Source organism: Sander lucioperca, chromosome 2 (assembly GCF_008315115.2).
Source record: "Sander lucioperca isolate FBNREF2018 chromosome 2, SLUC_FBN_1.2, whole genome shotgun sequence".
Lineage (NCBI taxonomy): Eukaryota > Metazoa > Chordata > Actinopteri > Perciformes > Percidae > Sander > Sander lucioperca.
The window spans coordinates 24,231,007-24,302,265 of NC_050174.1; the positions used below are offsets into that span (position 1 = coordinate 24,231,007).

Genomic DNA, 71,259 nt, shown 5'->3' on the forward strand with positions numbered 1-71,259 from the left:
CCCAGAGTTAGATAAGTCCATACATACCCTTCTCATCTCTGTGTGTGTTGTAACTCTGTCTGACGGCTCCATCTAGCCTAGCTTAGCACAGATCCTGGAGGTAACCGGCTCCATCTAACCTACTGCTCCCAATAAGTGACAAAATAACGCCAACATGTTCCTATTTACATTTTGTGATTTGCATAGTCACAGCGTGTACAAATAACAAGGTCACATGAGACACAGCCATCTTCTAACCGTATACATACTGGGAACTATATTCTCAGAAAGGCGAGGCACTGCTACTCTCTGCTACTTGGGCGGAGTGATTAGTGCAAAGCCTGAAAAGCAACGTTGTTACTCTCTGCTCCTCACCACGGGGCTTCTCAGGTGCTGCGAGCAAATCACTCCGCCCAAGTAGCAGAAGTAGCAGTGCTTCGCCTTTCTGAGAATATAGTTCCCAGTATGTATACGGTTAGAAGATGGCTGTGTCTCATGTGACCTTGTTATTTGTACACACTGTGACTATACAAATCACAACATGTAAATAGGAAAATGTTGGTGTTATTTTGTCACTTATTGGGAGCAGTAGGCTAGATGGAGCCAGTTACCTCCAGGATCTGTGCTAAGCTAGGCTAGCGGTGGGGGCGTCAGACAGAGTTACAACACGCACGGAGATGAGAATGGTATGTATGGACTTATCTAACTCTGGGGGATACGGTGAATAAGACAAAGTCCCAATAAGTCGGCGTGTTCCTTTAACTTTAGGGGTACTGGAATGTAGGGCTGGGTTTAAAAAAAAAAAATTGATTTCCCGACTCTAAACTATCTTTATTTGAATGATCCGATATTGATATAAAACCTCGAGATCGACGTTTTCAGAGGCTCTGTTTTAAAGCTAGTGATCGATATTGGCATCAAGTGAAACTATACAACCTAAGGAATCCATGTCATACTAAATAATGCTCTAAAGTTACACTCCAAAGTGTGGCAATTTTCAGACGTACGGCTTTAGGTAAACAGTCTCTGAATCACGCCCTCTGCACTAAAGTAAGCACGTTTGTCGGTAACACTTTACTTGAAGGTATCTACAAAAGAGTGACATGACACTGTCATGAACACATGACACTGTCATGACTCCTGTACCCTAACCCTAACTTGTCATGGCAAAAACCGAATGACACTTACTAAAAGAAGCGTTATGTCATAAACGTTTATGACATGTTTATAATGTTTATGACACGTTCATGACAGTGTCATGTCACTCTTATGTAGATACCTTCAAGTAAAGTGTAACCCATTTGTTTCTGTCTCTATGGAACTGCTTTGGGGTTAATTCTTAACGACAACATTCATATTTTTAATAATGTACCAGGTTAGAGGATTCCTTGCACACTGTACAGCATCAGTTCTCAGAAAATCTCTTTCATATCCAAGCAAAATTGGTTTTCTAATCTGTATATCCCTAATCAAATCAAATAGAGAAATCAAATCGGGACCTTTTGAATCGGACTGGAATCGATTTAGGAAGTCAGTGGCCATACCCAGCCCTACTGGAATGTATCAAACAGCAGAAACAAAGAGGGTCAAACCTTTCTGCTCAGACGCAGCAATCAGTGTTACACTTGGATCAACCGACCACAGGAGCTCCGGCTCTCTCTAGTGGCCGACTGTAACACCCAGACAGAGGAACGGCAGTACAGAGCTGCAGGGCTAAAAGCTCCAAAAAACATCAAAACCACCACATACTGTACAGCAGGCAGTGAAGCCAGAGAAATATAAGAGATCTAGCTTAACTTTTTTTGGAGGGAGATGACGCAACACAGTGCTACAACAGGTATAGAGGCTATCTGTGCTGCTTCCACTTGCACTGCGACACAGGAGATGACACACGACAGCTACCAGGGAAAAGCCTAGAAAACACCCAACTGCACTGAAGTCACAGCAAGAAAAGACAGAAAGAAAAGTCACGTGTCTGCCATCGCCATCCTCTCTCCAATATGGCAATAATAATACTTTAAATATTCCTCCAACCAAAAAATACTGAAACACACTCAACTCTAAACATCTTCTTAAATGTACAATATAGTGACTTTGAAAAGGTTTTCTTACAGTAAATAAAATAAATACTTTAAGAAGTTAAGCGTAACACTTCTCAAACCAGAGACATTTAAATGGCATCAAACCAAATATGGAGTGGCATTCAAATAGGGGTAGAAAAAAACAGAAAAAAATACGTTCATTCCATCTGAAAACTCTTATAAATTGGTTGCTATAAAAGGAAGCATATGCTAATTTTGGGTTACAAAAAAGTTGAGTCCTTTTGCTTAAAAATATAGAGATTTTTCAGAACAGAATCTGATAAGGGGATATTTAAGGTGACAAACTGTTTCCAAAACGACCCTGATTAAGTAAAGTTAATTAGGGCCACGTGTGGAAACATGTATTTGAGTTCCGAGTTTAAAGTCAGAAGAAAAAATGTCAGGATTCTGACTTTTGAACTCAAATACATTTTTCACACGTGGCCCTAATCCTCTTCCGTATGAAGCAGTCATTTACTGTACACAGATGATTTACAAGCCGACACCTGGATACTGAGCTTCACATCGCTGCTACACCGACTACTGTATGATTGTTCATATTGCTGTTTTGTCCTTTAACAATGAGCACAGAAAAAGCTCTGCCTGGGTCACGTTAACACCTAGAGCGCTTTCATTAAACCTCCAGAGTTGGTTTGGCTTGCACGGATGAGGGATCAATCAATTCTTGTCTCTGAGAAACAAAATGAGGAGTGTGCATAAACAAATGGATGATGGACAGCCTGAGGCGATTGGTTAATGAGCATGGCAGGCCAATTAGAGCCTAATCTTTGTCCTAACCAGAGTTGGACCCACATACACTGAACACACCGTTATGTTTGCTAAGCCTCTCTAGCACCACCGTGATTCATAATCACTTTTAAAGGTCCCATGGCATGAAAATTTCACTTTACGAGGTTTTTTAACATTAATATGCGTTCCCCCAACCTGCCTATGGTCCCCCAGTGGCTAGAAATGGTGATAGGTGTAAACCGAGCCCTGGGTATCCTGCTCTGCCTTTGAGAAAATGAAAGCTCAGATGGACCGATCTGGAATCTTCCCTTTATGATGTCATAAGGGGAAAGGTTACCTCCCCTTTCTCTGCTTTGCCCGCCCAGAGAATTTGGCCCACCCATGAGAAAGAGAGAGACATCATGGCTTTCAAATGAGCAAAGTGGCAGTTGGTCAAGGCCACACCCCCCCCTCCTCCTCAATAGCTACAGACACAGAAATGGCACATACTAAGGAAAGCTCATTGTGGGACTGGCTCTAGTGGCTGTAATTCTGCACCAAGGCTGAATTTTGGGAAAGAGACTTAAGATACAGTATTAGGGGACCACTAAGGTCTATATAAAAGAGACTTCAGATACAGTATTAGGGGACCACTAAGGTCTATATAAAAGAGACTTCAGATACAGTATTAGGGGACCACTAAGGTCTATATAAAAGAGACTTCAGATACAGTATTAGGGGACCACTAAGGTCTATATAAAAGAGACTTCAGATACAGTATTAGGGGACCACTAAGGTCTATATAACAGCATCCAAAGAGCATCATGTCATGGGACCTTTAACAATCTAAGAATTTTGTCATTAGTAGGAAATTTAAAAGTACAAGCCAAATTGACTTTACCTTTCCTAGACAATATCCACCTTTTGTCTTACAACTCTTCCTACAGTCTTTAAATGAGAGTACATTTATTGTCCAACAGTTCCGTATAAGTTATTGATATATTAGATACAGTCTCGGTTTTAAATGGAGTCAATGTCTTGGTCAGACTTCTATTAAAATAAAATAAAAAGTCAATATAAAAACATACATAACTATACAAATTAACAGAGCAGATTGTGTTGGCAGTTTTAGAGGAGCAAGTTAGTGTTTTAGTGAAGTCCCCCAACGTTGCTAGGGGCAGATTAAAAAGACAAAATCGTCACAATTGATGAATCAGAGGCCGAGGTATCATGACTACTAGTCCCTAGTATGGGTATAATCACTTGATCCCACATTTCCCCATCATGCAACACGACCACATCTTTTATTAGATCCTCCCCGACTGTTAAAAGTCAATGTTTTTCGTAACACAGGCTTTCAGGTAAAATGTGAAGTCTCCAAGCGCAACCCGAGGCAGTGTTTCCTCTATGAAAATTTCTGCCACCACGGTACGAGAAATAGGGCAGACGCACAACAGGGTTTCTGCCATGTACATGTAGCAGCGACGCACCGTGGCTCCTTCAGCTGTTTATGAAAAGTCATAAAGTCGTAATTACACGACTCTGCAGAGCCGTCTGCTCTACTGAACTCAAGCAAACTGTCATCCGCTCTCTCTCCCCTTTAGGGTGAGCAACTGGAACAGTGACAGGACGTCAGCACTGTCATGTCTCCCAAGTCATGGCAACCAAATAAACAACGGGCGAGTACTACTTGTCACTCAATCTTAGGCAAAGTGACAAACAGCGACAAAAGCCGCGACATGAAATCCGCACTCACGTGGGTCCCGTGAAATATGACAGCTACAGTTTATTGGAAAATAGCATTGTGACTTTTGGATGCTCAACAACCTGAGCATCAGATGCAAGAGATCCCAACTGGCACATCTGCTGGCTGTCACACAACCAGTGATAGACGCACGCACGCACGCACGCACGCACGCACGCACGCATACATATAGTCTGTCTTTCTGCTCTGAAGAAGTGGACATGGCGAGGTTACAACACACAGAAGCAGATATTGGCAGCACACACATCGTTGCCTTTTGTGTACGGTCCCCATCCCAACAATGTCACAAACAGAAGCCATAAAGCAACAATCCCCACCACTTTAGTGAACATGTGTAAAAAAAAAAAAACCTAGAACAGCTCGCTTTTGTTGGAGATTAAAAATGTATTAAAACAGAATGAGTCCATTAAACCAAAAAATTAAAATAAAACGTGTTCCATCTCTGTGGGCCATTCGGCTTCTGCCATGAAATAGCAACCAGGTGAGGGGACAGTTGGGGCCCAATATGATGAGAGGAGTGCTGGTATCCATCGCACTGGCCTTCCTAATAAAACACTTTAGCATTGCTAACTGCAGTTTGGGAATTACCAACTTACAGACTGGACTGTGTATTTGTAAGATACTGATCATGTCAAACACTTTAGGGTTAAAGATGCAGTATGTAAGCCTTATAAAACAAATTTTTGCTGCAAAGATTTGCTGAAACTGACCCTATGTTCCAGTAGAATTACATGAAGCAGGTCATTTAAAAAAAATCTGGCTCCTCTGGCACCACCTACAGCCTGTAGTGTGATTTGCAAAAATCCACAGCTCCCTGTTCAGATGCACCAATCAGGGATGCACACGCATTCATTCCCAAATGGGGGGAGGGGCTTAGGAGACCGTTTTGGGCTTTAGCAGAAAGGGGGGAGGGACTGAGAAGTTGTCGATGTTCAATTTTTTTTTGGCTAAGTCCTGGATCTTCCCAATCCTACCTACAGAACCTTTAACTTATAGGGGTGTTGAAATTAATCATTGCATCGATGCGTCGCGACAGACCATAATCAATTATTGCTTACTGTTTTTTTTGTTGTTGCCTTTTGTCTGTTGTCTCCCGTGTTCAGACTCCGCTACATACAGGAAGTGTCTATTTTAAGAGCAGATACAATAAAAAAGGGGAGTTCATATGTATCTGACTGCTTGAATTTGTTGATGAAAACCACGTGTAGCGATATATATTGATATTGAGAAGGCGGCGCATCGTGATGCACCGGGATATCGAATCGATTTGAATCGTTGACGGAATAATCGTAATCGAATCGTGAGACCAGTGAAGATTCGCACCTCTTGGAACTTAGCCAATCATCTTAGGGCTTTACCGCTTGATAATAGATACCAGGATGTATCAATGGTTTGGCAGAGCGAGAGAGGCTAGGCTATTTTCTTTTAAATGGTGAATGGCAGCAAAAACACGGGGGAAAACACACATTAAATGCACGGGGGCAGATGGTAAAGTTGAATTCAGTCTGAATAAAACAGACACAACATTGAGATAGAATAGAACATACCAAATATAAAATCAATCTATGTATAAATAGAAACAATCACAACAACGAAAATTAAAAGTTAAATTTGGGGAGGGGGTGGGGGGGTGCAGCTGGGGTAACAATACAGTGAGTAACAGGGTTCAGAGCAGTACATTAAAACAAAAAAGTACAATAAAATATTAACACACATTAATAGGTATATAGAGGATATCCTGTGTACAGGTAGAAATGAACAGCTGACCAACGTGTTGTTCAACAGTGTGGATACATACAGTGTGCTGTAATGGAAATGTGTAACAAAAGGTAGAGTAATTCACTAACTCAACCTGAAAAGCAATGGTGCTCAGAAACATGATTCACAGACTGAATGAATACAAACACACTCTCATACCCAAATGAAATGGAATGACCCAAGGCTGTACTTTTGTTTTCTTGGATGTGTTTTGACACACACACACACACACACACACACACACACACACACACACACACACACACACACACACACACACACACACACACACACACACACACACACACACACACACACACACACACACACACACACACAGCGAGTTTCCCCGAGCTCCTGGGCTTCACTGGGCCCTTGGGTTGCTGCCCTCCTCTCTGGTCCCCCTCTCAGGGCCAGCTGGTGTGGGTGTTGGGGGGGCTCTAGGCGGTGGCCTCCTGGAGCGCCGGCAGCAGGCCCTTCTCTGTCAGGTGAGCCTTCAGCGAGTTGAAGATGTGGAGCTGCTGATCGACGCGGAGGGCCAGGAGCTGCTGGATCACCTTGCTGGGGTTGGGGCCCCTGAGAGGAGGGAGAAGATAATCGTATATGGTCAAGAGTCTAAAGTCCTAAAGTCAACTCAACAGAACTGACCTTTGATTAATTCCCTAAGGCTAGCTAGCTACCCTGAAATACCTGGGACCAGGCCCCCAGGAAGTACGCCGGGCTTTGAAGCCAATTTGACATAATGGCCAAACTTCTGTGTCCGTCACGTGATGCCATGGGGCCCAAAAAGACTTGTTCCCATCAACTTAAATGGCGAAAGGAGACGCCTGTAAATCAGTGGATACATTTTAGCGTCAAAACCGTTGTTGTTAAGCCCGACCACCGACTCTATACACGATGTGACTGGCCTGACTAGAGTTTGGTTTTTCCAGCTCGCAAGCCAACGTAGAGTTGCTAGACTGACCCTGGCAGCAAAGTGCATTTTGCACCCTAGATTTCTAGGCTAACTGTATACTGCTAATTGACATATTCAACGTATTAACATATTTAAGTGTCATCATTTTATAAGGAGGCGTTTACCTGATGAAGCTAGCAATGTAGACATTCACAAATGTGGCCATGAGGTACTGGCAGTCGAATCTGTCCATGATGCCACCATGGCCCGGGATGGTGTTGGCAAAATCCTGAAAGGACAAAGGACAGTACGTGTGCTCGGACTGCTCCTCTGAACATCATCAATAATTAGAGCAAAGTCGACAGACATTCACAGTTGGTTTTATATGTAATTAAGCACAACACACAGCTTACTGAAATCTAAGACTTTCTACAGTTGACTTGACAGACATGAGCAGTAGAGCTGGGATATATATGCTTTTGTCCCGATTCGATTCTTTCGCGATACATGGGTGCCGATTGGACTTGTACTGTGGTTTTCATTTGTTGCAATTCTAGAAGTGTTGCAATTCGATAGTATTGAGTATTGCGATTTTCTCTTCCTTCTTTAACAAAAAAAAAAGTTGAATAATACACATTCTAGAGACAATATGTCATGAGACATTTCTAAAAGTGAATTGTTTTCTTAAAAAAAAAAAAAATGTCATCACATGTGAGTCATAGTCAGTCTGACATTTATTTTATAAATAACATTGATTTTCTGCTTTCGGTCAGAAAACGGATACGATGTAGTTGCCGTCAGCCATACCGTATGAACAGAAAATATTTAGGTGAATCATTGGTATAAAAAAATTGAGCAGACAGATTTTGCAAACATGAACAAGAAAATAAGCCCTGTGAGCAGACTGACAGGTGTCCGTCATCCCTACCTTGATCTTGAAGGCTCTTTTGAAGCCGCTGGCAAAGAAGCCGCCGAAAGGTCCCATGATGGAGGCGAAGGAGGAGAGAGCGATGCTGTGGATCTGGAAAGGATAGAGACGCACTGTGGTCTGTGGAGACCAGAAGAGAGTGTTAGAGCAAAAACAGACACCAGCAATTATCCACGATCAACCAGCGTTTAAACATGGGACTGCCTAGAAAAATGGGTTACTCCACATTTTTACCCATTTCCCACCCCTTCCCTTCTTTAGTTGTGCATTTCTTAACTGGATTTTGGAAATGTGTTGTCCATATGTGAGCTGAAACTACCAGCTAGGTCCTGACATGAATAAAATAAAACATAGAATTTTGCAAAAAAATATGACATATTACAGTATATCTAGCTACATATTTACAGAGATGCTGTATTATATCAGTTAGGCATTGTCCACCTACGAATTGATGGAAAGGATGCTGCAAAAATGCATTATGCTATCAATAACTTATACAACATACTAGCTTTTGCAATATAGTTGATAATTTCATTCTTTAATATTCACATTAGTTTGTGTGTGACTTGTGAAGCCGTGAAGCAAAGAGACCACTAAAGCAGGGATCTTCAACAAGGGGTCTGGGACCCCTAGGGGGTCCTCAGAGTTACTGCAAATTATTGTTCATTTTTTGAAAGTTTTTCATTACAGAAAAATACTTTGCACATCTATAACGTGAGACAGGTGCGTCGGGGGGAGGGTGAGTAAAGTTGCAAAGAAAGTCCTGCACACTGTCTCACTTGTTTCTTTGCAACTTTTGAAAGTTTTTAAAAAAATGAAAATGTCTTAAAAGGAATCCAACAAATTGTTAGCAAAATCAGCCTATTTGTGAAAAAAAACACACTGATGATAGGCTTACTGGCCTCTACAGTAGGTAAGGTAGTCGATAGGGTAGCCATCCACAGATACAGTTCATCCTAAGGATTCACTTGGCCGCATAAAAACATGATTTATAAAATCATACCAACAGTTATTTTAATAGCTTAGCATTCTATGCACTTAAAAAGGTATGTATAAAGGCTTTAGGCTGCCCACACGTTATTGTAGGCACAGTTTAATACGCAACTTAATTTTATACAATAGTTTTAGTTGGGGGTCCCTGCTCTGTCTCTCTCGCAGTTAAGGGGTCCTTGGCTTGAAAAATATTGAACACCCCTGCCCTAAAGCCAAAAAGATGGCAGAGAGAGAGAGAGAGGGAGGGAAGGAGAGGAGGAAAGAGAGAGAGAGAGAGAGAGAGAGAGAGAGAGAGAGAGAGAGAGAGAGAGAGAGAGAGAGAGAGAGAGAGAGAGAGAGAGAGAGAGAGCGAGAGAGAGAGAGAGAGAGAGAGAGAGAGAGAGCAGAAGGAGTGCAGGCGAGTCTTACCCATCCAGTGACAGACTCCAGGACGCTGGGCAGCGCGTAGTCCTGGAGCTGGAAAAGCTCAGACGGCTCACATTCCACCTGGAAACTATTGGAGTTGGTGTTGAATTCCACCGGGCACACAAAGTAGCGGCAGCCGGCCATCACATAGGAGAGCTGGGAGGAGAAGAGGCTTCAGTTACTCTGCAGTCACACCACTGGCCTGCTGGCTCTTATTTCAAGGTGCTCTAAGCGATGTCACGCATTTCTTAGGCTACAACATTTTTTGTCACATACAGCAAACATCTCCTCACTATCCGTTAGCTGCCTGTCCCCTGAACACACTGTAAAAAAAAAAAAAAAAAAAAACGCGGTCTCTGTAGACAACCCAGGCTCCACAAACGGCAACAAAAACAAACCGTGCCAACCTGCACCACCAAACATAAACAGTGTTCCAGCCAATAACCGAGAAGAAGGAGTTGGGGCTGGGTGTTAGGGAGTTAGTACGCGTGCACATGAAGGGGGGTGTGGGGAGTGGAGGAGAGAGAAGCGTGAAGAGGGACGTTAGCTAGAGTAGGCCGTTTGGTTTGACAATACATCGAACGTCAAAAAGAAGCGACGTCACCCAGCATCGCTTAGAGCACCTTTCAGTCAAATGATGACAGACTAAAGAGGAAGAAAAACTGCAACACTGCTGCCAAGAACAGAGTATTTGTATTTGGAAGCCTTTATCATAATTCAGAGATTGTATGAATGCTTTATTAATTTGCTGCACGCCTCAATTTATTTTACCATTTCGCTATTTTACTATTTACTCTAGTTTTAAATCATTTTACCATCTTCACATTCTCTGCTCTATGTTCTTAGTTTAATGTGTGTGCTTTTATGTTTGCACCATAGAGTAGCACTTTTAATTTGGTTGTATGTACTTACAATGACAATAAAGTCAATTCTGATTCAATGAAACAGCCACAACAATCGTCTATACCTAAATTATTACCTCTGCCAGAGAGGTTTTGTTTTTCGGCTCAGTTTGTTTGTTTGTTTGTTTGTTTGTTTGTTTGTTTGTCTGTCAGCAGGATTACAGAAAAAACTACTGGTCAGGTTTTCATAAAAGTCGGTGGAAGGGTGTTGGGCCAAGGAAGAACCCATTTCATTTTGGAGCAGATCCGAATCACAGGGGCGGATACACAAATTATTATTCAATTCCGTTAACCCTCCGAGGTCCAAGGGTAATTCTTAGACATCTTCTTGAATTCTCCTTTTAAGGGTGTTTACATATAACCTGATCCCCGTGCGTTTCATATCAACATGTTCAGAAGAAACTCAGCTTTCTGTATAGTGAGGCCCAAAATTGTTCCAGAGCAATGTATAAAGAGATAATTTGGCCCTAAAGCTAGAGCTGGGCAATATATCGATATCGTGATATGAGACTAGATATCGTCTTAGATTTTGGATATCATAATATTGTAATATGGCATTAGTGGTGTCTTTTCCTGGTTTTAAAGGCTGCAATACAGTAAAGTGATGTCATTTCCTGAACGTATCAGACTGTCCTATTAATTGCCTTTACCCACTTAGTCATTATATCCACATTACTGATGATTATTTATCTAAAATCTCATTGTGTAAATATTTTGTGAAAACACCAACAATCAACACTACAATATCGTTGCAGTATCGATATCGAGGTATTTGGTCAAAAATATCGTGATATTTGATTTTCTCCATATCGCCCAGCCCTACCTAAAGCTGAAATATTTCTCATTTCTCTTGTGAAAACATACCAACACTTAATTGTTTTGGTGCTTGAAATGAGTTTACAAAAGTCTTGGGTAGCTTAATATATTAATAAAATAGTAAATAAATGTCGAAAATGAAACTTTGTAATATCGTTTTTTGAGTAGGAGTGTTGTCAAACATCGTTTGGACTCGCCGCTGCGTCTTTTGTCTTCAGAGGGTTAACACTGCGTGATAGGGCATTTGTGCTGCATTCATGTGAATAAAGGTGATAGATGACAATGTGAGATAGGGCATGCCTTGGCGGAGGTCTGCGCTCTCCGAGTGCCCTTCTACATGTTTCTGAGATCTTGAGGGAAATGAACACATCTTAATAACGAACTAAGATTAGCTCTTAACGGTAACACAGGCTTATATATCTCAGCCTGTTGCTTTTTCTTTACTCTCATTTTGATGTGTGTGCAACTGTGGCCAGTGTGCATGTCTGCACCAAATGGGAAGTGACAACAAGCAAGACAAATGTATTGGCTACAGGTGTATAGGGCTGAACGATTAATTGCATTTTCGATAATATCGCGATATGTTAAAACGCGATTTCCTAATCGCAAAGGCTGCGATTTGGTCACATGACTCGCGAGAGCAAATCAGTCTGCACTCCGTAGAGAAAGCATCAACTAGCATGCAAACGCTACACTGTACCTTGAGCTGATTTCTGTCATTCAAACAACTCTGAGTTGTAGTTTAAAACTTTTACAGCCATTTTAATAAAATGAAGGGTTTTATTCGGGCTTGAGTCTATACATGCAGTTAATGGATACAGGCACACAGAACTCAAGGCTCGATTGGCAACAATTAGCTCTGATTAGCGGTTAGCTCTGATTAGCGGTTAGCTCCGGTTAGCGGTTAGCTCCGTTATAAAGATATGAGTGGAGGAGCTGCCACTGAGAGGGGTAACAACCAGACTGATAAAAGACGTTCGGGGAGCTTTCACAGCAGCGTGGCCGCGGTGTTTCAACGGTTTTATTAGTACAGTTAATCCCACGGCAAGAACACCAGCAACATGCTAACGTAACGATAGCCTCTCTGAACAAGTGCACACGGCAGCACGTAACTTCACGAGGGGGAGGGGCTGGAGGCAGCTCCTCTCTGTGCACTGTAAAAAATTACACTGGTGTGTGTGTGTGTGTGTGTGTGTGTAGATATATACTATATTTTTACTTATTTAACTGTCTAGTGTGTAATTGTGTGTTCATACTATACATTATTATATTATTCTTTGTTGAATAATACAGAAGACAAAGAGCTTAAAAAAATAATCGAATATCGAATCGTAATCGCAATATTTGGGAAAAAAATCGCAATTAGATTATTTTCAAAAATCGTTCAGCCCTACAGGTGTAGCTAACTTTTATATTAGAAAGTCAAGAATCAAAGCCTAATGTTTATTAAGTGTAGCTTTGAACAATCTCTTTGTAAACAGCCTAGTGTAGTAAATTTAACTTTTCAACCAAATGTGTCTGTCTCAATAAAAAGAAAATATACCTCAAACTTGTTAAAAAGGTCAAGGCTATAGTGGGGATCAAAACAGACAAAATGTAGAATTTGCTATAAAGGCATGAGCCAAAAATCCCATCTTACCATGATGCCAAACACAATGGTGGAGAACAGTCCACCGATGAATCCCTCCCATGTCTTCTTAGGTGACAGCTGCAGAGGACACAGTCAAGGTGTGGATACCAGGTTAATATATCACCATGTCGCACACAATTTCTTATGTGTCCATCACATAAGTCAATACCCACAGCTCTTAAACATGGATTATGTTTGACCTGCCCTGGCAGTACAACCAAAACTGGAAAGGAGAATCCTCTTCAAATATCAGGTAGTAATTTACTAGAGACTGATTAGTGAAAAACAGTGTGCACATCAGGTGCTTGCATTACAGGGTTTCTACAGGTTTCACCAAGTTAAATTTAAGAGTTTTTAAGACCATTTTGAATTAAATTTAAGACCTATCACGACATCAAAAACAAAGTCAGATGTCAGAGTCCGGAAACATTGTCTGAAACAATTCCCTGATTTCCTCATTGGCATTATAGGACTAATGTCTAGATTGGCTGCAATATAAGTTGCATGTTGGTCTCATTTGTAGTTGTAATACAGTGAATTATATTTGGACTAGCGACAGAAAGAACTACAACACCACAGAATTCTAAAGCGCTGCGGGAACATTTCAATGAGCGTTAGAGGTAACGTTATATGGGCGTAGGAAAATTAAGACCTGTTTAAAATTATTTAAGACCTAGAACACAATACTTCAGCAAATTTAAGACTTTTTAAGGCCTCAAATTTTGATGTAGAAATTTTTGACTTTTTTAGACTTTTTAAGACCCCGTGGAAACCCTGCATTAATGGTTTCTAAAAGCGAAGAACAACAGTGATATAAACCAACCTTGATGAGAGGGGTGCGGCCGAAGAAGAAACCAAACATGTAGGCCATAATGTCGTTACAGATCACGCAGGAAATTGGCACAATGAACCTGTTCAGACAAGAAGAGTTTACACGAGCCTCATGTACGAGACTAGGTGAAATTATGTTTTATAAAACAAGACGTGTAGGGCTGGGTACTGAATTTAATACTTTTTAGGCACCGACCGAATTGCCTCTAAAAGTATCGAGTATCGAAAAATGCCTTGTCATTCAATACCCGAGGAGGAAATCTCATCAGCGTCAGCGAGCCAATAAGCACGCAGCATGCTTCTACCAAGATCGCACAGGAACGCAGGACAAACTCTACGTTACGCCCAGAGACGGGGCTCACGCAGTAAGATTTGAAAAATAAATAAAAAGATTTGTGCAGTAATGTCATTTCTTTTTGTTTTATAAAATTGGTATCGAAAAAGAATTTATGGTTTAGCAACCGGTATCGAAGTCATGGTACTGGTATCGGTACCGGCATTGAATATTTGTTGAACGATACCCAGCCCTACATGTGTGGTAAGGTCATTAGAAACAGTAATTCATTTTAACTAGCTAATTCTCCTACAAACCAACATACAAAATTAACATAATTGGATTTCAAAGTCATTTTCTCTTCTGGAGTAGATACCAGAGAGAAGAAGCCATTTTACTGCTAGAATATATATTATACAGTATATGTAAAGGAAATAAAGTCGACTTACCAGATCATCCCCTCAAACAGGTTGTGAATAATAAGGTGAGACTGAGTGACCACAATCAGCAGAGTCACATGGGTCCAACCAAACTGTGGACACAATACAACATTAGCCAACAGTGTTGGGCAAGTTACATCCAAAATGTAATACATTGTTGATTACTAGTTACTGTCATTTGAGAGTAATTAGTTACATTACAATATTACTGTCTCTGAATTGTGATGCTTTACCCTACTTTTGCGTTACTTTTGAGTTACTTTCACCAAAATAAAAGCGGAAGTATGACTTGGCAGGTAGCTTGTGCATTTCACCACGGGATCAACAAAGTCTCATCTTTATCCACTATATACATCATAATTTATTCATATTATTTGTAATCTGAATCTGCAAAGTAACTAAAGCTATAAAAGAAATAGTTAAGTAAATCGTACAATAGCGTACTTGACTCTGAATTGTGGTGGAGTAAAAGTAGCCTAATAAGTAGGAAAATATGAAATTACTCAATTAAAAGCACCTTACAATTGAATCTAAGTAGCCTACGTTATAGTAACTTTCCACAGCTGATAAAATGTAATGATATTACATGTAGCAAGCCTAAACATTAACTCCTGACATGTTATCTGTCAGTTACTCGGGAATACATTACTGTAATTGCGTTACTCCCATCACTGTTAGCCAAGTATGTTTACACTAGGACAAGTTGAAATTTGCCTGAAATCAAACCCTTCCTATTCATGATTGTGAGTAGAGATGTTCCTACTGCCTAAAACGCTGGTATCGGTATCGGGAAGAACTCGAGTTAATGCACCGATCCAATACCACGTAATAAAGCCCTAAAGAAAACCTACGTTAAAGTAGTTTATTTATGTTCTTTTTCCATTATGACTGGCTGTCAAACTGCATAATAAAACAAAGTTCTGTGGCATTCATTGTTTGTGTTTGTTCATGTTTCACAAAGAGTTTAACCCGAGCCAGACCGACAACAAAGATAGAAATCATATCACATCCATACAGGGATAGTAGTATACAGCTGTTAAAACATAATAAAATATATGACACACTGGTATCGGCTCAGTACTCGGTATTGGCCGATACGCAAGTTCAGGTATCAGAATCGGTATCGGGAAGCAAAAAATGGTATCGGACCATCTCTAATTGTCAGTCTTAATTCTAAATATTTCTTGACACACCGGACATATATTGAGAACAAATTATTTGCTGATGACACACCACGCAGAGATTACTGTGATTGGTGATGGGTTTTAACTAAAACGTGACCAGATATTAGTTCTATGAAATCCACAATGTGACTGGAAGAAGTGGGTGGAGGAAGTGTCTCCTCTTTGACATTAAGAACTAGCTGTACTCAATTACAGACAGCCAAATATTGTGGGCGTACTGGATGTGTAGCTGTAAAACTGCCTGTTCTGTGCAAACACTCCCAGGATTAATAGTTTAATACATTCTACTGACACAAGAACAAAGGTTGTCTTTCAGTATGAGAACAAAAACACTTTTTTTTCTCTCTCTATCTCTGGTTCATGACAAAGACGTGAAGAATGTGAACCTAAAGCCCTGTTAGCAGATCAGAAGCCTGGGGGGAAAAAAAGCAGAAAAGCCACCTGGCTGCAACGGCTCACTGATCGTTCCACAGCACATTCAGACATCTCTCTGTTCCTCAATATAGTGGAAACGTTAACTGTAGCCTACATTTATGTGAAAACATGGGTTACACTTTACTTGAAGGTATCGACATAAGAGTGACATGACACTGTCATGAACATGTCATAAACATTATAAACAAGTCATAAATGTTTATGACATAAGGCTTCTTTTAGTAAGTGTCATGGTTTTTGTCATGACAAGTTATGGTTAGGGTTAGAGTTAGAGTTCATGTGTCAGGACAGTGTCATGTGTACATGACAGTGTCATGTCACTCTTATGTAGATACCTTCAAGTAAAGTGTTACCAAAACATGCTATAAAAATAAAGTCTGTTTAGCAAGGTTAGAGAACAACGTCAGAAAAAGCGGCGACAAAAACCGCTAGCCAAACTAGGCGGGCCAAAATGTATGGTGAACGTAAATTGATATGCGGGCCGGATCATAATCTGCAAGGGGCCGGATTTGGCCCGCGGGCCTTGAGTTTGACACATGTGCTTTAGATGATTGGATGCCCGTTGAGTTACCAAGCAACTATTTTACCGCACCATTGTTTTTTCTTTTCAACACAACCAACGCAACACAGTTGGAATGACTGTGTGCCAGATATTTTCGAATCCCCAGCCCACTTCTCCATATTCTGGAGGGCCCGTATTTTAGCTGGCCTCATCAATAAGCCAGTAGCCTTGAGGATGGAGGCCGGGAGGAAGGGGGGGTGGCAGGATGCCACTTACCATGTAGAACTGAAGACGATAGTGTTTCTTCACCAGACTCAGCACAAACATGCAGAAACCTGCAACAACATGACAATATGTCGTGTGAAATACTTAACAGGGACATATTTAGGGCTGTGAAGAAGAGGGTGATTAATGAGGTCAGAATCCTGCTCATCTTTGGTCAAACTCAACTACATTTAGCTTGACCTATTTCAGACAAAGCCCAGAGTTAATGTGCAGTGAGTAGGTGAGGATGAAGGACTGAATGAAGACTTTATTTTAAACATGTAAAAAAAATAATACAATAAAAGCTACAAAGGACAAAAGACAAACAAGATTAAACACAGAATATTCTTTTAACATGTCCGAAAAAGAATAAGAAAGAAGCAGAAGCTTATTAAATACTACCCCTTTTCCACTACTATATAATAATAATAATAATAATAATAATAATAATAATAATAATCATGAATGGCTTCATATCTATATCATATATCTTTAACACATACAATTCCCCTACATAAGAATATTGCTATTTTTGCACTGGGTCACGCTTGGGACTAGAGCCCGACCGATACAGGATTTTTGAGGCCGATACCGATATAAATATTTGGTGATTTAAAAATCCGATATTCCGATATAGGAAGGGAAGTTTGGGGTCCCCTGCTGGAGCTGCTACCCCCGCGACCCGATACCGGATAAGCGGACGAAGATGGATGGATATTCCGATATATCAGGCGATATATATTTAAAAAAAAATCCAGAAACGCGTAACAAAACATAAACAGATTACCGTAACATTAGTTATTTGTAGTTATTTATGAGTCCTCACTAAAATAATATGATAATGCAGTTTAAAATGTTTTGTTTTACTGTCACAACAGAACTAAAGAATTAAAGTTCTGATAAATAAAATGTATAAAAATACAAACTTAAGATATGAAACTTAAAGTCCTTTGAACAAAAACACAATAAAAAATAAATAAGTGTGTGTTGCCAACAGGGACGTTGTAGAGCGTCCTCTGGTGGACTAACTATGCAACGCCAACACTCAGAACATGGCTGAAGGGGGTTTCGTCTGTTTTTATTTTATTTTTTAAATATTCATTTATCAGAATCATTTATTTGTCATTATAAATTATTGTGATGAATGAATATTTAAAAAAATAACTAAATTATCAGCCATTATAAATGCCAATACGGATAGTTCGGAAAATGCCTAATATCGGCCGATAATATCGGCCCGCCGATATATCGGTCGGGCTCTACTTGGGACACTGCTTTAACGATGTCCTCAATCCATTCCACACTTTCACTCCACGTATAGAAATACAAAAAGGCTTTAACGTTGTACAGACGCAAAGATGATTTAAAATGGGTCGCTGGAGTTTTTCATACTGTGTACAAGGCTAAAGGTGAGGAGAGGATGATGCACAGCAGCAGTGGTGGAAGAAGTATTCACATCCTTTACTTCAGTAAAAGTACTAATACCACACAGTAAAAAATACTCTGTTGCAAGTTGAAGTCCTGCATTGAAAATGTCACTTAAGTAAAAGTATGCAAGTATCAGTACAATATTTCTCTCTGAAATGTAGTGGCGTAGAAGTAGAAAAATTTGTGCTTAAGTAAAGTGCTGGAGTAAACGTACTTGGTTCCATTCCACCACTTCACAGCAGAGAATGTGTGAGAGCCATTTCAAGTGATATTACTGGGAAGTCAGCCCAGACATACTGTAGACCTGGGGAAGCTGGTCGCTTTAAAAGTTTTACATTGACATTTTCATTCTTTTCCAGGTTAGATGCAAAGTCTACAGCATCTAAGAATATATGTCATGACAAAAACACTGCAGATTTGAGGATTTTCTGGCACTTCAAGGTATGATAATATATCTTCAAAGCCTTTCCGCTTGAAGACAAGAGAAGATGTGAGAAAGCCCAGCCATTCAGTTTCACCTTGAATCTAGTAGGCATGAGGCAGAAAGAGTCAGGGTGCTTCCTTCCCTCCCCCCCCGCCCACATCCTGTTTGGCATCAGCCAGCGGCTACATTAGAACTGAAATACTAACCGACAAGCTGCAGCACAGGAAGTGAGACTTCTCTAGTTAGCATGGGGCCTGAAATAACCTTCTATGGAAGTATCTAACGTAATAACGTACACGTTGGGGGTGTGTGTGTGTGTGTGGGGCGGGGGGCATCACTTACTGCACCTTTAAGTTTAATGTTGTCATTTGACAAAATGTAAATTAGTGTTGCACGATATTGACAAAATGTGATATTGCGATATTGATTATGTATACTGCGATATCAATATTAATTTCAATATTTTTGAACATATGTAAAATTACAAAAGTTATGGGAAAACGCATCAAAATAGATTCACACCAATATAGTGCACACTGAGACTTATGTACGGCTTCGTAGTGCAGCGGGACCACAGGTCGGTCGTGGATGAAAAATGTTCAATATTTCCGACTCCAAACTCTGCCTCATATAAACACTGTTTTAAAAAGTTGACGGGATAGCTACCGGTGAGAAATAGATGTGGGATGGGATTACTTTTGGCCACTAAAGTTTCCTCTTCAAACTCTGTTATTTCGTCTTCAACCTGGGCAACACTCATTTTCTTACTTTTGTGTTCTCTTTTCTTTCCCTTCTCTGATTCGTTCCGCATTTTTTGGTCTCTATCCATTTCTTCACTTACACTGTCACTCATGTAGTGGCCCCGTGCGCTGACGTGCACTAACATGTGCAAGTGGCACGGTAACTGGCCACTGGAACATGATCATTACAGTGTTTCGAGCTCTAAATCAAACACAACTAAGCCACACAGCCAACGGACGGGACAGAGCGCTCCACAAAATAAACTAAATATTGCATACTTATCGCGACACTTTCGATATAATATTGCGCAACGTGATATCGCGATAACGATATCGAGTCGATATATCATGCACCCCTAATGCATAATTCCTTTGGCCCCGAGGACATTCACTCACTACTAGGTCACCCTGTTGCATCTTTGGATTAGGCCACAATGGAACTTTCTAGTAAAGTTACCTTTAGAAAACCTATGTGTGGCTGGAGTTTGGTAATGGTGTTAAGTAGGGCTGTACCGAATGTGTTTTTGGTTGTTTTTACATTAAAAGCTTCTATCGAGGTTTTTGAATGAAGCTTTAAATGCATGCCGTCACATATGACGTCATCAACCTAATAAATAAATAAAAAATCCTAGAACCATATTACAAAAGTGATTCATCGGATTAAAGTCTTTTTTTTTGTTAAATCAACTTTCTATAATGAATAGAACTCGTCAGTTGCGTTAACATAAATGCTATAGCGACATTATGAAACAACGCTCTGGAGTTACTGGAAATGTTTGGATCACATGAGTTGGAAAGCCACCACCGGAATCCAATTCCAGTACATAGGTATGATACTAATAATTAGTGATATTTGCCTTTTTACGTGTATCAGCATCGGCCGATACGCGGCTGCTGCGTAGTTTTTTCCCGGCATTATTTAAAGACAGGCGTCCACAGGCAGCTCTGTGTTGCTGGAGACGCTGCAGTTCACGTGCAGACCATGCTCTGCCCCTCCACCACTAGCAGAGTGCTGGTCCTGGAAGCCTGGCAGACTTCCAGCACCATGGCAGTCTTAAATTACAAATCAAGCACTTTATTTCAATGGCTACTTTTCAGGTTTATGGTTTTCTTAAATTATTGAAATGTGTTGACAAAGGACATTTTGTGATGACCTGATTATATCTGTCTTATAATATGTCAGCAAGCAATGCATCATCAAGGCTGTGTTGTAGATGTTGATGAAAGCCTTTTACCCTTGCACAGTTAACCATTTGCAGGGCACCCATCCATATGATGCACATTGCACACATAATTTGGGTGATATGAATGTAAGATGATTGCAGAAGTGACACTGATCTGTGTTTTTTTTAAATTATTTTTAAAGAAATGGCAGAGCAGATTCCGAAAACAAATCAAGTGTGGCAGGGTTTACAATTTTATGATGTAAATTGAGGGAGCAAAAGCAGCATCGGCTCCAAATATCGGCTCAAGAAAATCGGCAGCCCGTATTGGTCATTGGCTAAGGCTGATGAAATAAAATCGTATCGGCACTAAAAAAATCCCTATCGGTCGATCCCTACTAATAATATTAGTGTAGCCTAATCTTTACTGTGCAAAAAAGCTGGGCTTAACAGAATGAATAGACCATAGATATAAATACGTAGATACCGCCTTCGGTTTGTGAGACGCGTCTGTGTCGCCGCCATTTTGGAGACGGACATCTGACACGCTTGTGCACAATGACTCATAGAAAGAGACCGACTTTTGCGCTGCTTTTGAATGTTCATGCGAAAGAAATGCCAAGCTAAGTAACTTATTGAACATTTAATATCATAAAAGGTAATGCTAATCATTTTGTTTTTGTAAAAGAAGGAAAAGAAGATCATAATACTTCTAGAATCGCAATGCATGAAAATCGCAATACAAAAATCGAATCGGCACCCATATATCGCGAAAGAATCGAATCGGCACTGAATCATATTGTCCCAGCGCTACTTTATTCCCAGTTGGGGTCACAGGGCCAGATGTACTAATGCTTTTCCGCCCACGTCAGGCGTATTTGTTTCGCAACGTGAGCATAAAAGCATGGCGAGGTATGTACAAACAGGCCGAGGTAAAAGCGCAGACTGCCTGTCGCGGGAACTGAAAATGGCAAATTGTGCTTTTCCGTGTCATGCATATGAATTCACGGGAGGGTCAAGGGGAAAGTGGGAGTTTCCCATAAAGAGATGGGAGGGGAAGCGTAAAGGGCGCCTAATTATGTATTCCGCGGTATGTACAAAAACCGCCCGTGAAACACCTGCTGTTAAGAAGCGGTGAAAATTCTCCGCCTCTTAACAGCAGGTGTAAACCAGGAAGCGGGTTTCCTCGCATATGCCTCTTGGTGAAATGGCAGCAGTAATCCGAGCAAGACGAAGACATAGGCCAAGAAGACGAGCTGAAAGGATTTTTGCTGGAAGAAATAAAAGATGACATCGAATCTCCGACTCAGAGTTCACATTCCATTCCAGCAGCTGTTAACTCCTCGCTACATTACAAATATTGGCATCAGGATCATGATGAACTGCATGTTTGGTAAATACGTAAGCTGAAGTATCACAGCGTGCGCTTTCTGCGGGTTGGCCATGGCGCTGATAACGCTACGTTTGCAAATGTATGTACATGAGGGCCTCAGTGTTTGTACCTGTGAGATAGAGGGCGAAGGAGATAATTCGGTGGTATTTGCTGAGGATGCGGAGCGGCTCCTCCCTTTGCACCAGTGCGAAGAAGGAATCTGTCACAGTCTCACCATAGAAGAAGTAGTTCACACACAGCAGGAAGTACCTGTGGGGTGGAGCAAATGTACAAGTCTCACATCTTTAGAACAGCAGCTCATCAGACTCTGCATTCAGTATGCCTGCAGAAAAAAAAACAGCGAGGCCATGTGAAGAAACTTCACTGACTCACTTCCCCGCATGGCAAACGTTAGAAGGCCAAATGTTTTTAGTCCAAATTGCTACATGTACATTGTACATGGAATACAGTTTAAAGTTTAGATTTTTCAGGCTTATGGCATAGTGAATGTCAGGACTCTATCTGCTATCTATCACACTAAAACTGTACACCACTATTGCTAAAATCAAAACAGCACCGATGATTCACAATATTTTTGCCATTTTTGCTGATTGGCTTAATAATCTACAACCTACTCAAAATGTAATCAGGTCAGATAACAAACCTTGGGAAGTCTGCAACGAAATAAAACATGAGACAAAACAATAAGAAAAGAGCATGCGAGGATATTTGCACGACACCTAAATTATTGTAATTATTATAAAATGTGTGATATTGTGTGTGTGTGTGTGTGTGTGTGTGTGTGTGTGTGTGTGTGTGTGTGTGTGTGTGTCCTCACCAGCTCAACGTCCTGAACCAGGGCAGGTGGTAGGAGTGGTACACACTGTAGCCAATGGTGATGATTTCCTGGAAGCACTTGATCTGAACACAGAGGACCTGCACAGAGAAATATTGTACAGCTTCAATGTGTGTGTGTGTGTGTGTGTGTGTGTGTGTGTGTGTGTGTGTGTGTGTGTGTGTGTGTGTGCTTGTTTTACTATATTCGTGGGGTCCACAAACCAGGGAATACAGTATACTTGTGGGGTCTGCACAGCCTTGTGGGGCCCAAAATGCTGGACCCCACAAGGTTAAAGGTCTGTTTGAGGGTTAAGACTTGGTTTTAGGATTAGGGTTACAATTAGGTTATGGTTAGGGTGAGGGTAAGGGTTAAGGTTAGGCATTTAGTTGTGATGGTTAAGGTTAGGGTAAGTTGCTAGGGAATGCATTATGTCAATGACGGGTCCCCACAAAGATAGTGAAACAAACGTGTGTGTGTGTGTGTGTGTGTGTGTGTGTGTGTGTGTGTGTGTGTGTGTGTGTGTGTGTGTGTGTGTGTGTGTGTGTGTGTGTGTGTGTGTGTGTGTGTGAAAATATGTCCTACGTCCTGGTGTCCTAGTGACACAAAATGGCTGACAGGCCTATTTCCAGGGAATTCCCAGATGACAGGAGCCTGGATCCCATTAATCCATATGAGATTACATTTTCAACTGAACGTGCTGCACAGAGAAATGACTGTACGAACCCTATTACACTGTATAACTATGTAAACATATGAGAGACCACGGCTTATTATATCCATTACGTTTTAAACTAGGAATTTTGTTAATGGTTACACTGTGTTCCACTCCGTTGAAGCAGCACAGTGTCCCGAGCTTTTGCACGGCGCCATCAGCGTGGTTTGTACTCACGATCATCATAAGCACCATGGGGCCCAGGTAGATGATGAGGAAGAAGAAGGAGATCATGGCTAGTGTGAGGATGCCTCGGACCCACCAGTTCTTCCATCTGAAGGACAAGCACACACGCACGCACGCACGCACACACACACACACACACACACACACACACACACACACACAAGTTAACAGATTCATAAAAATGTAGGAAGCAGAGGGTCAACCTCAGTGTTTGACAAATATGAACTGCCAATGTTGTGAAAGTAACAGGGCTATGTCATATGAGGAAATCACATTTTATAGTTTGAAATGTCCTAGAATGCTAGGGCTGGGCGATATGGAGAAAATCAAATATCACGATATTTTTCACCAAATACTTTGATATCGATATTGTGGCGATATTGTAGGGACAATTGCTGCTTTCCCAAAATATTTACACAATGAGATTTGTGATAAATAATCAAAAGTAATGGAACAGCTGGAACAGTCTGGTAGGTTCAGAAAATGACATCACTTTACTGAAATGCAGCCTTTCAAACCAGGAATAGAAGACACATGTCATATTACAATATTCAAAATCTGGGACGATATCTAGTCACATATGACGATATCGATATAATATCGATATATTGCCCGGCCCTATAGAACGCTTTTGTAATTTTTTTTTTTTGCCATTGCCCAATTATGCAAACTAATGTCCTACATTATTCATTAACAGCACACCTGTCACTCTGGACTTGACGTTGTTGTGGTTCATGTGTGTCAGGTTGCGAGTAACGTTAAGCTTTTTTCTTGGGTTGCCTCTTTAGCGAAATGCTCGGAATAAATTTAATTTGCTTTTTATTGTGGAAAGTAAAGGCTGGCAGTCTGAACAAGGCCGATAATCGGCCGTCGGACAGTCTGGCGAGGTCAGTGACTCGAGTCTGTTCGGTGTGTTCCGTGCCGTCGTCCGTCCGAGTGGCCGTCTGCCTTCATTTTGGCCGACCTGACATGTGGCGTCGGAGGGCGGGCAGTCGAACCCCATAACCAATCTGATTGGTGGAGTGCTAACCCGGAAATGACGAGCGAGATGAGCGTGACTAAGCCTCTCAAAAATCTGACGAAAATCTTTTAAACTGACCTTTGTCGATCTGAAATGAAGAAAGATTCAGCAACTGCACGGCCTATTTCTCTCTTAAAATGTTTTCAGAAACACGTTTTGGTGAACTATCTTTGTAAAATATGAGATAGTATTCCGAACAAGCCGCCATTATGCTCCGTTGTAAAATCCGGGAGCAGCCAGACCCACGTGACGCGTTCGTCCAGTCAGCTGCCGGTTTTAATTTTTTGGGCGACAATACAGATTAGCGCCACCTGCTGTTATGGAGACGCATTACATCTCGCGCACGTGCAGAACGTACACTCAAGTCGGCGTCGCTTCGGTGTGTTCCGAGGCACTTTTTTGACCAACTCGGGGAGGCAGTTCCTTTTCTGCCGAAGATCGGCCGTCAGGTTGGTGTGTCAGAGCCTTAATACTCATGTCCCCGGACCCCCGTAGCTGGCTACTTCTTCCCTCTGGCTGGCTAGTCCATCCTTGTTGAAAGCCCCATGCCACTGTGTCTCATACAGGGACATACAGAGTTTGAAATTATTAACTTTCTACCAGGAATACAGGTTCAAGAGTTCAGTGATTTACATCTGCTGTTCAAAGGATACTATGTGTGAGGAGGGATTTCTGTGTATGATTCATGACACCTCCACATGTGTAGCAGTGCTGTAAAGTCCAGGAAAAACAGGGGCCTGTATCTCTATACAGAACAATGACTCACGGAACAGCTCCGAATACAGAGCGGGTCCTTAGATAAAAAACAAAAACAAAAAGGGTAGCAAACTTCCATAACTATTTTCATATTTTACACTGGCCATCTATTCAGGGAAAGCTTACTGAGCATGCTCGACACCCTGCTTTACAGTCATATTTATATATCAAATACTGTAAAGCAGGGGTCTTCAACGTTTTTTTTAAGCCAAGGACCCCTTAACTGATAGAGAGACGGAGCAGAAAAGAACCCCAACAAAAAGAAAAATGACCAAAAAGAGACACAACACGACTAAAAAGAGACACAGAAACCCACAAAGAGACAAAATCACCACAAAGAGAAAAAAATGTAAGGGGAAATAGCATTTTTTAAATTGAAAAACGTCACATTTTCTTGAGGAAGGACGCCTAAACCCTGCCCCATTCAAATTGCACAGCTGCATATATTATATAAAATGAAGTTGCATATTAAACTGGGCCAACAATACCATGTAGGGTGGCCTAAAGCCTTTATACATACCTTTTTAGTGCATAGAATTCAAAGCTATTAAAATAATAATTGTTGGCATGTTTTTATAAATCATGTTTTAATGTTAAACATGTGGAATGTGAGTGAATCCTTAGGATTCACTGTGTCTGCAGATGGCTATCTTAGTGACTACCTAACCATCAATGTTTGTTTTTTTTCACAAAAAGGCTGATTTATATTTGCTAATAATATGTTGGACTCTTTTTAAACAAAAAAAAAAAAAACTCAAGGGGGTCTCAGAGATCTTCAGCAGGGGGTCCCTCAGAGTTAAGATCTCTGCTGTAAAGACCTCTTATTACTACAGACAAAAATCAGCAATGTGGTTTTGCTCTTCAACAGTGATGGTACCTTGAAGAGAGTCCAGACAGGGCCTTGTTTAGAACCTCGGGGGTGTCATCAGCAGGGGCCGGCACCTCTGGGACGCCTGGGTCCACCTTGGACTCGCCGTCTGACGCCCCATCTTTTTCCACCTTCAGCTCACTGTCTGAACCCTGACAAACAGAAAAAACACAGAGGAGAAATAAGACACTGACATTTAGCAGAAAATGTGGGGTGTTTATCTACAATATCTCTGTAGTGCAGACTCTGTACTACACACTACACTACACTAAATATTATATTTAAATAATAATAAATAATTAATAAATAACCAGCTTTTCAAAATAACAGTTGCAATGTACAACTTTAAGCTCATTAAACTATTTTCAAAAAAAGTGCTATAACAATTTTACTGGCATTGCTCCCGTTATCCTCCGTGACACGCTCTCTTCCACTTTGCCCGACAACTCTTCTCCAAAACAAACAGCTCTGAGATAACAGAGCTCAGCCCATAGCTTCACACACTCCAGCAGATAGTATGCATGAAATAAAAACAGGATACGCAATTTCACTCTGTGTAACCGTGTATTGTGAACCGCGTGTAGTGATAAAAAAAAAAAATGGACAACAGTGTCTCAAAGACCAGACAACAGCCGGGACATTGAGAATCCACGCGCGGGAGGTGATGATAGTTCTAGTCACTTCGTCATGTATTCACTTGGTTGAAACAAGAGAAGAAAGCCTCACTGATGTGAAGAACAGGACCGAGAAACTTATATAAATGTTCTCTGCCCACCGTATGCCAACGCTCCGGTAAGTCCATCACCCCGTCTCTGCCCGGGCATGCCCCAGCTGGCCGCACATTGGTTGACAAACTCTGACGCACACGCGACGGTGAATTGGCGATTGTTCTCACGGACACGGCGATATCAACTGGCTAGCTAGTTATCCTCCAGACAGCGGTGTGAAGTACGCTCGCGCTATTGTCCGAGATGCACTTGACGGCCTTTTGTGCAGCGGATTTTTATTTTTTTTTTGATGACCTAGTTAAGGCGGTGGGGTTCCCCAGCTTAGGCGGCCGCCCGAGCTGCAAAGTGCTGCGGGAATCCCTGGTATTGTAGTGATAAAAAATAAAAAATAAAAAACAGGTGCAACCACAAAATCAAAAGAAACATAAGTGGCTCTTCAATCTTACAATTACAATACTGTTATTAATATATTACCATTGCACTGAACTGCCTTGCACTATATTTATATTTAAATCTTAAATCTCAGACTACAGGCCTACTCATATTGTGTATTCGTTCCCTCTCTTCAATCAGGGTTCGTACACCTTTTCCTTGGTCAAATTCAAAAGCACTTTTCAAGGTCCATTTTAAAGCTTTTCCCAACACCTTACACCACCGTAAATTACATACCAATACATAGTCAAAATTATTATTTAGTGTTTTTAATCACATTAAAAGTAGGGTTGGGTACCGAAACCCGGTTCCACTATGGAACCGGTTCCTAAGCAACCGGTAGGAATCGGACCGGATTAGAACGCAGATTTCGGTTCCACTTAATGTATCGACTGACATATTTTCCCTCTGTCGCTCCGAAACAGATGTAAAAATATCACCCGTCTTTATCTACAGTAAATGTAGGCTACTTTTAAAATGCCATAGTTTCCCTCTGGGCTCACCAAAACGGACGTAAAAGCATATTAACCATTCACTGCACGTGATCGCTAGTAAACATATTACATCTTTGATGTCACTTTTCAGTTTTTCAAGAATCAGTTTAGGTACCAGTTTTGCATCGGAATTGTAAAATTCCAAACGGTACCTAACCCTAATTAAAAGAGATAATGCTGTAAACAGCCAAAACTGTGTTTCGTAATAGCAGAAGGATCAGATATCTTCATGGTTCCTAACATAACATACAGTAAGACAGTTATGGAGAGTAGCACTGAGTGGGAGGATCTGAGCCAAATGACATGCAGCTGGGGCATTCTGTGTTAAATCAGACTAAATCCAGGAAAACAGTTGCTGCACCCTCTTAGATTTTGCTCAAAGTTTATGCTACCCTTAATGTCCGTACAAACTTGTAATGGTTCAGTCATTTGGGCTGCCTATGAATAATACTTTTCATTATATTAATGTCCGAATATTGCTTCCCAGATAATGTGATTTTCAGGCTGTAAAACTGTAAAAAGTAATTTCAAGGGCTGAAAATATGAAGACATAGGATTTGAACAAAAATATTTTACAGGCCTTGGTTTTGGTTTGAACATAATCTGAGACGGTGCAACAACAACCTGTAATTCCATTTTAACCCAGAAGACTCTGACAGTGCACAGGCACCTGCCTGAAAAATATTTCATTGCCAAGACATATACATTTATCTACTGGAATAGAGCAGTGTACAAAGGAATGTAAGTGAAGCTCTTTATTTATGTCAGAGTGTAAATACTCATTACATGGCGACTGCCATGGGGATGGCCTCAAACTAAATCACATGATATGGTATCTAGGTTAGATGGCTCTTGGTATTTTTTGCCCTTTATAGGACAACACACACACACACACACACACACACAACACGTCTTGCACCATTTCCCCCATCACTTAAAAAAACAGCTCCCCACAGAAATGAAATGTCAGCTGCCGTAGCTGATAATTTTCCTCAAATTACATTTTTCCTTAATTTTCTGTCGGAACAAACTGTCATCTGACTTTCTGAGCTGGATACAGTTAATTTATCAGTTCATCAAATTACTATGTGCCTTGAAGTCCCTGCTGGTATACCACTTAATTCACAATATTCTGTGTTCTGTGAATGTATATGTGACTGAACAAACATCAGCAGGCTCCATCATATCAGGGTGGACATGCAGTGTTAAGAAACCAGCAGCAGGACTGCCAGTGCAGAAGTATGTGTGGGCGGCTAAATACTGCACCAAATCATCTCCATCCATATTGTTGATTTCCTAGAACCATCTGTTCACTGACGGAGCCCTGTTTAAAACACACTGATCTCCATGGTAACAACAATCAAAGGATGGATGTCATCAGATGGTGGCAGTTACAGCTCGTCTGATGAAAACAAGAGGTTTCTTCAGGTCAGTATGTCCTTTCACGTTTTAAACCCCGAACAGACCTCTCTGCTGCTGACCAAATTAGGCTCAGAGTTCTCCCCTCACATTCACACTGCAGATGGTCGGCTTGCTGCTTTGTGACGGCCCGCTTAAAAAGGCGCTCGAAGCGATGTCACACGTTTTTTAGGCTTCAACATTTTTTTGTCACATACAGCAAACATCTCCTCACTATCGGCTAGCTGCCTGTCCCCTGAACACACTGTAAATAAAAACGCGGTCTCTGTAGACAGCCCAGGCTCCACAAACGGCAACAAAAACAATCTGCGCCAACCTGCACCACCAAACATAAACAATGTTCCAGCGTTCCAGCCAATAACCAACAAGAAGGATTTGGGGGTGGGGGTTGGGGGGTTAGTGCGCAGAAGCACCGAAGGGAGGGGGAGGGGACGGGATGAGAAGGAGGGAGGGGCGAGCTAGCCTCGTTTTGTTTGAAAATACTTCGAACGTCAACAAGAAGTGTCTTCACCCAACATCGCCCCTTTCACAAAGCCTGTCCGAGGCGGGACTGATGCACCGATAAGCCGCCTCACCGAAGGAAACGGTAGTAAACACGTTCATGTTAAACACCGACGTAACGCCAAACATTACATCTATCTACTCTACGACGCGACAACTTGCGGAGCCTTTGCGCTGGAAACGACAGCGGTTATGACGTCATACTATGGCTCGCGCACCTCGTGTCGGGAACACTGCGTCGTTGACCGGTTGCAATTGAGTCCATTGAAGGACAACTCCAGCGCAAAATGAACCTAGGGGTTAATAACGTGTACCGAGTAGACCGTTCTCTGGGATATGTTTTCATGCTAATCGAATGTGACCAGTTTTAGTGCAAACCGCTAATTAGCTTATAAAGCTAGTAGTCGGGGCACTGGTAAAGTAAAAATATATCACTATTTCTATACCACTAACAAGGCTCAAAATAGCACCACACTTCCATGGTAGCATAATGAGGGTCCCTACATGTAAACCGAAGCATTGAGAACTTTGTAAGTGTACAGACAGTTTATTAAAAAGATAGATTATGAAGACAGTACCGTTCTCGTATACTGGCAGGGCGCCATCTTGGGAAAACAGTCACGACCAGTCGAACCACGAACGCCGTGCAACCAGTAACATAGCTCAAGGCGTTCCTCGTTCGACTGGTCATGACTGTTTTCCCAAGATGGCACCTGCCTGTATACGTGAACGGTACTGTCTTTATATCTTTAAATCTTTTTAATAAACTGTCTGTACACTTACAAAGTTCTCAATGCTTCGGTTTACATGTAGGGACCCTCATTATGCTACCGTGGAAGTGTGGTGCTATTTTGAGCCTTGTTAGTGGTATAGAAATAGCGATTTCTTTTTACTTTATCTGTGCCCCGACTACTAGAGTTATAAGCTAATTAGCGGTTCACGTTAAACCTGGTCACATTCGATTAGCATGAAAACATATCCCAGAGAACGGTCGACACGGTACACATATGTTATTAACCCCTAGGTTCATTTTGCGCTGGAATTGTCCTTTAAGCGAAGAGTGGAGCCACACATTCTCTCGCTCCCTTCATAATTCTGGAAATGGATACTGCTCTGTACTCATTTTTCTTGCAAAAGTAAATAGGTCAACTTTTACTGAATGGTCCGGTGGATTTTTATTGGTGTGGATTAAGACGAAGGGAATGAGTAGAGCGTCAAGCTGCGGCTTAATTTAGTTGAAACCCACATATGGTGTGACAAATCCGTTAAATAAGAAACCCCAATACCAAATTATATCCAAATTCAACTTAACTGTTTTGTCATTCACAGGTCTCCTAAGAATTCCAGGGTATAAAGGTACTATGAAATGCTTCACCTACATAATTTGCACTTTGTACGATTAAATTGAATGAAAATCTGCACTCAACGCTCGGTTTTACAGTATGATGGTGCAGTGCCATTCAATTCTCTAGAAGATCTACATAATCTGCATTAGCAAGAGAACGAATCAGATCCACAATGAAAAGGAAATCTGTATAGATCCTACCACTTTGTATTTGTGTAAGGCCAATTAAATGTAACGGTGGATAAGTTTGACAATAATATTATATACCGATTCTATGGCAACGTATTTTCCCCAATTTGTAGTTATAACAAAAAAAAGAATTTAAAAAAAGGTGCCCTGCCACGCAAAACCATTTTTACTTGCATTTTTTGAAATATGTTAGGTCCATATGTGTTTGTGTTATGTTGTGAATGTGAAAAGAAATAAGCAGAGAAATCAGGCCAATTACAAAGCTGGTCAGTCTACCGTGGTGTTACCTGAGCTCATTACTATTCATGAGCTCGCCCAGTAGCGCTGGGTAAAGGATGCTGATAGCCAGGCTCTCATTGGCAGCTGTTAGCCAATCAGAGTCAAGCAGCTTAGCTCGTTGAATATTAATGAGAACTGGCACAAATCGAGCTGAGTCTTCCTGCAGGCTTTCTATACCACGCTAGAATGGCTTGAAACAAGTTAACCAAGGCATTTTTTCCACAAAAAAATGTTACAGAGTGCATGGTAGAACTTCAGACATTACCACAAAGTAATGAAATGCGTGTGGCAGGGCACCTTTAATGTTTTAAAAAGTTCTTTTGCAATATACTAATTTTGGCATATCACTAGATACCAAATGATTCAGTTTTATCCAGTAACAAGAAACTACTTGTTATAACAATATTGCTCAAAATCAACATATTAATCAGGGGCGATTCTAGGATCAGACCTTTAGGGGGGCTCAGCCCCTAATGAGAATGCAACACGGATACAGTGCCTTGCAAAGCGTTAACCCCCCCCCGCTAAATCAGTAATTTCATTATCTGATAATCTCTGGGCTAGCTACTGAACAACTACGTCAGCTACCGTTTTTTGACACTATTAACACTATGATGAAACTAAACCTGACACTTTATAAGTCACATTAATAACGACCAGTTTGACACAATGTTCTAACATTCAGCAATTTCAGTTGCTCACGTTTCAATTTGGCTTCTAATCTGCGCCATGAAATGACCAACTTCTTCTCAGGGGACTACCAATGTTAAACTTCACAACCGTTTCCTGCTCTCCCTCTGACAGATCAGATAGAGACTCAGCCAATGGCGGGAGTTTGGCACAACCACCTCCGATTGGTCAAAACTACGTTTCTGTTAAAGGTAATTGTTTGTCCTCTGTCACTAACAGACAACAGTGTTTCCGCTATGTTGATATTACCGTGGCGGGCAGCCGCGGTAATATCAACAGAGAGGAAACACTTATTTTTATTAGTATTATAATTTATTGTTATTATATTTCTACGGTATCAGAAATAGGGCAGACGCACAACAGGGTTTCCGCGGACCGCCGCTCCTTCAGCTGTTTATGAAAAGTCATAAAGTCGTAATTACACGACTCTGCAGAGCCGTCTGCTCTACTGAACTCAAGCGAACTGTCATCCGCTCTCTCTCCCCTTTAGGGTGAGCAACCGGAACAGTGACAGGACGTCATCACTCGCGAAGTCATGGCAACCAAATAAACAACGGGGCGAGTACGACTTACACTCAGTCTTAGGCAAAGTGACAAACAGCGACGAAAGCCGCGACATGAAATCCGCACTCACGCGGGTCCCGTGAAATATGACAGCTACAGTTTATTGGAAAATAGCATTGTGGACACTGAAGTTGATTAATTTACCGTTTATCAGACCCCAGATGAGACAAGAAGCTAAGGGTAGCGTTAAATCACCCTACAGTACCGTTGCTGGATGGTTTCAAGGTAACGGTCGGTCGGTAGCTAACATTAGCAGATAAGCCTGTACTTTTTGACGTTCAAAAAAGATTCTAGAGGAAACACTGGACAAGTTCACAAAATCTCACTTGAAGCACTAACATTTATTTAAAAAAAAAAAATATTTGTTTGTTTCTGGGCTGAGATGAAATTTTGAGGGGCTTAAGCCCCTAAAAAAAATCGCCCATGGTATTAATAATGAAAAAAAAGGTCACAAAGGAAATATGTTATAATGTGAGAAGGACCTCAATAAAACTAGAAACGTTTTGTCTTGGGAATAATACTCTGCCGTACTGATTCCGTTGGCTCTTTAGAGAGATTTTATGTTGACCTTGCTGAGGAGCACATTTTAACAGCTGCATCTCTCGGGATCAACTTAGCTAAAAAAATATTTAAAAAACTGTACATTTTCCAATATTTGTAAAATGTCCTTTACTTTGCTCAAATCATATGAAGCACTCTTCCAAAAAGCACTGTCAATTAGGGCTGGGCGATATGGAGAAAATCAAATATCACGATATTTTTGACCAAATACCTCGATATCGATACTGCAACAATATTGTAGTGTTGACTATTGGTGCTTTAACAAAATATTTACATAATGAGATTTTTGATAAATAATCATCAGTAATGTTAATATAATGACTAAGTGGGTAAAGGCAATTAATAGAACAGTTACAACAGTCTGGTAGGTTCAGAAAATGACCACTTTACTGTAATGCAGCCTTTAAAACCAGGAAAAGACAACACTTATGCCAGATCACGATATTACAATATTCAAAATCTAAGACGATATCTAGCCTCATATCACGATAACGATATAATATTGATATATTGCCCAGCTCTACAGTCAATAGTTCAAGTGAATGCAGAAGCAAGCACAAGAAGACACGCACCTACAGACCCATTCTCCGCCTGCTGGTTTCTATGGAGACAATTTCCGTCACTCAGGATGCTCGGGTTAAAAATAGGCGCTCATTTCACAAAAAGACTCCTCCCCTTTACCAGGCTTTCTGGTAGTCAGCGTCAACACGGAGTGTCTCCAATAGAAAAAGGCCATCTTTAGTGGGATTTTAGAGGTTTTCAGCCATCTAAAGCCAGAGGAGTGGGGGGGGGGTCCTTCAGAAATAAAGCAAAAAGGAAAAGAGGAAAAGAGAAAGAAGAAGTTGGAGATTGAGGTTTTCAGATGTGTTGTGCTGTTAGTTTATTAGGCTCAAATATTTAAGAGCAAACTTATTGAAAATGTTTGAAATAGCTATTTCTGACGTCGCATGAAAGAACACCCAAGGTCTATAATTAGAAACACACACCACCAGATAATGCACCACGCACATATCCAGAAATGGTGTTGCAGCTGGATTTTGGGGCATCTTATATGTTTACATAGTTTGATCGCAGTGTGACTCATTCGTAAACATGTAAACTGAATTTCACTTTACTCCTATTAGTGCAAAGCACCATAAAAGTACCTTACCTAAACTAATGTCCTACTCATTTCATAAGCAATTTAATTTTCTCTCTAGAGTTGTTCTTCTTAAGCTTATCCAGATAAAAAGGTCATAACAGGGCCTGAGTAGATTGAACTTTTTTTTTTTTTTCACTTCCCCGCCCCACCTTTTACTTGATCAGGTTGTTGCTGGAAGGGGATCCACTACAATCAGCTGCATGTCCTGCAGTAATACACTTTGTCTTGTGGATGATTGTTGAGTGATATTACTTGTGGTCATCTTAAAACGCATGACAATTTACTATTTGCTGGAATTTCAATATCGGACACTTGTGGTACACAGCATCCATGGTTTCCACATCTGCACATTTGCATTTCGCCCAGATTACCCCACACTAAATGAATCCTAGGGCTGGGTACCGATATAGGTATGCTAGGTGTACTTTATAGGCACCGACCGAATTTGCCGAGAGTATCGAGCATCGAAAAATGGCTCGTCATTCAATACCATAAATGGGTGGGAATCTCTTGGCACCTCACGATTTGATTCCGATTCAGAGGCCAACAATTCAATTCTAAACCGATTATCGATGCAACAATTTTTTTTATGTACATTTCCATGCGTGATTTTTAAAAATATATGTATAAATCTGAGTTTGCTAAACACTTCCTAGACAAAGCAGCTAGACAAAGCTTAGATTTTGACATATAGGCCTACAGTATTTGTCACACACAAGTTTTAATGACATATTTTGTCTACTGAGGTTTTTATTTTGTAGTCATTATTCCATGCTTAAGCCTTAAACATGCTTGTGAAAGTCACCTCTCTCAGTAATCTTCCATGTCAGAGGCTCAGAGTCATGTTTAAAGGTGGAGAATTGGCTTCTTAGAACATGAAACATGAAGGTGGTCAGACGTAATGTGATAAAGTAGATTAACAGCCTATATGTGTTTTGCCTAATTATTTTATGTATGTCTTATTAGATCATGTGTGTGTGTATATATATATATATATATATATATATATATATACAAAATTAAAAAAAAATGTTCTTTTGGCCATTTTTGTGTGGTTTTTTTTCTGCCCTTTTGCCTAAACTCTAAGATGTTGTCCATTATCCCATCCTCTTTCAGTCACTCTGTTTTCTGATTTGTACTTGTCTGGAGACAGTAACTTTTAAATAAAAATACACATAAAAAAAAAATTCTCATCAGCGTCAGTGAGCCAATAAGCATGCAGCATGCTTTTACTAAGATCTAAAAATGCTGCTGATTGGCTGTCTAAGTTTACATGTCATAGAGGCAGGCAGGAAAAACTACGTTAAGCACAGAGAGACGGGGCTCACGTGGTAGGAGCTGAAAAATAAATAAAAAGAGTTGTGCCATAATGTTGCAAGTTATTTTTGTTTTATACGATTGGTATCGAAAAAATTATTGTTTAGGAACCGGTCGAAGTTACGGTATTGGTATCGGTATCGAAAAACATTCAACGATACCCTAGCCCTAATTAATCCTAGTTCTGCTCTAACCTTTATACTAGGTGGAGGGGTGGGTCAGTGTCAGCCAGGATGTTGTCTTCACACAGGATTTAGCTGGCCAGATTTTTGCTTAAACCATGGTATTCATTTTACATGTAAAAAAATGCTTTCAAGTACACGTAGGGTTTCTATATTGGTAGCTAGATAGCCTACTACAAATTGAATAAACCAGATCATATTGAGAATATAAATGATGTTATCAGTGTCTGTGACTTTTGTTTAAATGATAACAGAGAGATAGATGAAAAAAAATAAAAATCAGTTTGACAGGCAACACCTCTTTACAATTAGGAATAAATAACCTGACAACACTTCACATTAGTACCACAAAGTCAGTTAGTAAGTACTGCTCACAGCCAAAAGACATACAAGAATAAATAACAGAAAGAAAAAACCATAGCACTTTGTGGGCTAAATTCCCCTGAGATGCCCTATGTGGTTTGAAGTATGGATGTAGCTAGCTAATGCCTCGGCTACTTCCCCCATCAGCTCTTAGCTGGTCTTCAATTATCTGTAACGATGTCCTCTTGTCCTTGATAGATCCCCACATCCATCACACCACGCCCCTTTGTTGGCTCCGATTATTCACTGGGAACTTCGATACAACGCTAAAGCGTTTATTTTCCCTTTCAGTGTGAACACAACACGAGTAATTATAATACATTGCTAGACAGCAGAATGCCTGAAGCAGTTGTTATTATCGTTGTAGCAGTCAGGCCAGCTAAGCTATGTTATACTGGCAGGGATGATGTCTGCGAGCCCTGGCCGTTTAGCAGTCAGCAGTAAGCAAGCTAACGTTAACATTACAGTAAACAGTTGACTTTAGCTAACGTTGTTTAGAAAAACATTAGCTAGTTTAGCTAGAACAATTGGACAGTGTTCACCACTTTTCGCTTGAGGCTTTTTTAAGGCTTCTGTACATATCAGACCATGTATGTGGCTAGCGGCAAAACGTCTCCCCACGCATCAGTCAAATTGTTTACATAAAATAAAAACAGCGGTTCAAATATAACGAGTTTTTTTTTTCTCTTCTATACAATGAGAGTCAGTCTATACGTCGGCATATAGCTACATGATAAAGAAAGCAGAGTTTATTTCGTTAACATTTTAACTTGTGCATTTGGCTTGCCCGTTGTTTTCACGACTAACGCACACACAGGAAGACCGTGGGTAACGTTAGCATCAACCAATTAAGTCTACATTTTGAGTAGTTTGGCGGATGACTTGTATAACGTTACCCGCTATAGCGCATTTCAGTGGCTTTTAATAGCTTTTAAGTAACAATTGTAATGTTGCTACATAAGCAACGGGACACAGAGGAAAACCAACGTCAAAATGCCGGATTTTAATCGATTTTGACATCACTCTTCCTCTAGCTACACGAGCCATAGGAGATCACACTAGGACTATCAACTAGCTAGCTAGCCTGGCTAACGTTACCTTGTCCTCTGACGGCTGCTGCTGTAACGTTGGGTCGGTGTCTTTGGCTCCACGGTGCCTTAGCTCTGTCATCTTAGCAGATCGTAGCCTAACGACGACGGCGAAGGTCCTGTGTCTCCGAGACACTAATTTGTTATTTGACAGATCTAGCGTGTAGCTAGATTTTGCACAGCAACACTTTCACTCGATAAACCCAATCAGTGTCAAGTCCGCAGGAATAAAACATAAAAACAACTTCCGGTTTTCAAAATAAAGTACACATTGATGGCATTTAAGCGTAACAATCATGGATGTTTATTTGATTTTACAGTTTATGATAGTAGGCAACAATGCTTTTATTACACAAAGAACCAGTACATAAAAAGTTTTTTTTAAACTGTACCCCAGACTTTTCTCCAAAAGCAGATGGCACTAATATGTGTGCCAGTATCTAATCGTTATGTAAAATCAAATTTGAACGAGAAAAAAAAAACACTTTAAAGCCTCGAACACAATTGTTCACCTAATCTTTATTTTATTAAGAGAAAGAGAAAAACAACAATGGATGCAGCGAATTAGCAACATGTAAAACCAGGGATTTGTAATTTATTTTGTTAAAAGTGTGAACAGAAAAAGAAAGAAGCTTTACTTATAACTAATTATAGATGTTTATTGTTCGTTTGTTTTTCTGTAGGGTTTTCTTGTTTTAAATGTTTGTCGGTGTGATGTTATTTGTAATACATTGAAACATAAATAGCATTTATCATATACATAGCTATGCAAGTTCGCCAAGTGGTAAATGTGTGCTTTTATATTTGAAGGTATATTTTCCTAATGTTTTGTTGTATTCTGACGAGCTTGACGTTGTCCTCTGACGTCATGGGAGGTGTGGTGTTTTATATACATGGGGCTATATTTAAGACAACCGTGTAATGTGTTTGGAGTGCTACAATTGTAGATAATCAATACAGCATTAGCTATAACTATGTGTATTTCTCCATTACAATAGCTTATATAACAGTGGCGGTGATGTTCAGACCCCCAGTGAGCCTGTGAGCCAGCCTATACATTCTTGGTCAAATGAGGCCTTCTGATATTTTTGTTATTGCTCTTAATACACATATCTTCTCAAAGATTATGTTTTACACTCATTCACTAACACTGTAATAATAATAATAATGTATACTTTATTAATCCGGCAAGGGGGAAATTACAATGTTTTCACTCTGTTATTACACACATTACACACAGGCCTGAATTACACACTCATGCTCAGTACCTATACATGCACTAAATGGAGAGATGTCAGAGTGAGGGAGCTGCCCATGGAAAGGGACCCCGAGAAGTTGGGGGTTCGGTGCCTTGCTCAAGAGCACCTTGGCAGTGACCAGGAGGTGAACTGACACCTCTCCAGCTACCAGTCCACCACCATACTTTGGTCCGTATGGTACTGACTGAGCTACTGCCACCCCCATATACATATTATCCTATATCCTAATAAATATTATGGCAGGGTGTATACAGTAACAGTGACAACTTCCCTTATCCGCAAACCTCACCAACTACAATACAAGTTACACTTCTTAAAATGTTCAAACAACAGAAGTTCTCCTTCCTCTTCAGGACTTTAAAAATATTATCTTTGTCCTTAATACATACACCTTGATATCTTAGGGGACCGTTTATTAGACACGCGTATGACGTTTTCAGTTCAATGTAGGCTCTAATGTATGTTTGCCAGTCTCCTGCTTGTAAAACTTGTCTGTAATTTGCACCCTTTAACACCATGTGGCAGCAAACACTCACTATAGGGTTGTGTGTGTGTGTGTGTGTGTGTGTGTGTGTGTGTGTGTGTGTGTGTGTGTGTGTGTGTGTGTGTGTGTGTGTGTGTGTGTGTGTGTGTGTGTGTGTGTGTGTGTGTGTGTGTGTGTGTGTGTGTGTGTGTGTGTGTGTGTGTGTTCTTCTTTAACTATATTCATGGGGTCCAAAAACTGGGAATACAATATACTTGTGGGGTCCGGACAGCTTTGTGGGGCCAAAATGCTGGACCCCACAACTTTAAAGGTCTGTTTGAGGGTTAAGACTTGGTTTTAGGATTAGGGTTAGAATTAGGTTATGGTTAGGGTGAGGGTAAGGGTTAAGGTTAGGCATTTAGTTGCGATGGTTAAGGTTAGGGTAAGGGGCTAGGGAATGCATTATGTCAATGACGGGTCCCTACAAAGATAGTGCCACACCTTGTGTGTGTGTGTGTGTGTGTGTGTGTGTGTGTGTGTGTGTGTGTGTGTGTGTGGCCTGACAGCAGTCAGCAGTTATAAATATTTAATGCCATACCACTGTTTCAGCAGAAGTGAAAGGGGGGAAAGCATTGCAGCCCAAATACAACAGTTCAATAGGTTCTCACATCATACTGTAGGGTGTTCGCTGGTATTAATGGTATTCATTGGTAGGCTATTAACAGGGCTGGATCACTGGAACAAGCACCAATGAAAGAGAACATGGTTATTTAGCACAGCAATCTGCAAAATCTGAGACTTAATCTTAAGGTTACATTCATGAAAAATAGGTTTTATAACATTGCACCACTGCCTGACTTTCTGTAATTTTCTGAATACGTTTTTTTCTTTTCAATATTCATTGCTAATATTACACAGCAAGTGCACATTGAATCATGACTGAGCAGGTCTTTACAGCATCATGGAGAAGTGACTACAGAGCAAATTACTTTATGAAAGTTATTTGTCAGTACCATTGATGTCTAACTTCACACGAGCCACTTTTCCAGTGTTGTCCCTGTAATGCTGTTGTTTTTGTGATCAATTACCAGAGAACAATGCAGAATTGTTGTCAGTATTGCTGTCATTTCTGTAACAAATGTTGTTGTAGGTCATTACTACTGCGCGTTGATGTTAATGTCTGAAAGACTCCATTCATTTTTCCTCCTATTCTATCAGTATTCTATTCTTTAATAACTGGCTTTACTCTAATTGTGTTCCTACAACAACTTTATTATTAAGTCATCTGTCTACATGACTTGCATCGTCGGAAAAAAAGTATGTCTTGGAATAAACATTCAGTATGATTAATGCTATTATTGAAGGTGTGTTTTTAATCACTAACATTAATATCGAAAGCTTTTAAAAAGCACAGCCATGACTCAGCAGAAAACAAGAACATAAGAACACGAGGAAATGGTTTCAGAAACATTAGCATGGAAAACAAGAATACGCTCCCACCCACCTACCCACCCAAGGATTATGACTGCAGTGCTTTTGACTCTATTCTGTGGGGGCACTTCATTCTTGCTGCAGTGTGATGCCTTGGACGTTGCTGAGCCATGCTACACAGCATGCTGCACGCACAGTGCTACTGTGTAGAGTCCTGTCACGCTGTAACCATCCCATCCTGTGGTGCACAGTTACTCTGCTGTTTTTGGTCACCTGGGCGGGCTCTATGTGTATGTGTATGTGTGTGTGTGTGTGTGTGTGTGTGTGTGTCAGGCAGCCAGCCGAAATTTTGGCTGGGACTCCTCAGCGGCTCCTCCAGAACTGCAGGGCTCTGGGACATCTGCAATGCAGAAGTCTATATATAGCCATGGAGTTACAGGGAGAGAGGGAGGGAGAAATGGAGACACAGAGACACAGACAGAGAGACAGGAGGATGAAAAGAGACACAGAGAGGAAGGACAAGACAGAGAATGAAAAGAGTGAACCTTGAACTGAAAATGTGCTGGGGACTAATATAAGGCCTGACAGAATGCAGCTTTCTCCAATGCTAAAGTTAAAGTAAATTCCTAGTTTGTACAAACTGAAAGCTGTGAAACATTCATTTTACTGAAGAATGTTCCAGAAAACCCCAGAACCACCAAGCCAAACTAAGTGTCCACTCAGGATGTCAGCACTTGCTATAACAAGAGCATAGTAGAGTGAGTTTGCCTGTATCTCTGTGTTTAACTCACTTAAAGGAGAAAATGTCATTACGTGCTTGTGGACTCCCAGCAACAGTAACGGGGAAGGGGTGTGTTAAATGCTGAGGTTCAGTATTTATTGCTTTATCTTGAATGGTCTCGGGAGGGCAGTGGAGGAGGAGAGCAGGTCAATTATGTATGCACCTCCACAACAACAGAATGTGCTGACATCAGAGCTCAGCACGAACACAGCAGCGGCACGGCAAATTCAAAGACGACTCTACAGTCTGGCCAGCGACGGGGCCACAGACCCGCAGAGCTGTGAGATTGATCAGATTCCTGTATTTTCAATAAATCTTCCCTCTGACGAGCTCCCTGTCTGACTCCCCATCACAGATGTGCGTGCCGAGTCATAACTCTCCTGGAGTCACGGCCAAAAGATCAGAGCATCGATCACACTGAGTCCAGGGAGGGCTTGAGCAGCACCAGGGACTTCTACACAATATACTTTCAAGAAGCATTAAGTGTATTCAATTCAATTCAATTCAATTCAATTTTATTTATAGTATCAAATCATAACAAGAGATATCTCGAGACACTTTACAGATAGAGTAGGTCTAGACCAAACTCTGTACTTTACGAAGCCCCAACTATTACAGTGGTTGCCTCAAGAGCAAGCATTAGCAGTAGCTATTGCGACAGTGGCAAGGAAAAACTCCCTTTTTTTGTTAGGAAGAAACCTCGGACAGACCCAGACTCTTGGTAGGCGGTGTCTGACGGCACCAGTTGGGGGAGTGGTGAATGGTGGCAATAATAGTCATAATAAAGATAGTGAAGCAGTGATCACAATGGTAGTCATAGTAGTTCATGTCATAGTAGGGCACAGCAGGGCGTTACGGGGTGTAGTGTGGCACAGCAGCCTGGGTGGACGCGGTTGGACGCGGCAGGACGCAGTCGGACACTGCGGGGAAACGCAGAGCGTAGCAGGGTGTAGTAAGTCCATAGCGTCAGCTGCACCCAGGACCCCGGTGTAGGTGCCACCCAATTCCAAGGCGATGTTCTGGGTGAAGAAGAAGCAAAGGGACTCCGGGGAGAAAACTCCCCAGAGCTAGGTTAGTAACAGGCATTTCTGGGACTAAGATGCACACAAAAGGAGACAAGTGAAAAGAGAGAAGAGGGAGCGGCTCATTGTGTCCTTGGAAGGAGCTTCCCACAGCAGTCTAGAGTTATAATAGCATAACTAAGAGAGGCAGGCTAAAGAGAGGGGCCCTGGACCGGGCTCGTACTCTCCCCTGCCGGAACGGGCTTGTACTTCCTGCCTCCCTCTACTCTACTCTACTATGCTGCAACTCCTCACTCCCTAACTATAAGCTTTATCAAAGATGATGGTTTTCAGTTTATTCTTAAATGTGGCGACGGTGTCAGCCCCCCGAACCCAAGTTGGGAGCTGGTTCCACAGGAGAGGAGCCTGGTAGCTGAAGGCTCTGGCTCCGATTCTACTTTTAGAGACTCTAGGAACCACAAGTAGCTCTGAGTTCTGGGAGCGCAGTGCTCTAGTGGGACAATAAGGTACTAAAAGCTCTTCTATGTATGATGGTGCTTGACCATTTAGTGCTTTGTAGGTCAGGAGAAGGATTTTAAATTCAATCCTGGATTTTACAGGAAGCCAATGCAGAGAAGCTAATACAGGAGAAATGTGATCTCTTTTGTTAGTTCTTGTCAGAACACGTGCTGCAGCATTCTGGATCAGCTGGAGGGTCTTGAGGGACTTATTTGAGCAGCCTGATAGTAAAGAATTACAGTAGTCCAGCCGGGAAGTTACGAATGCATGGACTAGTTTTTCAGCATCGTTTTGAGACAGGATGTTCCTGATTTTGGCAATGTTACGAAGATGGAAAAAGGCTGTTCTTGAGGTTTGTTTTAAGTGGGCGTTAAAGGATAGATCCTGGTCAAAAATGACTCCTAGATTTCTGACAGTAGTGCTGGAGGCCAGGGCAATACCATCTAGGGTAGCTATATATTTAGATAATGAAGTTCGGTGGTGCTTGGGTCCCAGCACAATAACTTCCGTTTTGTTTGAGTTCAACATCAGAAAATTGTGGGTCATCCAGGATTTTATATCTTTAATGCACGCTTGAAGTTTAGCTAACTGACCGCTTTCGTCTGGCTTGATTGACAGATATAATTGGGTGTCGTCTGCGTAACAGTGAAAGTTAATTGAGTGTTTCCTAATAATATTGCCTAGAGGAAGCATATATAAAGAGAATAGAATTGGTCCAAGCACTGAGCCTTGAGGAACGCCATGGCTAACTTTAGCGTATTTGGATGGTTTATCGTTAATATTAACAAATTGGGATCGCTCAGAAAAATAGGACTTAAACCAGCTTAGTGCGATTCCTTTAATGCCAACTAAATGTTCCAGTCTCTGTAAGAGGATGGTATGGTCAATAGTGTCGAATGCAGCACTAAGATCTAATAAGACAAGTACGGAGACAAGTCCTTTGTCAGCAGCAGTTAGAAGGTCGTTAGTGATTTTCACCAGTGCCGTCTCTGTGCTATGATGCATTCTAAATCCTGACTGAAAGTCTTCAAATAGACTATTTCTATGCAGAAAGTCACACAATTGATTAGCGACTACCTTCTCAAGGATTTTGGAGAGAAACGGGAGGTTAGATATAGGTCTATAGTTGGCTAAGACCTCAGGGTCGAGGGTGGGTTTTTTCAGAATAGGTTTTATCACAGCTACTTTAAAAGACTGCGGTACGTGACCCGTTAATAAGGACATATTGATCGTATCTAGTAATGTGGTGTTGACCACGGGTAGTGCTTCTTTAAGTAGCTTCGTTGGAATGGGGTCTAAGAGACAGGTAGTTGGCTTAGCTGAAGAGACCCTTAACATTAATTGTTGGAGGTCTAAAGGATAAAAGCCGTCTAAATAAGTATCAGGTCTTATCGTTCTCTCTAGCCCTCCTGCGCCCAATGGTGAGTCGTTGGAAGCTGTGGGCAGAAGGTGATGAATTTTTTCTCTAATTGTTATAATTTTATCATTAAAAAAGGTCATGAAGTCATCACTGCTCAGAGCTATAGGAATAGATGGCTCAATAGAGCTGTGACTATCTGTCAGCCTGGCTACAGTGCTGAAAAGAAACCTTGGGTTGTTCTTATTTTCTTCTATTAGTGTTGAGTAATAGTCTGATCTGGCATTTCTGAGGGCCCTCCTATAATTTTTTAGACTATCTTGCCAATCCACACGAGATTCTTCCAGTTTGGTGGAACGCCATTTACTTTCAAGTTTTCGTGAGATTTGTTTTAATTTGCGAGTTTGGGAGTTATACCAAGGTGCTAGTTTCCTTTCCTTCATCATCTTCTTTTTGAGAGGAGCAACCGAGTCTAAAGTAGTCCGTAGGCAGGCCGTAGCAGCGTCTACAAAGTTATCAAGTTGGGAGGGACTAGAGTTAACATAACAGTCCTCTGTTATATTAAGGCATGACATTGAGTTAAGTGCTGTTGGAATAGCTTCCTTAAATTTAGCTATAGCACTGTCAGATAAGCATCTAGTGTAGAAACTTTTATTTAATTTCGTATAGTCTGGTAGTAGGAATTCGAAAGTTATTAAAAAATGGTCTGATAATAAAGGATTCTGCGGAAATACTATTAAATCGTCAATTTTGATGCCATATTCTAGCACAAGGTCGAGGGTGTGGTTAAAACAGTGCGTGGCCTTATGCACCCTCTGACTGAAACCAATAGAATCTAGCAGTGAATTGAAAGCAGTACTAAGGCTATTGCTCTCAATGTCCACATGGATATTAAAATCACCTACAATAAGTACTTTGTCTGATTGAAGGACTACGCATGATAAAAACTCTGAGAATTCAGATAAAAACTCAGAATATGGACCTGGTGCTCGGTAAACAACAACGAATATAATTGGCTGTACTGTTTTCCATGTTGGGTGTTGAAGATTAAGAACAAGGCTTTCAAACGAGTTATAATTTAGTTTAGGTTTAGGATTAATTAACAGGCTCGAGTCAAATATGGCTGCAACTCCCCCTCCTCGGCCTGAGCCTCGTGGAATTTGGGTATTATTATGACTGGGAGGAGTGGCTTCGTTTAAACTAACATATTCGTCATGGCCCAGCCAGGTTTCGGTGAGGCAGAATAAATCAATGTGGTTATCTGATATCAATTCGTTTACCAATAATGCTTTCGATGACAGAGATCTAATATTTAATAGTCCACATTTGATTTTCCTATTCTGTTCTATCGTTGCAGTGGTTGTTTTAATTCCAATTAGGTTGTTTAGTATAGCACCTCTTTTGTTAGCGTTTGGTTTAAACGGTCTCAGTCGGGGGACAGACACGGTGGTTATGGGATTATGAATGGGTGATTGCTCTGAAGGGAGCACAGAGGGGCGTGTAGCGCTGTATCTCTGATTATTGACTTTGGGAGAGTGTGTCTGGTCAGTGTGCTTGTGGGAGTGTTTACGGGATGTAAACAGTCAATCAGAGGTCTGGGTATGCAGGGCGTGGTGCAAATTTCCACGTAGCATCTGGCTTCCGCGTGTATTGGGATGAATCCCATCCCTGCTGAACAGGGAGCCACGTTCCCAAAACAGATTGAAGTTGTCAATAAAACCTATCCTGTGAATACTGCATGTGAGCTGGAGCCAGGTGTTAAGGGAGAGTAGTCTGCTAAAGAGGCCTGATCCGCGACCTAGAGATGGAAGTGGGCCCGAAATAAAAACCGACTTCCCAGTGCTTTTTAAAGCCTCAATGAGAGTGGTAAAGTCTCGCCTTGTGCGCTCACACTCCTGAATCCGAGTGGACATGTCGTTATGTCCACAATGGACCACGATGCGTTTGATAGAGGTCGGAAATGAGGGTATCAGGTCCATAACTTTAGCCAGGATGTCTGCAACTTTGGCTCCGGGAAAACAGTGTGTGACAGCATTATGAAACCGTAGGTCTCTAGTGATGGAGTCCCCAATAATTACTGTGGTTAGGGGGAAGAGCGGACGAGGAGTGGGGGGGTGTGGGTAGCCGGTGACGGGAGCAAAACAGTCAGTGTCGGTTTCAGATGGGCAGGGAAAAGAAGAGGAAGAATGCTTACCGTTCGGTTGTGGAGATTGTTTTTGAGGAACGTTGAGGTTGTACTGTTTTCCATGTATTGATTCACAGTTACGGACAAATTATGAGTTCAAATGAAAGATTGTTTTGGAATATAAGCGTGGCATTTATGAGCACATTTAGTTTGTTTAATTCATACTTTTTATTGAAAATAAACCACATGTTGTGGTTTGACAGGTTGTTATGTGCTGAACTATTTCTTGGTCAGCTAACCCTTGCCCTTGCCCCTTACCCTAAAACCACAACTGAATTTTATCACGCTTGGCAGTGTTGTAGTCAAGACCACCTAAACCAAGACCAAGTAATTACCAAGACTAGCCTGGTCCTACCAGACTCTGGTACATTTCATTTGTACAGAGAGTCTGGCCTCTCTCCATTGACAAGTGTTAACTTCCTTGAAGGCGGGTACTCTGTTGAAGTTTAAAACTATTGGCTCTGCCCAGAGCCACTCTGGATCTGCCATAACCAATCACTAACGTTTGGTCGTGACGTATGTCATGCGCATGTGCAACAAGAGGGGAGACCGTCAAGGCTATTAGCATTAGCACCGCTAGCGATAGCCTTAGCCAACTACTTCACAAATAACGGAGCGAGCTGAAAAATCTAACTTTCCCCGAACCCCGTGTGGAGGAGGGCCACAACATCATGGCCACCAACAAAACTCAGCAAAGATTGTTCTTGCTCGGGCTTTAACTTCTGGATATTCTGCAGCGTTGCCACAACGGACCGTATGGCTTCGCTTGCATCTTTCTAGCGCACGTCCTCAACGTCATTGTTCTCAGCCACTCCCTCTGTTCGCTGAATGGACCGCCAAAAACTTTGGTCGAGAAAACCCAAGACTATACCTCGAACCCAGATGTAGTACAGAAGCAAAATGATGGCGGAGCCAGGCTATACCAAGACCAGAGTGCATCAAGACCGAGACAAACCAAGACTTTGAGGGGTTGAGACAGAGACAAGACCAAGACTTCACCAAACAACTGAAACATACAATATATACACAACTTGCTAATATGTATAGCTAATATTCGCTAAATCCTTTTTGGGTGAGGGGTGAAGAGATTTCTGGAGAGTTTTGGTACAGAGGCATATTGATAACTTTAGCTCGGTGGCTTCCCTAGCATCACTTACACTTAAATTGAGTCAAGTTATCGGTTGCATTTGAAGCAGGAAGTTTTACATCCAATCACAGTAATGATGTTAACACATAAATCTGGCAATTTTGTGATATCCCTGAAGTTGTGGTCTTGACCGGTCTTGAAATAAAACCAGAGTAAAAATGTAATTGATTCCGAGACGAGACCGGGACCTTCCAAAAGTGGTCTTGAGACCAAGACTGGTCTCAAGTACTACAACACTGACGCTTGGACAGAGCCAGGCCACCTGTTCTGCTGGCTGTAGCTTCATATTTAACAGACTTGTTACTTGTTGTGTAATGTGTGTGTTAGTGTGTGTTTTTTAGGGTGGAGCCAAGGTGCTAACGAGGTAACTGGAAACACCTGGCACCTGTTTGGTAACACTCAGTTTGGTGGCATCTCCCTCCCGTGTTGTGGCCTGCGAGTCGGTCATGAAACCAATCTCAATCACGGAAGAGCCCCCAGTATGTTATGACCGGCTCGCAGGCCACAACAAGGAAGTTGCATGACAAACTTAGTGTTAACAAAGTGACATTTATTAACTAAAATGCAAACAATGGGACAATGTGGTGTGGAAGTCAGGATCAGTGGTGTATGAGGTTGTTTGAGTGCAATCAACAATGTGAGGTGCATGTTGTCAATGTTAACAAAAGAAGCAATGCAACCAAAGCAAACTCCGGTTGGTGAAGGGTGGGGTGACAGACACACAGGCCTCTGGGCAGGCGGGGTGAAGTAGCTTGTGAACACTGGCCAGGTGTTCCCAGTCACTTCGTTAGCACCTTGGCTCCACCCGGCCAAACAAACAAACACACACAGTACACAGAAGCAAGGCTACAGGCTCTGGGGCCACCTGTGGTGCATGCTTTGTCATTTTCCTTCTTTGGTGTTCCCAGAGTCATCCAGTCTGATCATGGGTCAAACTTCTCATCCCATTTGTTTGCACAGATTTTAAAGCAACTACACATTTAGCACAACCAGGCATCCGCTTACCACGCGCAGAGCCAGGGCACCTTAGAGCCTTTCCATCAGACGCAAGTCAATGTTGTGTGTGTATTGTATCGAAATTGAGTGGGATTGGAAAGAGGGTTTACCCTGGCTGTTGCTGGCTACTAGGGAGGTGGCCTAGGACAGCACAGGGTTTAGTCCCAACGATCTTGTGTTTGGCCACACGGTGGGTGTCCCTTGGCATTTTTGCAGGACAATTAAAAAGAGACAAAACCACTACAAAACCTTGCTGAGTATGTCAGTGGCTTTAGGTATATGCTTTATGATATCCAATAGGTGCCTAGGAGCAAATTGGCGTCTGCACAGGGCAAGATGAAAAAAAACGTTATGATTGCCGGGTTGAGATTCTTGTTTTTCTTCCAGGAGATCAGGTGCTTGCTCTGTTGCCCATCGTGACCTCTTCATTTCAGGCAAAGTTTCCTGGTCCACATTCAGTTGCAAAGACAGTGTCAGATCAGAATTACGTGATTCCTACTCCCAATCGTAGGTCCTCTACTCAGCTCTGTCACGTTAATGTATTGAAGCCTTATTACACATGTGCACATCAGTCAGCCGATCAGGAAGAACAGTTGTTATCCGCCCATCCTGCTTGTTTGTCAGTGTTTGTGTCTCCTCCTGCTGTAGCAGGGTAAGGGGAGGAGGACTTGTCAGTCCCTGACGAAGATGTACTTTATGGCCGGTTTACAAATTCAGACCACTTAACCACTGGGAGGCTGTTAAGCTCAATCAACTAGCTGAGTTTATTAATATCCATGTCTTTTGGTGATACACTCGCACATATTTGATTGAGCACAATATAGATGTGGGAGATTCTAACCCTATTAAGCAGAAGTTTTATCGTGTCCATCTAGAGAAACACAAATTTCTTGATGCAGGGGTCAAGTGTATCCTGGATAATGGTATTGCAGAGCCATCGTGTTCTAGCTGGGCGTCACTATCTCTGCTTGTGCCAAAGTCCGACAACAATGCCAGATTTTGTTCAGAATTCCGTCACACTCCCTCATATGGATGACTGTATTGACCTGACTTTGTTGTAACCTGCGAGATGGTTATAATAACACAGACAGATATGAGAGTGGTGTAGATCTGGCACCATGATCTTTAGATAGAAATATACTAAAAGATGCAAATGTGCAGGTAGACTCAATATTTCCCTTTGCAGGATCAATAAAGTATCACTTACACACAGTGCAAATCCATATCCCTATCTCTGTGCAGTATTATGGTGATCTGTCTTAAATAACATCTAACTTCTTATTGATTGCCCCAAGCCCCTCCAGATAAGCATTTCCTTTACTGTGTTGTATCAAATTGCATTTTCTTGGATTGTTCCTTTTCATCTAATACTCTAGTTAAAAACATTTGTCCTTGCTACTTTCCCCCTGCTTTTCTGGCAGTTTTATTGATTTGATGTTTTTGCCACTGAGCTGATTCTCCCTCCTACACACACACACACACACACACACACACACACACTGTGTGTGAGCAGGGAAACCAACAGTCTCAGGCTGTGATGAAGTTCTTGCTGGTGACAGCTGTGCTGGTGGGCCAGCGTTGGCAACTGCCATCCATCTTAGCCGACCCCATCTTTCACCTCTGGGTGCAGGCAGGCAGAAGCTGAGATGAGCAGTTAGCAACACCCAGCAGACATTATGCAGCCCCGCCCATTAACGAAAAGCTGTCGACTACAGCCTGAAGCTTGAAGGCTGAAGGCAGTTTGTATTACTTCTGTGTGAGTTATTAAAGTAAATAAGTAGACACCTCTTCCAATATGAAATACTGTCAAGGTGCCTTTGAACAAAGCATAACTGATCCAGACCTACGTGCCTACTGATGTATCAATTCCACATAAGCCATTTTGACATCATGCAGCAGGAAAAGCAAAGGTGCAAATAAAAAAATAAATAAAAATGGCTAAATTCCATTCAACAGTTTCAGACTTACCAACACAAAACAAAGCCATGCTCTTGTGAATAGAGATAGATTGAAAATGTGCTGATAAACATCTAAGTAGGATTTTCACTTTTGTCTTGTCACACTTAACAAGGAGTGCGTTCATTTTTAATATTAAAGTGATTTATAAAAGACAGTGGTGTAATTATATGTGCCTTGAGACTTAAATGGATGAGTCTGATATGAATTTAAGACTATTGTAAATGATGTGGTAAGTGTCCCCATTGTTAATTGTCTCTGTTACTAGCCTACTTTTAGTCTTATGAAGCGCATTGCTATTACTGGTATTGGAATTTACATGTCAGTTCAAGTCAAGTCCTAGAAGCGAGTGCACTTAAGTGTCAACTATGAAACAATGAAAACAGTTAACTTATCAGTTGAAGTGATGAAAGCAGCTGACATGTCAGTACAAATGCACATGCTGAAATAAGCTCAGGTTCCTGTTGAAATGGAAAACAGCTGAACTGGAAGCTTAGATTTCCAGAATGTAAAAAAAAATGTGTTTGTCCGTGGTAATAATGACCTTGCAGTCAACTGCCTTTCACCCAAAGGCATGCTGGGAAAGACTCCAGCTGCTTAATGCCATTGCAGGTACAACCATATATAAATATGACGGGGAATGCCACATCAAGCATAAATGCAGGCTTTCATTTTCTGGGTGCTTAATCATCATGACAGTCACCTTTTTATGTAAAGACCAACATTATATTTCATCACTTTTAGCAACCTTTTCAACTGCTTAATGTGTACAACACTGCATACAAATAGATTCCACTACTACATACTTTACCCTTTATTTTATTAATTTTGACTTAACACTTGCTCAACACTCAAATTATTAACTCCATTTTGTAAAATGTCATTCGCATCTAATTGTTTTTCAGTGTCATGCTATTTCTTATTAAATGCATATCATTACATATTAACATTTGTCAAATAAAAAATTTGTGAGAATTTCAAAATTTCAAAAATCTATGTCTCTCTTGTGTGTTTTTTTTTAAATATTATGTAGGCTACATTCTAGTAGTGGAAGAAAATTATATATAATTTCCTTTACAAATTTCGGTCCTAATACGACATTAAAGACACAGAGATGAAGTGAATGTTTGGTTAATAAATGTCTTTATTTGGCTTTGAGAGGAATATCACTGCATGAGATAGCAGCATGTAAAGTCACAGTTGTACAGCAGGTCGGGAACGTGTCAGTACTCCTCAGCCTCGCCAGAAACAAGTGAGATGGATGTGAAAACATGTTTTCTTTTAACTTTCAGTCATGGTTAAGGCAAGTTTTTTTTAATTGAACACACAACAAGCAAAAATCTATCCCATCCAGCAGATATTCAAGCTCGAAGAGTCAGGCCATGCATTCATGCCCGTTGGTTGATTCATTTGTCAAAAAAGAAAATCCCAGAGGATGAAGTGATGAACATCAGTGAAATAAAACAGTTCAGAACAAAGTGATAGAATGGGTTCATGATGAAATAGCCCTTATCTATACCATATAGCCAAGACCCCTGTGGCATCTGCCACACCTGCCACTATCAGTCGGAGATGAGGGCTGTCGGTGTCATCATCAGCTGCCTGACACTGACAGCCATTACCCGCTTCCTTCTTTCCTTCATCCAGCTAAATTAAACAAAAGCACCACTACACTTGTATGAGGAGAAAGTAAACGGGTTGGTTTTCTCTGACGTACTATGCAAAATGTTGGGAAAGAAATTAAGGAAGAAGACTTAATGTCAAACTGACTGACTGGTGAAATGGCTGATACATGTATTGACAAATGAATCAATCAAAGATTCAAAAATATATATATATATATATATAGCGGCAATTTAAACTCTACATTTTTCATTCCCAAAGATGCACTTCCTCATGGAGAAGCTGCAGCACTCCTTTCCAGCTACTGGAAATAGCAGCATACCCCAACACATTTCTATATACAGTTTTTCTGAGCTCCAAGTTGCCATTATTGACGTGCTGTGACACTGCAGTGTACTAAAGAGAATGAAAAATGGCTTAAATGGTTAGTGGTACATTTCCGTTTGTCGTGGTGGGATGAGATGCAGAACTAGAGAGTCATGGAAAGGTGTGGAAGAAAGACGGGAGTGAAAATCGTTCACCGGTCGTGGGGAGTGTGCGGTTGGACTTACAGTTTAAATAGAAGCAGTTTTTCCTCTTAATCTTGTGTGCAATCAGGAATGAGCTGGTAGAGCTTCTGGTCTATGATACAATCTTTAACCTACAGTACTCCCCAACTTTTATATGTAAAAATCAAATAGCACCGTAAAAGTTGGACTCTGTGCGTTTATCTTAAGGTCTGTGTGCTGATACAATGGTTACTTTCAAGGTTTTGATCGGTGTCACTGTAAGTATTGATCATCAATGGCACATTCACTGTTGCTCATGTGAGGGAAAAAATCATCCCGTTTTAAACTTAAATGACTTTGTGGCATCATGCTAGCTTTCTGCACGTCCCTCTTGCGCTTGCGTGATGTAAAACCATGACGACCTCTGCAGAGTATGTGAATGACTTAAACTCTTCTGCCAGTGTAATACATCTATTTCCTTCTAAAGCTCCTTCTCCATCTACTAAAGTTTGAACTAATCACTTCTGCATTACAGCGCGGACAGAGACAGTAGGTGTGAGGCATTTGTGTGTGACGGAGATGATGTGACCAATGACCGGATCCATAGACGTGATTGGTGGGATGAGGAATGTGTTATTGATAATGATATTGAAGATGATGATGTCGGAACAAGCAGTTTAGCTCTTGCTGGTCTTGCCGGTGGGGCTCTCCTTCTTCTTCTCCTTCTCCTTCTCTTTCTGCTTCTCCTCCTCTTCATCCTCCTCTCCCTCTCCCTCTCCCTCTCCCTCTCCCTCTCCCTCTCCCTCTCCCTCTCCCTCTCCCTCCTCCTGGTCATCTCCCTCCTCTCCCTCCTGTCCCTCCTCTCCCTCTTCTCCCTCCTCTCCCTCCTCCTCTCCCTCCGCGTCCTCCTCCTCCTCTGCGGCCTCCTCCTCTTCCACCTCCTCTGGCTTGGCTTCGGCCTTCCTGTAGGCTCCGAGGGTGTAGCTGCGGGCCGACATGTAGGAGAAGCCCTGGTAGCCGGACTGGACCATGGCTCCGCCGACGGAGCTGAGGCGGCACTCCTCGCCTTCCAGCAGCTTCCTGCACAGACAGACAGAGACAGAGACAGAGAGACAGAGAGAGAGAGAGAGAGAGAGAGAGAGAGATGACGTCATGTCTGGTCTGGTTTCGTTGCTATAATTATCTCAGTGTATCTCTCCTGAGGGATCTAATGTCACTGGAGTATCAGTGGCAACACCTCTGCTGTCTGTTTTGGTATTTTTTTCCTAAAACATTATGTTTGCTGAGTTAGATTATTGTAAGCTTTCACTTTGTATCACTTCCATTCATCTATCTTATTACAGCGGGAGAACAACTGATCTATTTGCATGAAAGATACTACTGTTAATGCGGGCAAGTTTACTGTGTAGAATTAAGCAGGAATTGTGGTTAAAGAGAGAGGGGTATGGCACGCAACAATGGTCAGATTCAAACCGGGGACATTGCAGTTATACACATGCATCTTAAAAAACGAGGCCAGACGCTGCAAGAGTTTAATTCTTAAAATAAATGTTGGAGTGGAAGTGAAACTTTTTGTATTATTGACTGTATTTTGTAAGACACTGTGTAAGTGTGTGTGAGCGACACACTAAAGATAATATCAGCTGAAAATCTAACAAGTTGACTGCCCTGCCTTGTTGACCTGTCAGGTTTCTGGAAGCCAAAGAAGTGAACATTTTGCATGTATCTACTTGAACTTCGAAAAATATGAAGGCGAGAAAAGAAAAATGCAAAACACAATAATAACTATTGTTTTTCTACATAATACATATTTAAAATAAGCAAGCTTTGAGGGCATGTATTGCACAATGGTAAAAGCTAACAAGTTTGTGATGTAGCTAACCTGTAGGCAGCGATCTCAATGTCCAGCGCCATCTTGACGTTCAGCAGGTCCTGGTATTCATGCAGGTGACGGGACATTTCTCCTTTGGTGCTGCGCAGAGCAGCCTCCAGTTCCTGAATGGTATCCTACACACACACACACACACACACACACACACATACACAAAGTCATATTATGAAACAATTCATGCTCTTGTGAATAAAGATAGATTGAAAATGTGCTGATAAACATCTAAGTAGGATTTTCACTTTTGTCTTGTCACACTTAACAAGGAGTGCGTTCATTTTTAATATTAAAGTGATTTATAAAAGACAGTTGTGTAATTATATGTGCCTTGAGACTAAAATTGATGAGTCTGATATGAATTTAAGACTATTGTAAATGATGTGGTAAGTGTCCCCATTGTTAATTGTCTCTGTTACTAGCCTACTTTTAGTCTTATGAAGCGCATTGCTATTACTGGTATTAGCAGTTTTTTCTATTGATCTATCTGTTGCCTGATTTTTGTCTGTTTTATGCTACCATCTTGGCCAGGTCCCCCCAGAGAAGGTCTCCCTTACCCTGCTGAAATAAAGGTTAATCAAGTCATAAAACACAGTGAAACATCTCACTATTCTGTGTGTCATCAAGGTACCTGCATCTCTCCAATTTCATTGCTATGGCGATCTTCCATCTCGGCAATCTGCCTCTCCAGGGCCTCGTTGTGGCCCCTGAGGGACTCGATCTCCAGGGTGCGGGACTGCACCTGCCTGCGGTACTCGCTCAGCTCCTCCTTTGAGTGCTTGATGGCGTCCTGGTTGCGGGCAGCCGCTTCAGTCACGCTAGCAAACTTGGAGCGGTACCAGTCTTCTGCCTGGGCCTGGTTCCTGGATGACAGGTTCTCATACTGAGCCCGGATGTCCTTCAGGGCGTTAGTCAGGTCCGGTTTGCTCATGTCCATCTCCACTGACACCTGGATGTAGGAGAGGGGGGAAAACAGAAAGGTGTTTTATTATACGAGTGCTCATTATTAGTAGGTTTAAATGTCGGAGTTCCATCTGTAAATGAATGCAGTACCACTTTAGTTACTGTATCAATAATCCTTGTATTTTTAAGGCATACACACAATATGTATGTGAGTATACATTTAGAAAATGCTATAATTGTTCAAATTCTGTTTAGGTATTATGTTACGTTTTTATCATGATAAACCATATTTGCCAGTTGACTTTATTTGTGTCTGTTCCTTGAACAGGAGTCATTTTTTAGTTACTGTAACACACTGGTTTGCTAAATTTCACCATGGATGACAAAAAAAGCTTTCCAGCCACACTGGACTACTTGTAGCTAATGAACTGACCAGCCTGATAAAAACAATGATGTCAGAATCTCTGTAATATTTCTTAAGGCGCTTTTTATACAATGCAAACTTAGAAATAAACTTCTTACTGTATAAAACAATGTAATGTATAAACTGCCTTCAGATAAATGCTATTACAAACTATTTTTCTGTAATATAGTTAGACTGCATTTCTTGTAATGACATTCAGCCTACATACAGTATATGTATAAGGTGAGCAGTGGGTTGATGCGCTGCTACAGGACTGCTGACTCGGGGCTTCTCTGCTGGAGAAAGCTGTGCTGTCAATAGCTTACATGGCAATAATACCCTGGAGAAATCTACCCAGCAACCATCACTCCACTGCAGGACTTAATACTACTGCACATTCACTGGATAGATTTTTCTGCTCAAAGTTGCAGTGAGAGTTTGCTGCTGCTGCCCTCATTCAGTTCTGTCTATGCTTTTCTTCTTTTTCGTTTTCTCAACCTGCAACATAATGAGCTCTAATACTGTCCCATACATAAAAGGAGCTTTAATCTATATATACGCGAATACACACGAATCTACAGTGATGGGTTTGTTCATGAAAGCAACTCCAACTTCTACGTGCATACAGGGCAAGACATACCAAAACTTTTTTTGTCAAATCGTGACAGTATTTTCACTGTTGTGCTGCTGTTAAAAGCAGTTTAGCTTGAAATGTACACAAAATACAACCGCTAGTGTCTCTCACAGGGGTTATCTTTTCTGCTACCCCTTTGGGACGGCCACACCCCTGGATTATGCGCTATTTCTCCGCATTTTTCTCCCTCCCTCCCTCCCTCTCCCCTCTGCCCCCCTCGCCCCCTTTAATCAAACGTCGCCATTATCCCCGAAATATTCGCTAGCTAGCGAATATTTAGCGGGCAAAATATTCGCTAGCTAACAGCGTACTCAAAGTTCATAATGACCTCGTTGCACTAAGTGTATTTATATTTGAAGTGGTACCCCCTATAACATGATATTCACAAAATATCCCCACAGAGAATATAGTTCTGCGACATACTTTGTACGACCGGTAACGTTACCTACTTGCGAAAGAGACACTATAGTCTTCAGCACCAAACATCTTAAAGTTTGCACGGGGGCGTGCCGGAGCGCGCGGGACGCTGCAGGACGCTCGAGACCCACGAGAGGAGGAGGAGGAGGGGGGAGGGGGGAGGGAGGAGGGAGGGACAGCGCGTGGTGCTGAAACGGAACTGCAGTGCCATAAATTATCCAGTGCGCAATGTTCAGTTTGAGGAGGACACAGAATGTTGTGCATATGATTACAGGAAAAAAAACCGGTTCATGACTGCTCTTATACTTCAGCATTCTAATACTGTAGTAGCAGGTTATTCAATTCCTAGGCAACTGTGGGAAATATATAGCTTACATAAACAGTTGTAGCTGTGGGTCTGCGTATTTGACTATAGCCTATTACCGGTGTATATGTAGACTAATTTCTAACAAATCAATATTTTAACTGGTGATTCTATGATACGTTTTGCGGTATATAGGTATCCTAATAACCTCCCATGAAGTTTGATACGGTCACGTAAAGTCAGTCCACAAGCCTCAGTTCCTTTAGCAATATTATAGTGATATGTTGGCTTATGGTAAAACATGTATGGATGTGACATTGAACAACTGAAAGCCATGAGGATTGAGGAGTATTACAGTGTTTGTGGCAGTGTGACACTGAAAACTAGTGATTGATAATCATTAAAAAAAAAAAAAAGTGTCAGTGCATGGACCTCAGACCCCAGTGGGGTGTGTGGGTTACCTGAGTGGCCTGAAGAGACGCCTGCAGCTCCTGCAGCTCCTCCTCATGAACTTTCCTGAGGAAGGCGATCTCGTCCAGCAGCGACTCCACTTTCTTCTCCAGCTCCAGGCGCGACAGCGTGGCGTCGTCCACGTCTTTTCGGTAGCCCTTCAAGGTGTTCTCGGCCTCCTCGCGCAGCTTGGTCTCCTCCTCCAGCTTCTCCCGCACGCGCTCCAGCGTGTCGTTCATCTGAACGCAGTCCACGTGCATCTGGCTCCTCTCGTGCGTGAGTTCCTCCACGCGCGCCCGCAGCTCGCGGATCTCCTGCTCGTAGAGCTCGTGGAGGCGCGAGGGCTCGTTGTGGCGCTGCCTCAGCATGCTCACCTCCGCCTCCAGCACTTTGTTCTGCTGCTCCAGGTTGTGCACCTTCTCGATGAAGGACACGAAGCGGTCGTTGAGGCCCTGCAGCTGCTCCTTCTCGTTGGTACGGATGATCTTGAGCTCGTTGGTGACCGCGGTGGACTGGGTCAGGTCCATCGCGGAGTCCGGCATGGAGGAGAAGACGCGGCCGGGAGCCGCTGTCCTGCGGTAGCTGGTGGAGGACATCACGGAGGGGGAGCCGTAGTTGCGGTGGCTGCTGCTGCGGTATCCCGCAGAGGCAGAGTGCAGGCGGGACGGGCTGCTGCTGCTGCCCAGACCCACTCGGCCGGACCGGGGGGCATCTCCGAAGATCTTCCTATAGGAGCTGCTGCTGTAAATGTCGCTGGAGTAACTCATGTTTCCTTTGCCTTGGCGGTGCCCGGTCCGACTGTTCTGTACGGGAGAGAGAGAGTGTGTGTGGAGTTTTAGGAGTGTGTGAGTATGAGTGTGTGAGCGAGACAGAGAAAAAGTGAGATGCGAGTGATGTCTGGCCCGGACAGGTGCTTTTATAGTGAAGGCGCCGGCGCGTCATTTGACGCAGGGACGACAGAAGTTGAGGGGAAACCTGCAAGCTTTTGCAGAAAGCTTCCACCCTCTGGGGAGACACGAAGTCACTCATGCAGCTCCTCTTTTCTGCTCAGGCGTCAACAACTCTAAATGAAGATCACGTTTTGTATAGGGGGCTTTATTGTTTGACCCGAGAGCTTATTGCACTACACTACACTATCATTAAGTTGTTGATGACATGCAAATGCAATCACATCATATTTAAGTCACGCGTAATCTCATTTTTTCGTGTACATGTATTATCCCACTGGACTGTCTCGTGTTACCTTAGTCTATACTGTCCACTGTCATTGCAGTTTTTCTTTGCTGTGCCAGCAGAATGGCAAATGGGATCGATGCATAGAGCTGTGCGCCAGGGTGTGTTTTTTGGTGCTGCAGTCTGCATCCAGCCGCCCTTATCGTCCCGTCCTCCGCAATATCGGAATACGGGATGAGACTCATTATAGTGGCCTGGTTCTTGCACTCTCACATCATCGCAGTCTCATCTGCAGCCCTGTCACTTGGAAACATCAGTGATGGATTGGTCATTTGTAAGTTGCAACCGTGACCACTGTCGGTCACGGTCATATTGCATCACAATAAAAAAACATGTAATTATAGCCTATAAATGAGAACCATATTAGGTTATTTTTCCACACATAATGACTGTAGTGGCTTATTATAAGTCAATACAATCTCCAACAGCTTGTATATTTACTTTGCTTTCCCCATATAACTTAGATCACTTGAACTATAGGCCCTATGTGCACGTTCCCTTAAAATGTGTGTAAAGCTGATTCCCCAGACAAACAAAGGTTGGATAGAAGTTGATTTTCTGTATGATTGTTAACATTATATCCCAATCAGATGTATACAGCCAGAGTGAAAAACCAGAGTGAGCTATCGCCATATAATCAGTCTCTGTTGGTTAAAAGTCATGTCTGTGGTGTTGTGCTGCGCAGAGCTGTCGCTGGCCTTGGTCCTGATCCAGGCTGGAGGCAGGAGAAGGACCACGCCCAATGCAAAGGAGAGAACCCCCCCCCCACACACACACACACACACACACACACACACACCACCACCTCCACAGGACTGCAGCCTCACCACCTCCAAACACTACACCAGGCGTCTCATAGTGCTCTTTCTATTCGCACTGCCAGTCTGGAAAACAGCCCAAACAGTTCAAAATGTGCAACACAGCCACTGCCAAGTCATCCTAAATCACCTCGGACCTTTTCTGCTACTTTTACAATGGCTATAAAGAAAGAACTCAATAAAAGCCATCATTTTCTTATTATACTTTCTTTTTTTATTTAGTCAATGTATTGAACATGTTAAAAATACAAACACAAAGTAAAACTATAAGCAATAAAAAAACTGGATCCTTAGCAACATATAAGCAACAAATAAGCAACTCAAATAATATTGCTCACATTCAAAAGGGATAGGGAAAAGTTGAGAACTGCTATGGTCCTACCCCTCTTTATTTTTTTTATACATTAGAATCAGAATCAGAAAAAGCTTTATTGCCAAGTAAGTTTTTTACACATACAAGGAATTTGTTTTAGTGTTGTAGGTGCATGTCATACATTCTCTAAATATAGGAAGGTTAAGAAAATCAAGTATTAGAATATAAACAATATAAGTAAAAATATATATACACAGTATGTATTAAAAATGAAACTAGAAAGAGCAGTACAGCAGAGTAAGTATAGTGGCATGTAGAGTCAGAGGTGGAGTGTGGAGAGAGTCAGGGTGGGTTCCGGGCCTTGTTGATAAGACTAGTGACGGAGGGGAAAAAACTGTCCTTGTGGCGTGAGGATTTGGCCCTGATGGACCTCAGCCTCCTGCCAGAGGGGAGTGACTCAAAGAGTTTGTGGCCGGGGTGGGAGGGATCAGCCACGATCTTTCCAGCAGTCCTGGTGGCGTATAGGTCCTGGAGCGACGGCAGATTGCAGCCAATCACCTTCTCTGCTGACCGAATGACACGCTGCAGTCTACCCTTGTCCTTGGCAGTGATAGCAGCATACCAGATGGTGATGGAGGATGTGAGGATGGACTCAATGATGGCTGTGTAGAACTGCACCGTTGTCTTTGAATTTCTTCAGCTGCCCCAGGAAGCACATCCTCTGTTGTGCTTTCTTGATGAGGGAGTTGATGTTCAGCTCCCACTCGAGATCTTGGGAGATGATAGTTCCCAGGAAGCGGAAAGACTCCACAGTGTCAAATCAACCCTTTTGGACAAAAACAAGAACAAAATAATCTAAAAAAAAAAGATGAACCAAAAACTAATACAACAGTCAACAAACAAGAAATAACCAAACAAAAAAAATCAGTAGTCAAGCTCATACCTATTTTATATTTCATCTTTACAATATAGCCTAATGCTTTTTTTAAGCTAAACCTATTAGGAGAAAGTATTTACACAGCAACAACATATCTATTACTAATCACTACATCAGTCTTGAATTCTTGTCTAACCATATAATTTACCTCCATGAAGTGGGCTGTAATTTTTAAGGTGATCCAATCTCTTCTTCTTTTACTGCACACAGTCAGTGTTACTCATTATCAGAAAAACCATGTCAATATGTATAGTATATGAAATTGTTCTTGTATCTATTTGTTTTGGAAGTCAATAAGCAATGTAAACAATGTCAACATGGTAGATAGATGACACTGGAAAGTCTTTTTTTTTTTTTTTTTACTTACACATGTTAACCACTAGGGGATGCTAACGCATCATTGGAACTTCCCCTGTGCAGCAGAGCTGATGCCCCCAATTTCCACCAAATGCTGGATGCGGATCGGCTCCGCTGCGTGTCGGCTCCGTGCTCCGCCGTCCTTCAATACCCACCCAAGTCTGTATTTGTTGCGGAACAGCTGCGGCCATGACTGACAGCTGAAGTCACTAGGACCCACGAGATCTCGCGAATTCACGTAGCCTATGATTGTGCAATATAACAGGATGTAGTAGAACCACAAAACCAACAACAGTTTGTTTCAGGCCTGTCCCCGCCCATTATGACGTTTTCAAGGTGTAGTGCAGGGAAATATGATCCGCGGATGACAGGTTCTCATATCTGCCGTGAGCATGGTGTATTTTATTTTGAAAATTAACCGGATGTTTTATTTTGTTTCTGTGCTCGACTTCCTGTACCGCACAATCTGCCCTGTGCTGAATTGCTGCGGAGCTCTCCGGCATCCGTCAAAAATAGAAGCTCTGCATCTGCTCCGGAGGGCTGCGGATCGTCGGAGCTGGGACGGAGTCGGAGCGCAGCCGTTCCACAGCCGTTCCGCAGTCAGTGAAAATACACACATTGACTTTAATGGAAACCTATTGACTCCGTCGCCGTTCCAGAGCAGATCCGCAGCCGTTCCTCAGTTGGTGGAAATGTCATTGCCTTCACTTGCATATAGACTCAGTAGCCACTTTATTAGTTACACCTGTAGCTAAAAATAATTCAATTCAATTTTATTTATAGTCTCAAATCATAACAGAAGTTATCTCAGGACACTTTACAGATAGAGTAGGTCTAGATCAGGGGTGGCGAACCTGTGGCTCTTGAGCCGTATGCGGCTCTTTACCTGCTCCTGTGAGGCTCTTACTGTGTGGCTGGGGGCTGTGTCATTGGCTGATTGTTTTCTTTTCTGAAACATACAGTATTTCAGATAAGTAAAAAAACACATTTGAATGCATCTGCCAATACTGCCAATACATTTGCCAATTATTTTAAAATGGAAAATAATGCGTTTTGAGGACAGATTCTGCAACCTGAGGAAAAACAGCGGCCACAGATCACCTTCCTCGTTAACCCTTTCACTGCAGAATCCGATTGTTTGAAAGCCCCTTTAGTGACAAATGAGTGAGAGAGTTGCTTCGAGTGGCCACAACCGAGTTCAAGCAAGACCTGAAAAGGACTGTGGATAACAAAGACTGTCAGGTTTCCCACTGAGTCAATCTAAGTGAGAAAAAAAACTATGAAAACTGCTATGTATTATGACTGTCATTAGATCTGGAAAACACTGTTGCTGTTGTAGTGTGGACGTGCATGTGTTGCGTGGCTTTTTGCTATGGTGCGTTTTATTTTGTGGCTCTTTATACCTAACTGGTTGGCCACCCCTGGTCTAGATCATGCTCTATAATTTACAAAGACCCAACAATTCCCCCCCTTTGCACGTGACGTCATGCTCCACTCGCACAAATTATGAACGCTGTGACGGACGGCAGAAGAACTAAGCTGTAGAAGGACGGCAAGCTAAACGCGTACGTTTATCAAACGTTCTTGTTTGTGTTCTCACATTCACAATCTACAGAGTAATCCTCACCAACACAAGCATGTGTATGTATTGCCTTTCTGTTCTGTTGTGAAAATGGAGGGAGGAAGAATTAAGGGTCGGTATCCAATCCTGCTATCTCCAACTTCTCCAAATACTGCTCTTTGGCATACTACCAGATGCCCTACCTCGACCGATAACGGCATGACAACTTGTTGTTCAATAGAAGAAGCCATAAAGCCATAAAAACAGTTTATTTAGTGTTATGTATTTCAAACTGATTGAAACTATAAAACTTTTCCGCTCGTCTACTACACTGTTTAGCTTGTTATTGCTGGTGATTTTGCTGTCCATCATGGTGTCGTCACATGGTGGTGGTCACGTGTTTGCAAAATTTTTAATTGTCACTGTTCATCATACCAACTGCTATGATTATTATGAATGAGATTTCTGTATATCTGTATCTGTGTCCCACCCAGCAGCGGCAGATGGCCACCCACCAAGAGTCAGGGTCTGCCAGAATCTTCTGCCTGTAAAAAGGAAGTTTTTCCTCGCCACTGTCGCACCAAATGCTTGCTCTTGGGAGGGAGTTGTTGGGTCTTTGTAAATTATAGACTGTGGTCTAGACCTACTCTATCTGTAAAGTGTCCTTACTGAAATAACTTCCGTTATGATTTGAGACTAAATAAAATTGAATTGAATTAGTTTTAGCTAGGTGTACCTAATAAACTAGTCTATATGCAAGTGAAGGCAATGACCTTAAGCGAGCGGTATACTCGCCATTCCCGACCTGTGGCGTGACAGTTTGACATCATGGGAGCGCCGTAACTATTTATACTCGCGCGTGGTGGTCGCGACACTAGTTGCAGTCTTCTCCTGAACAGAGGTGTCGCAACTGAGGAAGGCTACCGACTTATTTCTACGGACCAGAAGAAGAAGAAAAAGGTAAACAATGGCAGAACTGGCAGCAGCATTGACGTCAATGTCAACAGTGGCTAAGATGATATTGGAGTCAATGGATGAGGAAGAACAGCTGCTTTTGAGCCTGCTTGCAAAGAAACGAAGAAAAAGACCTCTGGTCGCGCACTTTAAATCCTGGCGCGCCAGCGAGATCTATGTCATTTTGTCGTCACATTGTCACGCGACAGGTCGAGAACGGCAACTGTAAAGAGGCCTTTAGTGCTCAGCATCAGCTCTGCTGCACAGGTGAAGTAACATTGATGCGTTAGCATCCCCTAGTGGTTAACATAAACTCCTGTTTTGATTCGACACAGAAATATGATTTGATAAATAAAATTGAATGGACACCTCTCTTAGTGTAGAATTGTGCAAATGACTGTGGACATACAATATAATGTGGACATGTAATCATGCATTTGAGCCTAGCAGGCAGCGGCCTCCAGGTCTATACATAGAAGACTGGGAGGTATTGTTCAGTTTCTAGGATGTAAAGCTGCAGGGCACCACTGAAGATATGCAAACACACCACATGATGTCTAATGCAGCTCCACACACCTCAGGTCTCAGCTTCACAGTGAGGCGGAAAAACTCAGTGGAGCACACACAAGATTACAGGTCAGCTCATTAAAACTGAGAAAGCATCCCTGATGCAGAGACTGTGTGTGTGTGTGTGTGTGTGTGTGTGTGTGTGTGTGTGTGTGTGTGTGTGTGTGTGTGTGTGTGTGTGTGTGTGTGTGTGTGTGGGAGAGAACGAGAGATACCTTGGCCGTCCAGCCATTTTGAGTCTCTGGTAACAACTCTCTGGCCTGTTTAAGTGGGAGGGTGCCAGTGACTCAGCAAGAAATGACAGGTAGTCAGAACTGTCTGATTTCTATCATTATATGTCTGGCTCAACCTCCCCCCCGACCCCTTATAGTTACCAAACAGCACAGTAACAGGACAGATGCCACCTTTATTGAATTGATTCTACTGAAAGCATCATATCACTCAGTAAAGTGATACATGCCATCAAATCCTCATTCACTCTGTCAACTCATGTATCTCATCAGCTGTAATAGAGAACTGCTGGGTTTACTGCAGAATCATACAGACTTCCAGTTCAGTGTAGATGTGCAATGTGCAGTGTTTTAGCCACATCAATACTCTGACGACAGTGTAATGACTGTAAACAAACAAGACCACAGCTGGCAGCCTTGAGCAGTCCCTGCATTGCCTTTTACCATGCAGACAGTGCCACTAGTTGGATGTCAGAGGAAATATGCTGTGGTGTTTTACAACAAAAAAACAGGAAGAGGGCGCTCTTCTCCCAGCAGAAACAGAAAGGAAGCTTTAAGGGTTTGTGGCAATGGCAAATGGTGGAATGGGTGAAAGAAAAGCAACCTCTAACATATAATATCCATCAGTGTAATGAGGAGAAAAAACACAAAGACACAAAGAGCAATCCAAGGTAATAACCCTTTTTTAACAGCAGACATTTTGACATGTCATTGTAGGGAAAGCACAGACTAACAATGGCTGCATTCCATTTATTTCAGTCGGATTCAGGGGCCTTTTTATTGTGCATACTGGTTCACTAGCATGGCTTACTGGGGCACTCAAATGGAACAGAGCCATCATTCAAGTTTTTCATTACAGATGTAAAAAAAACTAATAGGGAAAGTAGCAATATGATTGTTACTTGAAATAAGAGAAAACCTTTAATGAACAATACTACAGTTGCGCGTATCATCGGCTCTGCTGAGAAGGTGATTGGCTGCAATCTGTCGTCCCTCTAGGGATCAGTGCCTTGCTCAAGGACACCTTGGCAGAGTCCAGGAGGGGGAACTGGCACCTCTCCAGCTACCAGAGTCCACACTCTTGTACTTAGTCTGTACGTGGATTTGAACCGGCGACCCTCTGGTTCCCATATCCTTGGCTAAGTCCCTACAGACTGAACTACTGCTACTCCCAAAACTAGTTCCCTGACCGGGAATCGAGCCCTGGCCGCAGCGGTGAGAGCGCCGAATCCTGACCACTAGACCACCAGGGACCACTGCTTCTCATCAAGAAACAATCCATCACGAAACGCTTGAAAAACAACAACTTATTACACTTGAGTTTTTTTTTTAAAATTAAGCCAGATATAATGAATATGTAATGAATAAAAAGTGAGTTTTAAAGGTGCTTTGGACAGAGCCTGTGCAGCTGTTTCCCCCACTATCTAGTCTTCATGCTAAACTAAGCAGTTGCTGGCTTTAGCTTCATACTGTATCTAGCGTACAGACATCTCATCTAACTCTCATCTAAAAAAAGAAGTGATTAATGATGTTAACCTAAATGTCAAAATAAAACATTAAAACTCTATAAAAAAGCATCTATTGGCAGGATGTGAAATACATCCTAAGTCCCTCACAATGCATGCTGTAATAATACCATGAGCTGAGGGTGGGGAAAGAATATTATTTATTTACCATGTCCCCGCACCTCCCCCGCTGGAATTCAAACATGCCTTCTCTTCACCAGCCTGCTACTCTAACCTTTCTTCTGCTGCTGTACCAACCACTGCTGCTGCCAGCACAGCCACTCTATCCTCACTGTGGTTCCATCTAATAGACTTGTAAACACTGTTCCACATGGCGGCTAGTACACTTAAAGCTGTTCAACTGCAGCACAACAACCAGAATGAGTCTGAGCTAGGTTTTAAGGGGAGCGTGCCTATGTTCCCACAGCCCTATGTTCCCACAGTTCCCACACTTCTATTTGTTTTTCAAAATTAGGCCCTATGTTCCCACATTTCCTTTTTCATAAATTTGTATCAGATTTTATCCCCCTTTCTCCCAATTTGGTAGCCAATTACACCCAACCTATTATCCAGTAGCAATGGACTACAGATGGAATGTAACCCTAAAGGCTGATTTATGCTTCTGCGTCGTATCGGCGGCATACCCCCGCAGACCCCTCTGCGTCGCTGCGAACCCCTCTCTGAGCCCTCCGTCGTAGCTTGACGTGCACCTCCAAAAATGTGTAACTTTGCATCGAGGCGACGCAGACCGCAAGGACTGTGATTGGTCAACTGGTCCTGTGTGTTGATAGTCGATGTTTCAAGCAGCCTACTGTGGGGAGCAGCAACATGCTAGTTCACTGACATAAGCTTTGCAAATAAACTCAGACATATTTTGGTTACAATGACGGGGTTATCCGTTTGTAAAGTGTCTATATGTCAGCAACATTTTGAAATTAGCACTTCGCCAGCAAGCAGTACTTTGTGGGCAGTTGTGCTAAAGTTTGCTTGCTAACATAACATAAACTGGCTGGCAGACACCTCGCAGATAACCTCAGACTTATCACCCCCTAGCGTTATGGCGGTGAAATGCACCGCGATGCAAAGGAACTCCGAACTGGAGTTGACGCAGAAGCATAAAACAGCCTTAACCCTAACATAGGGCCTAATTTTAAAGATTATTAGATTAGATTACAGAAAAGGGCAGCAGGTTGGATTCGAGCCAACATGGGACAAATGCTCTTACTAGGTGAGCTAGAGGCCCCCCAAACATATGGCCTAATTTTAAGAAAAATCTTAGAAATGTGGGAACATAGGGCCTAATTTTCAGTGGAAAATAAATTCTTAGAAATGTGGGACCATTGGGCTGTGGGAACATAGGGCTGACCCCGTTTTAAGCAACACAGTGTGGTCCCACTCTGTTCATGTAGTTTGATTGATTACGTATGTATTGCATTCAGTACTGCAAGGGAAACATTTTACTGTTTATGGCTAATCATTGAGTGGCATTATTTTCTTAACATTTGGCATCTAATAACTCAGAAAATCCCAGATCTCCATGGAGGCCCCGATACAAAACATTCTCCAGCAGCCCAGCTCCTTTGAAACTGGTTTCCCTTTGGTGCTTTGATATGCCAGGTGTTACTCACTAAGCAATGGTTTCTGTGAAGAGCTTTGCTAGGTGTCACGTACAGGCTCAGCTCCCTCGCTTTTGTTCTAGCTTGGATGCACTGATCTTGTCTGATGTGCACTCTTCACTACGGTCCCCCGGGATCCCTCTTATTTCCCGCATGCAGACGATCTCCTCCATCTGTTCGCAAATACACATGCACATGCAAAGCACACACACACATACACACTCGCAAATCCATCGCTTGATCTGAGCTGTCAGCTGTGATGGAGGATGATCATGGAAGGCTGTTGTCACTCAGCCACTTCCTGCACTAACAGGGTGCCACACTGTATCTGCCTACTGATGGGTTCTTATTGAGGAGATGAAATTCAGTGAGGCTCAGATAAATGCATTCAATTTGGATGTGAATGAGGATATGGAACAGGATATGTGGCATCTACTATTGCTGCGGTACTCCAGTCTGGACACGAGGCGTTTTTCTCTCGTTGGTTTTTGCACTCGGACTTGTCTCAGACTTGGCCATTGGTCTCGGCAAATATTCTACAGTAGTTGGTTTTTTAAAAATCAGTTTCCAGAGAGACACCATGTTCCACCTTCAAAATGATGGCAGATACAGTTTGACTGATGTATTGTATTATACATTACAGCAACATATTACACAAGTCTGATTGTCATAATAAGATCATTTCCACTTAATTCGAAGGTTTTTGTGTTCCATAGTCTAAAACCAGAGGATTAAAGGTTGGTAAAGGTGCACTATGAGTTCCTGCATGATGACACTTCTGTTGACGTTCCAAGTAAATTCCAAAGAAAACACAGCAAGCTCGCCCCTCCCCCCATGTTTCCGTAACTGTCATGACTAACTGATTAAAGGGCGTTATACAGCAGCCGCAGCCCAGCAGGCGCGCACAAATGTGACATCATGGAATCGCCTTAACTGTTTATACCCGCGCTGGTGGTCGCGAAACTAGTTGCAGTCTTCTCATCAACAGAGGTGGCGCTAATTAGAAAAGGCTACCAACTTTGCTGTTTCTACGGACTAGAAGAAGAAGAAAAAGATAAACAACGGCAGAACTGGCAGCAGCATTGACGTCAATGCTTCGATTTGATTCGATGACCTACTTGGTCGGATCAAGCCTTTCATTCACCATAAAAGAACTCATCTTAACCCAGTAAGTTTACAAGAGAGCCTTGCGGTCACTCTGAGAGTCCTGGCATCCGGTTGCCCAGGAGCTCGTTCATGCTTCCTGTTTCTGCTTTGTTGCGCACCGCTGAAAAAAAAAGAGCGGTGCGCTACCTCTGCTCGCACGCTATAAATCTGTGCGCGCCGGCAAGATCTACATCATTTTGACGTCACGATGGCATGCGCCAGCTTGGCTGCGGCTACTGTAAAACGGCCATAACTGTCACTAACCCCCACCCCCTCTCCCAACCATCTTGTCGGTGATTGGCTGAAGTGGTTTGTTGTATTTTGGTGCACAGCCTGTGCCTCTGGTGTTTCTTTGACGTTTATGACCCCTGTGTTGTCTCCCGAGACCGGGCTTTTTCACGGTGTGTTCAGGGACCAGGCAACTAGCGGATCAAGGAGAGATGCCTACGATTTGAGACAAAAATAAAATCGCGCTGAAACCATGCAGGAACTCATAGTGCACCTTTAAATTTAGACCTGTGAAACCGGTGATGTGATAATCCAGAGCCATGTGCACGGCGATAATGGACATTTTTCAGTTGTTTCCACTTGTCATAGCAGAAAAAAACACAGCTGTAACCAATAACATTAATGATGACTCAGTTCCAATAGGCTCGTTCGAGCCTGTAAAGTGGAGGGGGGCAAGGGGCAGCAGCAGGGGGCGGTGACAAAAAACTGCTGTCAAGTCGGACAGTTTCCAGCCATTTCAAGCAGCCTTCAGTCTGAACAGGAAGTCACAGAAACACTCCTGTAAGATCAGATTCTGATTGATTCAAATGTTCTCATCGCCTGTCCATCAAAGCCCTGAATGGCAAGCCAGCCTAACCCCTAAAATGCTGCTTTTATCTCAAACACACACATGTACATTTTTCCTTTTCTTTTTACCAGGATTTCATGTTGATAAGGCGGCTTACCCTTACTGCACATATTATGACCACTATTATGATGTGTTGGTACAACGGGCAGTGTGCAATTTTGTTGGCTAGTGGCAGTCTCTGCATGCAACATGAGAATGTCCATGCAGAGTGATGCAGCAGTCTGTGTCTGTGTACTTTATGTATGTATGCACTATGTTGTGAATTCTTTAAACAGCAGATATTGTTTGTTTCTCCAAGAAAAATGTCCTTCGGGACAATAAAATCTATTTTATCTTTATCATGTCATCTGTAATCTGAATGGTTTTGGTCTCTCTGACTACTACAGTAAACGTCAGCAACAGCCACACATGTATTCTGTTGACAATCAAGCAAATATCAATCTAAATCTCTCCAATTCAACAGAAATGAAAAGTTTATATAAAACGTCATAGCGCTAGTTATTTCTGAACCAATCAGCTGTTAGGTCAGGTGAGAGCCAGGCATCATGTGCAATGGGCGGCGTTGGATTCTGCGCAGGCCTGTCTCATCTCAAAAGATTAAGGCTATTAAGACATACCAGTGAGCCAGCATGCACAATACCAAAACCCCTGGTACTGGCTAACCTAAATGGAATGCAGTCTTTATTAATGTTATTGGTTCCACCTGTGCTTTTCCTGCTACGACATGTCAAAATGTCTCACGTGAAAAGTACCATGAACTACAAACATGAGGTAAACAATTATCAAATGAAACAGGATCAAGTATTTCAAATAGGAAACAATGTATTTGTGTAAATACAAAGGTAGTATGAAATAGCAGTTAGACGTTTGATGGCATTAGCATTACTACCATCAAACTTAGATAGATAGATAGATACTTTATTGATCCCCAAGGGGAAATTCAAGGTCCCAGGAACTTCACACACAACATACACATACATCACAAACAGGATGATAAAATAACAAATCCACATGAATAATATGGACAATAAAAGAAAAGATACTAAATAAAAAATCCAAATGAATGTACTAAGGTATGTATAAGCATGAGAGGCTTGCAGTGACAGGGCCGGGACTGACCCTGTGACTCAGTCTGCATGGTAAGGTACTCTATGAGAGGGTGTTTGTCATGGTGGTTGTGCAAATAAGTCCAATAGTACAAGGATAAAGTCTAGAGACCAGCATTAAATATGGACAATATAAGAGAATAATGTAGACATAGTAATAATATAAAAAAATATAGCAGTGCAAGGATAAAGTTTGAAAAAAGACAGCATTAAATATGGGCATTAAAAGGGTATAAAGTAGACAGT

At 42.0% G+C, this 71,259-nt stretch overlaps 2 protein-coding genes and 1 long non-coding RNA gene across 3 annotated transcripts; all 3 read right to left on the reverse strand.

The window, feature by feature from the left end:
* Positions 1 to 1,652: 1,652 nt before the first annotated feature.
* LOC118493840 lies at positions 1,653 to 4,307 on the reverse strand. The gene is made up of 2 exons (XR_004895869.1): positions 3,626 to 4,307; positions 1,653 to 2,934 (listed from the first exon to the last, which is right to left on the reverse strand). It is a non-coding gene; the product is annotated as an uncharacterized LOC118493840 (long non-coding RNA).
* A 1,665-nt stretch (positions 4,308 to 5,972) lies between these two features.
* Positions 5,973 to 37,868, reverse strand: cds2 (CDP-diacylglycerol synthase (phosphatidate cytidylyltransferase) 2). The gene is made up of 13 exons (XM_031300603.2): positions 37,623 to 37,868; positions 26,329 to 26,471; positions 23,666 to 23,762; positions 22,777 to 22,874; positions 22,069 to 22,208; positions 16,824 to 16,882; positions 14,436 to 14,518; positions 13,705 to 13,792; positions 12,891 to 12,959; positions 9,537 to 9,689; positions 8,136 to 8,255; positions 7,393 to 7,496; positions 5,973 to 6,888 (listed from the first exon to the last, which is right to left on the reverse strand). The coding sequence occupies exons 1-13, from the start codon at positions 37,692 to 37,694 to the stop codon at positions 6,753 to 6,755; spliced, it is 1,362 nt and encodes a 453-aa protein (XP_031156463.1). The 5' UTR covers positions 37,695 to 37,868; the 3' UTR covers positions 5,973 to 6,752.
* Positions 37,869 to 51,833: 13,965 nt separating this feature from the next.
* Positions 51,834 to 58,708, reverse strand: zgc:65851 (uncharacterized protein LOC321113 homolog). The gene is made up of 4 exons (XM_031300594.2): positions 57,826 to 58,708; positions 55,335 to 55,652; positions 54,701 to 54,825; positions 51,834 to 53,898 (listed from the first exon to the last, which is right to left on the reverse strand). Exons 1-4 carry the CDS (start codon positions 58,579 to 58,581, stop codon positions 53,496 to 53,498), a joined length of 1,602 nt encoding a protein of 533 aa, XP_031156454.1. The 5' UTR covers positions 58,582 to 58,708; the 3' UTR covers positions 51,834 to 53,495.
* Between the last annotated feature and the right edge of the window lie 12,551 nt (positions 58,709 to 71,259).

What these genes read in the sequence shown, in the direction of transcription:
- zgc:65851 (XM_031300594.2), bottom strand. Translation starts at nt 58,581, where the DNA reads ATGAGTTACTCCAGCGACATTTACAGCAGCAGCTCCTATAGGAAGATC. An exon ending in ATGAAATTGGAGAGATGCAG is followed by an intron (nt 54,826 to 55,334) that starts GTACCTTGATGA and finishes GTGTGTGTGTAG; the next exon opens with GATACCATTCAGGAACTGGA. An exon ending in ATTGAGATCGCTGCCTACAG is followed by an intron (nt 53,899 to 54,700) that starts GTTAGCTACATC and finishes CTGTCTGTGCAG; the next exon opens with GAAGCTGCTGGAAGGCGAGG.
- cds2 (XM_031300603.2), bottom strand. Translation starts at nt 37,694, where the DNA reads ATGACAGAGCTAAGGCACCGTGGAGCCAAAGACACCGACCCAACGTTA. An exon ending in TGGAGTCTGTCACTGGATGG is followed by an intron (nt 8,256 to 9,536) that starts GTAAGACTCGCC and finishes TGGTCTCCACAG; the next exon opens with ACCACAGTGCGTCTCTATCC. An exon ending in TACATTGCTAGCTTCATCAG is followed by an intron (nt 6,889 to 7,392) that starts GTAAACGCCTCC and finishes CCCTCCTCTCAG; the next exon opens with GGGCCCCAACCCCAGCAAGG.